The sequence below is a fragment of the Castanea sativa genome, chromosome 4 (genome assembly GCF_040712315.1).
Source record: "Castanea sativa cultivar Marrone di Chiusa Pesio chromosome 4, ASM4071231v1".
Taxonomy (NCBI): Eukaryota; Viridiplantae; Streptophyta; class Magnoliopsida; order Fagales; family Fagaceae; genus Castanea; species Castanea sativa.
Genome location: NC_134016.1, coordinates 1,372,012 through 1,444,100, shown reverse-complemented (window position 1 = coordinate 1,444,100; position 72,089 = coordinate 1,372,012). Strand labels below are relative to the sequence as shown.

Here is a 72,089-nt window from a genome sequence, read left to right as displayed (position 1 = left end):
TGCGGTAGGCACTGTTGGTTACATGGACCCTGAGTACTATAGACTTCAACAATTGACAAAAAAAAGTGATGTGTACGGCTTTGGAGTGGTATTGCTAGAAATGTTGACCGGGTATGAAGCAATACATCGCAATGAAAACGGTGTGCCACGGAATATAGTTGATTTTGCAGTGCCATACATTGCCCAAGATGAAATTCAGAAGGTTTTGGACCCAAAAGTACCACCACCTACCCCATTTGAAATAGAGGCAGTGGCATATGTTGGGTACCTAGCAGTAGATTGTGTAAATTCGGAGGGTCGAAATCGCCCCTCAATGACTGAGATTGTAAACAACCTAAAAAGAGCCTTGGAGGCGTGTTTGTGTTCAGTTTCCTGAAGAGCGTTCATCTGATGATTCGGATTAACTTTGGTTAAACCAACTGAACGTTAATGTTCGTTAACCTAGACATTAACGTTAGGAGGCGTAGTCGGCGTATGTGTTGATGGCATTCCTAGCAGTGGAGGTGATGAAGCTACCGGCCAAATATAAATAACTTGATGTTAAATAGTTTTCATCTGTTTTTGATAGTTCTAAATCCTAATGCAATCTTGAATGTTAATGAATTTTCCATTTAGTAGATTTGATTGATTTGCCTTTCGTTATGAGGTTTGCGGTTCAATGGGTTCTTTATGGATTGATTGGGAGATACCTTATTGGTCGGTTGGATCAATTTGCTCTTTGGAGCTCTATTTTGGTTGATTCAAGCACATCATTTATCCATACTGCTCAATGTTATTAGTTGTGACTTGTGAGGTTCAAATTACTTGAATTGGTCGATTGAGAATCTACCACCCTGGAAAATTTCCATACAAAAGAAAAATTAAAGCCATTATAGTTTGATTTCAGTGCCATCCTTCTCGTACTTATGATTACTTCATTCGATATTATGAGACTTACGATTCAATTAGCGAATTCAGCACATATAATTTTCTGTTCTATAGACTTTGAATCTCACCTGATTCATTCTGGCTTGAGGCATATATTTAATGTCAGTGTGTATCACAGCACTTTATAAATGTTGCAATATTTTTATTTACTTTTTTTTTCAGTATTTAAAACATTTTGAACAGCTCAAGGACCAAGTAGAAAATTTTCAAAGTATTAGGATCAAATTGAAAACAACTCCAAAATAGAGGGATAAAAAAGGAGTTTCGCTAAAAATAAATTATTAAATTTTGGAATAATTTTTAATATATTTCTTAAAATTTTGATATGCTCCCCTGATGTTAGGTGTCATTTTTGAGGGGGCAAAAAAGAAAAAAAGAAAAAAAGAAAAAGGACCCATTTGTCTATGTTAGTGTTGATATATCCATTAAGTGTCGCCTAAGAGATCTGGAGTTCAATCCCTGCCTACACTAAAAACTAATTTGTATCTTGGTTTGATGATAAAGATCTATCATCAAGAGCGGATGCCATAGGTTAAAACTCTCTAAAAAAAAAAAAAAAAGTTTATCACATGTGTTAGTTGGCCCAATGATATCAAATACATCTCACAAATCTAATAAACTAAAATAAAATAAAATAATTTTGTTCTTTCTTTTCAAATTTTATTAGAATAGTGATTCTTGGATGAACAAACCGCAATCTTCTACGCCCAAAATCTTTTCCACTTTAATTTCATTACAAACAAGAAATCAATTTACAAAAATCGTTTAAAAGAATTGACAAGATTTGAGAAAGATAAAGAAATTTAAAATTAAATCAAGATTTGACCAAGAAAAAGTTTTAGGAAAAAAAAAAAAGAACCAACAAGCTTTACCAATCAATCGCCTCTCAAATCCTTTTCCAAGTTGATCTCTGTACACAACCTTCACCAATATCTTTTAACCAAATTAAACCTCAATCCCTAAAATTTCGTTCTTCCTCAACGTTCTTAGCATTTAGCAGAACACCACCACCATTTCTCACTAACCAAACAGAAACCAATTGATAATTTTCTTGGAGTTCAAGACAGAGGCATTGGATCGGCAGATGTGTTGGTGGCATTCCTCGCAGTGGAGTTGATAAAATAATTTAGGAACTTGGGTTTGTTTACATGATGAGGATGGTGTGAATCACAACTGTAGAAGCAATATGGTGTTTGATTGATTCGCATTTTCCTATATTGGGTGGGTTGGCTTTGTATGAATATGGTTTTGTTTCATTCATTACTATTGGGAGTTGAGTCTATATTGTCGGATAGTTAGATGCTATAAGTGGCTTTTTTCTCAATTAAATAAAGTTTAGCTACAAATCCACCATTAAATTACATCTTCTTCTTATATCCTCCATACTTGCAAAATTTCTAGAAAACTAAAGATCAATCACTATTGTGTGTACTCAAATCTCCAATATAGGTTGGATCTAGTATTTGGGCTCACAATTTACTTGTTTAGTGGGCCTTGAGTATCCTACAATGGGCAGTTCCTGGGCGGGCTCGTTCAAGTGTCTAGTACAAAAGCTAGTTTCTCTCTCTCCCTTTGAAAGCTCTCTTTCGTATGCTTGGCTACTCTCTCAGTCTTAACTCCCAAATGTCTAACCCCCATTTCATCTTCTCTTCTAATATTTATATCTTGAGGATAATGGACAGAGTCATGATTGCCCTCTAGCACCACTCGTGTGGGTGGGGCATAATTTGATTATTCCTGACAAATAATATGCTTTGTTGGGAATAGGAGCTGGGATGTTGGGACTAATGATGGCCGCCGAAAGCTGCTCGGCAACGGAGTCCCCTAAGGCACTCCTGGCATGCCGAGGCTTAACTGAGCAACATAGGTACATTTAAAACTGATTATGAAGACCATCTAGCCGTGCATAAAATTCACATATGATGGGTAAATGTCTTTGGGCCACTTAAGGTCAATCATGAGGAACGGTGAGATCCATGGCCAGGTACTGTTCATAGGCCCAACCGAATTTAGGCCAGGGGAAAAATGGGCCCCTTGCCATATGCCGTACAATAGCCTCGCTTGATTCGTTCTTCGCGCTCGAGGATGAATCAAGGACTTACGTCACTCTGTGAGTTGTTCCTCGGGGATGTGAACCGTCAATCATTAATAGAAGACAAGACAATAGTTAAGTTTTGAAATAAATGTAATGACAAGTAGCATACTGTTTTGGCTAGTTTTGGCATCCCTCCCGATGTAAATGTAGCATACTATTACGAAGAGAACATCACCCTTGAGCGGCGCCCTCAAGTAGTATTTTTTTTCCTTTGATGGCTACTTTAGTGGGGGAGTTAGGTTCCCCATAGATCCCTTAATACTTAGGACACTTAGGTTTTACGAACTGTGCGCTGACCAACTTCCACCAAATTTCTACCGAGTAGTGAGCTATGTTAGTCGGTTAAACAACTTATACAGGCTGCATTTAGACCACCATGATATAAACTACATGTACATTTTATGTGGTAAGGAGAGGTCAGGATATTATATAAAAGTTAAAGATACTCGGGTGTGGCTAATATCATGCCTCCTTGATTCTAACAGAAACTCTGTTGGAGAGTTTGTATGGGTGAGCTGTAATTGCCACGCTAATGAGCTCACTTACCCAATTTCACCCCGAGATATTGGTCGATACCGTTCATATCAAATTTAATTTATCATACATTACTTTACTATTCATTTGTAATTACTTCATTATTTTTTTATATAGTTATAATTTTTATTTTCGGTGATGCCAACGGCAAAAAGTTCAAACCAAACGTCAACACAGTACATGTGCAGGACCTGAACTTTTTACTCAAGTCAAAAATCTTTGTGCAATACGACGGCCAATTGAGGGCTTCCCATCTCATCCTCGGGTGCACTCTTGTGTATACAAGTTACCAAGACCCTAGGTAGGCCCTAACTGTTGGTAGTCCCCTACTATCCTACATCGACGTCCGGCACCGAGGGCTCATACCACCAAGTCTGACAGTAGGTGAAGCTCGAGACCTCGGTCCCCGATTAATCAGAGTGGGCTCCTTAGTACCAATGAGAGATGGATCTGCCGATACGATTTTTCACAGTCATGCCGAGCATATACTAGTTGAGCAACCCCCTAAAGGAGTCCATGTTGCTAAGCAAGTAGAAGCGAAATCAGTCGACTCTTCAAGGGCCGAGGTCGAAAACCCTGGTGAAGAAATGGTGGTCCGCCTCAACATGATTGCTAACCGGTTCCTGCCCGACGGCCGGCCAACCATACAACAACAAGCTCCTCCCCCTCCTACTCCCTAATGTCGAAAGAGACATCAAAATGATGGTCAGCCTTCTAAGAGGCCCGAAGAGGTGCCCCCAAGAACTTCATCAAGTTTGAAGAGCCTAAAATTCATCATGTCAAGAGGAATACAAGATTCATATAAAAGAGTTTTATCAAACAAGAAAAAAATTCATCAAGCATAGAAAGGTGCAAGTGCATCAAGGTAAGAAAGAAGTCTAGAGAGTGCATCAAAATGACCAAAAATCATTAAGCTGAGAAAACCAAGGAGGGCAAAAGGTCCCCAAAAGTTCATTTAATCAAGAGATGAAAAAAAAAGACAAACAAAAAAACAAAAAAAAAACCCTACTAGGCTGAAAACCCAAAAGGGTAATCGAGGCAAAAGCTACGGCTAAAAAAGAAAAGAAAACCCGCTAGGCTGAAAACCCAAAAAGGCGGTCTAGGTAAAAGTTAGGGCCAAAGAAAAGAAGAAGAAGAAAAGAAAAAATTGGAAAATCCTACCAAGTTGGAAATGTAGGGAAAAAAACATGTTTATATCACATACAAAACATATGCAGCGGAAAATTAACGGATCTACTTCATTCGCAATTGATAACATGTACTATATAAGTTTCAAAATTTAAGAACAAAAAAACGTACCTTGGAGCGGTGAAATTCAAAACAAAAATTAGAAGTACTTGGGAACACTTTTAATCTTCACTCTAATTCCACTTAATACCCAAGAAGTGTGATCTCTCAATCAGTTGCCAAGGAGAGAATAGGAGAGTGTCTAACACTCATATACAAACCATTTTGTTCCTTGTATTTTCTTAATGAAAACACTTATGAAAAAAAGACTTATATAATTCTGTATGTTTCTCTACTTATATATAACTGATTATCTAATTGAGCTAGCCTTTTGGGCCAATCCAATTGGGCTCTAGTATGTGGCTTGGAGTGGAACCAAAAGGGAACAAATAAGACTATAACTCCAATGGACCTTGAGTTTTTCTGTCAACTCTTGACAAGTCCAAAGTTACCATTAATTATATTCAATACTACTATATGAATATAATTGCACTCTGAGCCTTATTAATAAATTATATCCTAAGACTTTATTATACATGCAACCCTTTCATTAAAATATTCGTAATACAAAGTCATGAATATAGACTGCCACTTTGAAGATTACTACATTTTAATCCTTGAGCACTCGATTTAATTTTTTAAGTTATTTATCATATATTTATGAAATTCAATTTCATAAATATGTACTTTAGTAATTCCTTACTAAAGTGGTTGGGCCCAACCTTCTGAATAACCAAACCCATTAAACTTATCTCAAATGAATATTTTGTATCTCCGTTAAGAGACTATGAATTCCGTCTTGAGAATATATGTTCCATCAACACTAAATGCGACTGCGCAACATACTGAGATTTTGACCATGACTAATAGATCTCACTCCTGATATATCAAAGCAACCTACATTTCATGATCAAGTCCATAATTCTCTCAGGATTTAGAATTGATGTAAATATAAGTCATGAGATTTATTATTCATTTGACAGTCGTTAGGAGAGTAATAAATCTCACAGTGGTCCAGTTCAGTATGTCTTAACTCTTAAAACATATCAACATACCAACTAGAAGTCTCCGCTTCCATGATCAAGACAAATCATCTTAGTTGATATGTTATAGTCTTCGCAGATGAAATGCCCAATTTCATCACCAACTACGAACTAAAATTCTGAGTTTACAAAAAACTTGTGATTTATATCTTTTATGACTTTTCACATAAATCACATACTATGCATCTCATGGACTACGATAATGTCTCATTAGTTCATTTATAGATAATCTCATATAATTAAACAATTTAATTATTATGACATGCTAATAAATTGGATTTTAAGGCATAAACTCTAATAGGAAACTTGAGGATGCAACCTGAAAATGGAAGAATTTTACAAGATGAAAGTCTAAAGGTATGATTCAAGAGGAATGAGCATAAAAACAAATGTTGATACAAGTGACCAATGAAGACTAGTGAGAAGATGACAAAGAAGAAATGCGAAAACTCCTCCAATACTTGATTTTTGAATAATGCATACTTGGGGGAAACATCATAGGGAATTTTGAGCTTTTTATATCTTTCATTTCATAACCCAAACCCGGCCTACATTACAACCCATGAGTAAAGACCCCCTTGAAGTCTTGCTAGTTGTAAGCACATCTTAAACTCTAATATTATTTTCTCTTGAATTAAAAAAAATGCTTAAAATTGTCAAAATCCCACTGGATGATATGTCCAAGGAGAAAAATTATCAAATCCTCAAATCCTCAAATGAACTTTCAAACTTGGAGCACTCTCCTTGTTTGCACCCAACAATGTGATTCATAAATATTATCACATTTCATTTCTTGATTGCCTTTGGAGACTTAATCCGATGATGTTCAAAAGGAAGAAACAAATTTGATTACATGAGTTTAATGATCTTGATCCTTCCTAATCAAAGAGATTTGGTTGATTCTTAAATACTTTAATTTGCCAAAATGGTTGTTCAAAGAATCATCTCTTGTTCATTTTTAAAAAAAAAAAAAAAAAAAAGAAGAAGAAGAAGAAAGAAAGAAAGAGAAATCTCATTTTCACAAAAAAAAAAAAAATAATAATAAAATCATTCTTCTTCAAAATCCAGTTCTCCTGAACTACGTCTTGACCTGATCCTCTATGAGAGAGGTACGTAGACAGCCTTTCAAAGGCTCGGTCCTAATCACCTAAACAACTTTAGGGCTTGAACTCAAAACAATGTGATAAAATTGTTTGGGCGCAAGTTAGGCTAAGCCCATTTGTTTTGCATCAAGCATGCTTAAACTTGGGTTGTATGCAAAGATGTCCTTGCATGGAAGCATGTTTTCATTTGAGGTGGGAAATTTTAGGGACAAAACAATTTGGGCAATTAGGCAGTAGAGGAAGAGATGTATTAAATTCCCAAGCTCAATCAATGATATAATCAGGCTAAAATCGAGGTTATACATATTTATGAAGATACATACACTAATGGAATCTTCAAGTCATGATTTCACTCAAATCTTTAAGACTTTACTTTTATAATCTTATAGTAAAATTACAATTTTTTTCTAAGTCACACCAACATTTATTGTTCTTAAAAAAAAATAAAGACAAAAGTGGACGAAGATGTAGAAATATAAAAGAGAGATGATATGTCCACAATTTTTTTACCACATTTTTTATAACAAATCATAGGTAGTTAGTTGTTATTGGTGTTGGTTGCATGTAGGTTGAAATAGAGGAAGGTAGGGGAAAAATAAAGGTGGATGAGGAAGTCAACACTCTTAATGTCATCTTGGCATCATAATTAGGATCGGTGGAGATTGCTAGGCAGCCCCGCCAGGACCAACGAGTCTCCTAAGTTGGAACTGCCGAGGGCTTGGGAACCCCCGGACAGTGAAAGCCTTGGAAAAGGCTATTAAGAAGGAAGATCCCATTATCATCTTCTTGATGGAGACTAAATCAAGTAAGGAATGGATGGACAAGGTTAAAGAAGTGTAATATGAAACAGAGTTGGGTTGTGCAGAGTAATGGAAGGAGCGGGGGTTTAGCTTTATTGTGGAAAGATCCCTTAACATATTCCCTGAATCATATTGATGTGTTGGTGTCTGGGGGTCCAGTTTTGGGTAGGTGGCATTTGATTGGCTTCTATGGTAATCCTGAAACAGCTAGGCGATCTGAGTCTCGGGCGAAGCTTAAACACTTGAAGGGAGTGGCGGCACTTCCATGGTTAGCTATTGGGGGTTTTAATGAGCTAACTAGTTCATTAGAAAAGGAAGGAGGTGGTGGGCGACCAAGACAATAGATGGACAATTTTGTTGAAGCTATTAATTTCTGTGACCTAAGAGATATTGGTTTTGTAGGGCCGAAGTTCACTTGGATTTATCAAAGGGCAGATGGCACACAAATTAAAGAGAGATTGGATTAAGCTTTGGCTACATGAGTGGTTAGATTTATTTCCAGCTCCTAAATTGTACCATAAGTCCACCTTGGCTTCTAATCATTCCATGCTACTTCTTTGTATGGTGGCTGGTTCCAAACGGAAGAGGGTGAAGAGAAGTTTTAGGTTTGAATCTATGTGGCTGAGGGACTCAAGCTGTGGGGAAGTTGTTTGATTTGCTTGGGAGGAAGGCTTAGCTACATCTTCGGGTTGAGAGTTGAGCTATTGTCTAAAGAGTTGCTATGGCAGATTGGAGGCTTGGAATAAATCTGTCTTCGGCCATGTGGGAAGGACTATATCGGACTTGCCATCAAGACTTAAGTGGCTAGACCTTCAACCTTCAACACCGGAGCTGGTTCAGGCTTTAAAATGCATCAGAGCTGAACTGAATTGTTGGCTGGAAAAGGAAGACATGATGTGGAGACAAAGGGCTAGGTTGAATTGGTTTCAAGGAGGTGATAAAAATACAAGTTTTTTTCACGCTAAAACTTCATCTAGGCATAAGAAGAACTTGATAGAAGGGCTGTTGGACTTTAATGGAGTTTGACAAGAGGAGGATGGTAAGATTGAGGAGGTTGTGGTGGAGTATTACAACAATCTTTTCACATCTAGCAGCCCTACAATTTTTGCAGAGCTTCTCCATGCCATTCAGCCCAAGGTCACTCCTTCAATGAATCAGATGTTGATCAAACCTCTTGGACTATTATGAAAATAAATATATACAATATTATACACATTTTCATGAATAATATATAGTGTAGGGATGAAGGGCCTAGAAGAATATATTGGGCCATAGGCCTAGTCCGAGGACGCTTAGTGGTCTGAGGACATATAGATAATAGGGAAGATGTAAGAGTTAGAGCGTCACAAGCAAATTGTAGCCGCGAGGGTTATGGAGAATAGTCCGAGGAGGAATGCTTCCTCGGCTAAGCAAAGCAAAGGTAAGAAGGATTATTCTGCCCCTAAGGGCAACACTTCGGAGGGTTCTTCTCGTAAAGATAAACATCAGTGAAACATAGGACACAGGGAAGCTAAGAAATATCTAAGGAAAAGCTATTATAATGGCATTGAATACTCTGCAGCTAACCCTCTGACTGCATTAATGTGAAGGTGATGCCTGAACAGTGGTAAGCAGCCTTACAGCTATTACCAAAGACTTCAGGAAGGTGTTTCTTAAAAAAAAAAAAAAAAAACTTCAGGAATGTGTTGATGAGACAAGTATCAAAGCCAACAATCTAATTTACACGTGAAGGGCTAAGATGAAGTGAGGAAAGGGAATATAAAGAAAGAAATCCCCATTATAAGGGGAGGATTGAAGAATTTATGGAAAAACCACTGTACACTTAAGAACTATAATGGTGTTTAAGTTTAAGAGAAATATATAAGAACAACCATCTTCGGACTTTGCCGAGTAAGATTTTCTTTGCATAAACTTGTTTATTTATGCATTCAAGTATCATAGAACCTACTATGATTACAGTCCAACTCATTGGAGTTCAGTTTCTATCCTACCCTCTACAAAATCATTGTTTTGGGCTTTTTTGGCCTTAGTCCTTTTCGCTTTTGGGCTACGAATTCAAACCTTGCCCTTACATATTGTATCATATACTATTCATGCAAATGTGGACAATTATGTACAGTAAGTGTCCATTTAACAAAGATTATTTTTGCCAACTTATTTTAATATTCAACTTATTTTTACTATTATCCATGGGTGCCACTACGCTTTTTGGTACTATTATGGGTTTTACTGTACTATTTCAGCTAATTTTTATCTTTATCTACAATATTTTCAATAAAAAGTTTTCAATTTCAGTAAAATAAATAGATCCCAAACAAATCCTAAATGTCTTAATAATAATAATAATAATAATAATAATAATTTGAAAGAATATCTAAAATTTTGAATTAATACTTCTCACCACCGCATACCCTTGGTACGGTGGTCATTTTACAAGTATAAGTGCTTGTGGGGTGTGGAGGTAAGGACCGGGGCTTAAGTCTCCAAGATGGAACTTTACACACATATACACTTATATTTAGATTAAACTAAAGTAAAATTTCTATCTTGTATAAAATAATAATAATAATAATAATAATAATACTTCTCTAGAAAGTGAGAGAGAGAGAGAGAGAACCTCTTTGCTCAGTTCCTGTCGTGGTGCCTCGGTTGGGATTTGACTCGCATAACAAGGTTTTGTTCTGTTCTTCCTCCTCGCCATTAACGATGTCATCTTTCTTGTTGACATCGTCTTATTATGATTCTTCTTCTTCAAACCAACCCGAAGATTAATATAGTACATGAAAAGAGGTGTATACAAAGTAGCAGTAAAAATGAAACCAACCACAAACCCACTTCTGAAAGAAACTTCAAACTCCCATCTATGCTTCTTACAGTACTCTAAAGGTCCTCCACAAAGTCCACTATTATTTACATAGCTCTCACGCGTAATATTAATGTTGACAAACTCTGGCACTGGACCAAACAAGAGATTGTTAGCAACACTAAAGATTCTAAGATTCTCGAGCTGGCTGAGTTGCTGAGAAATTTGACCTATTAGCTTGTTGTTGTCAAGTTTAAGAACCTCCAGATAAGAGCAAATTACTATGCTTGATGGGATTGATCCTGAAATCTCATTACCTGAAAGGTCTAAGTTTTCAAGTTCCTTGCAGTCCTCAATGCCTTTGGGGAACTCACCCTTGAGCCCCATGTTCACAAGTACAATACCGCTTACCCTATTCTCGGCTGGGGTCAAACAAGTGACCCCAACATAGTTACAGATGGAACCTTCTGCGAGGTTGTTAAAGGTCCATGAAGTTAAGAGATTGAGAGGGTCTTCCAAGGAATCTCTAATAGATTTCAAGCAATTGATATCACTCTGAGTACCATTACTCAAAATAAATGTATCTAGAAATGACCAGAAAAGAATGTGGACTAAGACCAGGGCTCTTGACTTAAGAGGCATTTTTGTTTGAGATTATAGTAGCATATTATTTACAGGAAGCGTTGCATTTATATAGAGGATGCCAATCAATTTACAGCATAGAAAGGTGGACTTGGAATATACCCAAAAATAAATTAAAATGTAGAGTCCTTTCATTCTAGAAGCTCAAAAGCACTTTAACCATGACTCATTTGTGACTAATGGTATAAGAGTAGTATTTACTACAAACACTTTAACCCACGGTTATGTTGTTTTGGGGGTGAATATGCAAAACTATATAAATTAGCTTATGTATAACAACATTTACCCATTATACAATTATTAAAAAGTACAATAATAATATCACACTTCCTTCTCCTACATAAATAGTAAATCTTAAGTATTATATAATTTACCATTGTGTGGTTGAGCGGGAGTGTTGGAAGTCCACTTAGTCTTGAGTACAAAAGAGAGAGAGGGTGGTTAGTTCCAAATCACAATTCTCTTTTGTTGTCTCTTTTGCTTTGGCTTTTGCCTTATTCCCTTTTTCATTTGGTTAGGAAAGATTCCAATATATATAATACCTACTACTACGTTGTCTTGAAACAACAGAGTTACATAATTGTTCATCAAAAAAGAAACAGCAGAGTTATTGTCGATCAGAATCTTTAAAGGTCAACGTCTACTTAAAAAAAAAAAAAAAAACGGAAAAACGTTTATACTGCCTTCTTTTATGCTTGATTTTGTTTTCACAAAAAGGCTTTTCTACAGTGAAAAAGCAGGTGAAGTTTTGGAGGCCTAGGAGGTGAGAGGGATTCATGAATCATGAGCCCTATACAGTGAAGGCAAGTCCCCATATGAACAATAACCATACTTTTTTAAATAAAAAAAAAAAAGGGGGGGAAGCTAGTCTAACTTTGTTGTTCTTGTTCATCTGGACCGCGTAGAAAGTTGACAGACAAGGTACGAGATAAATTGGGAATTGGGAACAAAGAAGGTACGCGATAAATTGGCAGTGGAGTCTTTTTTTTTTTTTTTTTTGAAGATTGTGGATGGTGGACCGCGTGGAAAGTTGACAGACTTTCGTTGATTTGATGGGAATTGGGAACAAACAAGGTACGAGATTATATTGGACGGTGGAGTTTTTTTTTTTTTTTTTTTTTTTTTTTTTTTTTTTTTTAAATTGTGGATGGTGGATTGCGTGGAAAGTTGACAGACTTTCGTTGATTTGATGGAAATTGGGAACAAACAAGGTACTAGATTATATTTGACGGTGGAGATTTTTTTTTCTTTTGAAGATTGTGGATGGTGGAGCACTGGTCATTGAAGAAATCACCAAAGCATGTGCAAATGCTAAGGCTGAGTTTGGATAAGGATTATTGTGTTTATGTTTCACATAGTTTTTTTTTTTTTTGGCAGCTTTTCAGCTTTTAAGAGACAATGGCTACTGTGCATAAACAGTAGTAGCAAATTATGACTTTTTCAGTTACTTTTCTGCGTGAACAGTTTATTCGTGCACTATTTACGAACCCATAAAATATCACATTTTAGTCACTTTTTTATTAAAAATGGGTCTCACGATACTATTTACATATTTAAAAATTATTTTACTACAATGTTTTTAATTTTTAATTTTTAGCTGTATCCAAACAGACTTAAGACTATTAAATCTAAGACTCTTAAGATCACGTTCCAAAACCTATCCGTTTGTGAAAGACTCAAAGCTCTTGGGCTTTGTTTTTGCTTCGGGCTAAATAAAGAAAGAGTGGGCTGAATTCAAAAAGACTAATTCAAGGCTTTCGACTCTCAAAAGCAGCCCATTGGATACCTATGGAATTAAAAACTAAAAAAGGCCTAGAGCATATGTAATCGGGTAATGGACTCATTAAAAAGAGTCAAAGGTAGAATGATTTCTGTTATTTGGATAGATATTAGAGAAATTTATTCGGCCGAGTTGATTCCATAATGATTATACTTTATTATCAGTAGGTAGAGTTTGAATTGCAAATTTATTGTTTAATATTAACAAATTTATTAGTTGAGCTAGCTAAAAGCCTGAAACTCGTAGTTAAAAATAATCTTAATCTCACATATAATTGGTTGTCCAAAAAAAAATCATATATAATTGAGATTGTCAACACCATTTAATCAATTTTTAGAATTTAAAACTATCATAACTTTGCAAAAATAAATACCACCTGTCACACCTAAGTAATATGTGAAATTGTAATTGGTGCATAATAAAAAAGTTATGCTAAGAACACAACAAAAGTTCAATGGTGGACTCATATGAAAGTGAGGTTATACCTATCATAAGTTGACAACTCATGAAGGTGTGAAATTATGTGTGTCCATAGGATCTTAGTTTAAAATTTAAAACAATCACACGTTCTTTATTAAAAAAAAAAAAAAAATTCTCCATTGCTCATTTGAGGTCAATATGTATTAGAAGAAAACAATAAATAAATAAATAAAGTAATTAACATATCGAAGATCATCTATCCTTTTGAAGCTCCAAATTTTCTTTTTGTTTGAAATAACTGATTCTTTGAAGACAAAGCAGGATGGAAAATTTGGCCTATTCTGAATAATAAAGATGGATTCATTGGGATTCATTGTCAGCTCATTGGGTGTGACTAAATTTGAAAACGTTAAATTCTTTTTGTATGTTTCATGTCAACATTGTGAAGACTACAGAGCTTACACACCACAAATATTTGACTAGAACAATGATTCTTTCACCGAAAGGAGATGTCAGACAGTCTTATATTGTACTAGTATTAAAAGAAAATTAAGTGCATGATAAGGAAGTCCGGGAAGACTTGCCTATCAAAGTTCTAATTGGTTCAAGTTTCCCAATTAGTGTTTAGAACTGGCCTCTCCAACAATAATAACGACCCATTCAGTACTAGCTTGCTTCTTGATTAAATACACACAAACCTTCCTTGACTGGATAGAATGCATGGCGTGGTTAACCTATTACAATTATTAGAACTGTTTGCTTGACAAAAAGGATAAACTAGCGTAGGGGTATAATGACTCCATCCACAAGTGTCAAGGTTGTTGGTTTTTCGGAAAATCATGTTATCAATTGTTATAGCCTAACAGAAAGCTGTATAAATAGCCATCCCAATGTAAATATACCAAGCGAGGGGTAGCTCTGTATCAGAGACATTGGTTGACTGTTCTGTATTGGTTATAAAATTGAAGACTCTTGCTGACAGCAGCCATACAATTTGTCCACCAACAGAACATTAGGAGGTACGGGGTTCAAGGTTCAACTGATAGACTAGTGATAGCGGTATCTTTTGTGGAGCCTTATATGACCAGAATAATTGAGATGGATAAGCACGGATAATTTTTCTTTTGAATGGACAATGCATTCACATAAACATTGAACTTTATGTTTTAGTCATCGGGAAAATGAGGAAAAAAAAGTGAATGACAAACAGATAATAGCAAGCAAACATAACCCAAAAGCAAATTTTTCTACATATATTTCTCAAGGAAAAAGATACAACTTTGTATGTCATGCATCAATTGGACTACCTACTTTCTACCTAAACAATTTCATTTGAGGTACTTGCTGTTGCAATTTCCGATTGCCTCAAGATCTCAGAGTCATTTGTGATGCCATATCTCTCCCCAAGAGTTCTTATTGTATTGTACAATTCAAACATTGTTGGCCTTTTACTTGGAAAAGGGTTAAGACAGGTACATGCAATTCTAAGGAATTCAAAAATTTCACCATCAAATCCTCTACCAATCAGAGATTTATCAATGACATTGTAGAGATCAGATGAAGTAGTGAAAAGATGAGTAATCCAATCAACCAAACTCCTATTTGAATTGTTCGAATAATTGTTGATTTGAATGTGTTCCTTTCCTATAACTAGCTCTAGAAGCAGAATTCCAAAGTCATACACATCCTTTTTAACAAAACCCAAATCCCAAACCCCAAAGTCTACAAAAGAGCTATTACTTGAGTGAGTGCCATTTGAATCAATGAACATTATTCCTTCAGAACTTGATATTTTTGCCCCTCCAAAATTTGATATCTTAGGCACAAAATTATTATCAAGTAAAATAGAGTTTGAACTCAAGTTCAGATGTACTACTCGAAAATCCCACTTCTGGTGAAGCCATGCTAGGCCTCTTGCTACCCCAATTGCAATTTGAATCCTCAAAGACCATTCCAAGATCCTATTGTTGCCTTCCCTTGCATATAGCCAATCATAAAGATTGCCATTAGATATATATTGGTACACTAGGAGCTTTTCTTTCCTCTCTCTGCAGAATCCCAAGAGGGGAACTATGTTGTTATGCCTCAATCTGCCCAGAGCCAATAGCTCACACTTGAATTTTTTGTCAAATGATTGACAACCATGTAACCTCTTAACCGCAAGGATTGAACCATTTGGAAGCATTGCCTTGTACATCACCCCAATCTTTCCCATCCCAATCGCATTGTTTGTGCAGAAATTGTTAGTTGCCTCTTTGAGTTCTGTAAAGTTCATTCTAATAACCATTCCCTCCAGCTGAGAATTCTGTGGATCGAATAATTTGCCACTCTGAATTAGTACTAATTTGAAATTACAACCAAATTTATCACATGGATGTTTCTTTTTAAGGGGCTATATGATTGCATTATTTTGATCATTATTTCACTTACCATTTTGTGTAACGTGCTATATATTCGTGAAAACAAACACTAAGTTCTGCATATGATCACAACTTTCCATATTATTTTCTTATAAAACAGTACAAAATGAGGTGTTAGACTCAAAACCTGTAGACAGTAGTAGTTCCAGAATTTTTTTTTTCAAGGTGGCTATTAAAAACTTAAATTATACAAAATCTAATAAAAAGAGAACTTCATATATTGACAAACACACACATACACACACACATGTAAAGTCCTACAATTTTCTTATTTTGAAATCGTTGTATGTTATTCTCATCATTGATGCTATAAGCTATATCTCTTTCAAAATTTTAGTTCAATAAATTTTTTCCTAGACGTTTTCATTTTGTTTGTAAGGGCTTAATATACTATTAAGAGGACTAAAATTTAAGGACAAAATTTAGTTACAAACATAATTGTAGCCTAAGACTACAACTCTCACTAAACAAATTAACATGACTACATATTTTTAAAAATCTAACCGTTGAATTGCATGTTCTTTAGGTTCATAAAATATGTGTCAAATTTCATGTCAATCGGATATAAATTACAATTTGATCCATAAACTTAATTTTTTATGTATAATTTTGAACTACAAAAACTTAGAATGTAAACAGTTGATTAATGACATAACTATTAATTCTTTTTTATCTTTTTAAAATTTTGTAAGTATAAAGAATATAGAAAGAAAATATAATTCAATGATGAATTTGATAGAATTTACATCCAATAAAAAAAAAATTCAATCGAGTTATAACCTTAGGCCCTTAAAGATTTGTGGTCACCTTAAATTTTTTTAGGGTGGTCACAAATTTTTTTATAAGGGTAAAAAATCATAGAAGGGATTAAGTGATGCACCTTCCTATGTTTTAAGGAGAAATCACCTATATTTTTCCGAAAAAATTTAAAATCAAAGAATTGAAAGAAGTTAATTTCTTAATTTTCGTAGTCTTAGAGAGTACCTTTTTGCTCCCTTCTAGCAGGAGCCCTTTAGTTGGCGGCTGGTTAACTTGATCAGCTTCTTCAATCTCGTTCTTATTACTTTGCTTGTCGTTCATGCAAGCCACATAATGGGACCGGAACATAAAAATAGTTATTACTGAAACTGCAGAAACCGCGTAACCAACTTGAAACCCACCTTTGAATGAAAAATCGAACTTCCATCTTTGCTTTGGAGTTGGACAGGGTTCCAAAGGCGCTCCACAGAGTTTCGTGTTGTTAGCAAAGCTATCGGCTGTACAAGAGAGATTGCCAAAGTCAGGGACAACCCCTGACAACATATTGTTAGAGACACTGAATTGTTTCATACGAACGAGGTGGCCTAATTCCGGAGGGATTTCACCAGTTAGATGGTTGTGGTCAAGTTTAAGGACATTTAGATAAGTGCAATTGGATAAGCTCTTTGGAATTTCGCCAGAAAATTTGTTGCTGGAGAGGTTGAGGGTCGTGACACAAGGGACTAACTCTGCTATGTCAAATGGGAGGGGTCCAGAAAGCTCATTATTGGAGAGGTCTAACCCTGTAAGACTAGTGCAGTTTTTGATGCCCCGAGGGAACTGGCCCCTGAGCCCCATGTCGCTTAGTCTGAGATTTAAGACCTTATTCTCATCGGGGTGCCAGCATTCGACCCCGGTAAATTTGCAGATGAAACCTTCGGTGTTGTTATTGAAGTTCCATGAAGTATTAAGATAGCCGTATGGGTCTTCAAGCGAATGTTTAATTGACTTCAAGCAGTCGATATCACTCTGTACGCCATTGCTTATTTCAAGAATGTCTAGAAATAAGCAAGCAAATATGTGAAAAAGAGCTGCGAATACTCTGGCATTAAGAGTCATTTTGCTTTGTGAGTGCTTGGCAAGAAACGAGAGAACTAGAAAGCCATATATGTAACTAATTAGAAATAGAAAGATAGAAACAAAATCTGGAGTTACCAACATATCACAATATGTTAAGAGTTGCAACATATTAGTATATTACACACGAAATTTCACAACCAATTAATAGGGTAAAAAGAATGGCCCTATTGTAAAGTAACCTGTAATTTAAAGCTTGCAAAAGTCAATGGGCTTAAGCCAAGACAGAAAAAGGACGGTTGGTTCCTTGTAATTTCTGTAGAAACCTCTTTTATATATACATATTAAAAAATTTGGATGGTTGTGCTTTTGGCCAAGTATTAAATTTTAGATTTTAGTCCATAACGTTTTCAAGAATTTTTAATATAGGTAGTGATTCTCTCACGCAATTTATTTCACATCTTCCATACAAATAAACTTTAAATATGTATACTACATTCTTGTGTTTTTAAAATTTGTATATCACTGCATGCAATTGTGGATATGGTGTACAAGTGTGTGAAAAATGGAGTATGAGATAATTTTTATCATTTAATTATGATCATAACATTAAATCCATAAATAAAACGGCTAATAAATGTCACATAAGCTCAAAACAACGACGTAATTTTTTAATACTTGCAAGTGGGAACTATACATGTTCAACTCATTTTGTAATTTATAATGTTGAAAAATGTTATTTAGATCCATGAGTGCTCTAAATGCCCTAAAACTGGCTGAAAAATTCTATTTTGACCCCAAATAATAATATAGCAGTTTGGTTATTTTTTTTGGTTTAGGTTTGGTTTGAACAGTTTGATGAACACCTCTACATATTAAAAATGTGATAACTAATCTTAAGCATCATCAAGTATAGTTTGCAGTATCTTAATAACTAAACAACCAAATGAGCTAAAAATTATTTAGAACCTATTTGCGTGAGCTTATTTTCATTTTAAAGAGGACAAATAGCTTTTGAAAACATCACATTTTTAAGGAATAATTGTACTTTTACACAATAAATCAAATAAATTGATAAAAATACGTTCATCTAAATACACTATAAATAAGTAATGAAATGAACATAAGCCCTAAGTAATTTTCTATTATAAATTATTAGAATATGAAGTTTCCATGAATCATGAGTCTTATAAAGCCAATGCAGGTTCCCATTTGAACAATAAACCATATATACTTTTTCAAAAGCACAAAGAAAAGGGGGAAGCTATCTAACTTTGTTTTTCAGATGGACCGCGTTGAAAGTTGAGACTTTGGTTGGCTTTGTGGGAATTGGGAGATTGTTGGAGTACAGGTCATTGAAGAAACTACGAAATCATATGCAAATCAGCAAATGCAAAGACTATTTCAGCTAGAAACTTCATAGTAAGATCATGTTCCTATACTTATCCGGACCGTTTGTGAAATCTTTTGGGCTTTGTTTTTGTTTGGGCCTAGATAATGAATGGGTAGTCTGAATTATGAATGGTTTATTCAAGGCTTTTGACTCAGAAAAGCAGCCCATTAGATATCTTTGGCATAAATAATAATAATAATAATAAAAGAGTGTGTCGTCTAGTAATGGATTATCGGACCCATCAAAATATTTAGGAAGAATTTTTTTTCTTTTTGAGAAACATATATTAAGGAAGAATAATCAATCTAAAATGGCCCTATAATTTAGTTAATGATATTTTTTTTGTTAAAGGCAAAAATAAAGTGAGAAGTCTTATAATTTAATGGCATGATTTGATCTCATTTATAAGGAGAATTCAAGTTAAATTCTCTACCTCTCTTATTGTAACAATTGAATATAAAAATAAAAGTTAAAAGAATAATTTAATGTTTTTCAAGATTAAGTGAAGTGCTTGCATTATCGAAATACACATTTCTCAATTTGAGAATTTAATATTAAAACACTTAAAAGCAGAATGAATCACAAAAAAACAATAATTTAAAACTCAAAATATTAAAAAACAAAACCCATAACACGTGTCAGCCACACTTTGTATGTGAGTTATCATGATTTAAAAAAAAAAAAACATTTCAAGTGAAAACAGAGGATTCTAACACTAAGAGGGCATTTGGATTGCGCGTTTGCGCGTCCACGTCCACATTTGAGTTTTTTTTTTTTTTTTTTTTCACGCGTGTCTTTCACTGTTCATTGGCCATGAACAGTGATTTTAGGCCAATGAACAGTAATTTTTGGCATGAACAGTTTTTTTTACACATTTAAAAATTATTTTGCTACAGTGTCTTCAGTTTTCAGTTTTCAGCAATAAGTTCTATCCAAACAGACCCTGAATGTCTATTAAAAATATTTAGGAAGTATTACATCTTTAAGGACATCTTGTCCCATTAAAATACTCCATTCCAAAGTAGCTATGGATCATTATATATTCATTGACTAAATCTAACGGCAATGACAATGTAATCTAGTAGGAGCAAAGTGCAGTAATTTTTTTGTAGTGACTCGTGTTGCATAGACTAACTATGAATTTGTTTTTGTTTGTTTGTTTGTTTTTTCTTATAATTCGATAATTAAGGATGAAAAATTTGAACTCTGAACATCTCCATTATTATCAAAAGGAAGAAAAAAACATATTTTGTTTGTTTGAAAGTTAAACTTCGAAAGGGAATGCAAATTGTTAGCACGACTTGCTTTGTTGGGCTTTCAATTGTAATTGAAATGGGCCTAAGCCCATTCCCAAACTCGGATATAATGTTGCTGGGCTCTGTAGGAGATGGACACGGATATAGGCCTATGTAAAATGTTCCCCTCCCCCTTATTTGCTTCTTCTTCTTTGTAAGTAATTTGTTTTAAGAAAACTTAGTTAAATAGATTATATTAAACAGGCATGTTGCTATTGTAATCAATTTTACGAATTAAAACATTCTAAAAATATTAACACTTAATACAAATTACAAATTAATAATTTTTTTGTAATGTCCAATTGTCCTTTACAAGTTTACAACAAACCAGCTTGATAAATAAATCCGCTTCATATATTCAATAAAAAATATAAAATAAAATAAATCCGCTTCATAGTTTTTACGGGTTTAGATCAGTTTTTTTTGTTTTTTTTTTTGTTTTTCAGTTATGAACTAAAATACTAGCTGACAGCCATAGAAGTTATCCACCAATAGAATGTCAAGATGAATGTACTTTATTTCCACAGGAAATTAATATCAATATTTTTGGCAATTTGACCAAATTTGCAAAACACAGATATCTTCGTGAGTATAATTAATCAATGACAAAAAAATAATGGAGGACAATTTTTTTAGTGGACCGTGCATTCACAAAAGAATGAAACTTTGTGTTTTATTCGTAATAAATAAATCTAATATAACATTCTTTTAATTCTGTTTCTCAGGGGCAATGATGACAAAAAGACCGAAAAAGATTATAGCAAGCAAACATAACCAAAAAGAAAATCTGTTTTCTGATTTTTCTCAACATAATTTTGCACTTTGTATGCAATCCTTCAATTGGTCTATGTGATTTCTAACCAAATAATTTCATTTGAACGTACTTGCAGTGCCAATTTCAGATTGACTCAAAATCTCAGCCATTTGTGATGCCATATCTCTCCCCAAAAAGACTTATCGTATTATACAATTCAAGCATTGTTGGCCTTTGAGCAGGAAAGGGCCTAAGACAAGTACATGTAATTCTGAGGAACTGAAAGATTTCACCATCAAATCCTCGGTCAATTAAAGGTTTATCAGTGACACTGTAGACATCGGAAGAACTTGTCAAAAGATGAGTAATCCAATCAACCAAACTCTCGCACAAATTGTTTGGATAATTATCGATTGGATTGAGTTCCTTCCATGGAATTAACTCAAGAAGTAAAACTCCAAAGTCATAGACATCCTTCTTGACAAAACCCAACTCCCAAACCCCATTGTCTGCAAAAGAGCTATTGCTTGAGTCAATCTCATTCAAAAACATGAACATTGCCCCTTCAAGAGTTGATACTTTTTTACCCCGCCCCCCAAAAAAAAAATTGATATCTTGGGCTCAAATTTTTTATCAAGTAAGATACAATTTGAACTCAAGTTAAGATGGACTACTCGAAAATTGCACTTATGGTGAAGCCATACTAAGCCTCTTGCTATCCCGATGGCAATTTTGATCCTCAAAGGCCATTCTAAGATCTTATCATCGCCTTCCCTTGCTTGTAGCCAATCATAAAGATTGGCATTCGATATATATTGGTACACTAGAAGCTTTTCCTTCCTCTCTCTGCAGAATCCCAAGAGAGGAACTATGTTTTTGTGTCTCAATCTACCCAGAGCTAAGAGCTCACTTATGAATTGATTCTCAAATGATTGACAATCATGTAACCTCTTAACTATAAGAAGTGAACCATTTGGAAGAATTGCTTTGTACATCAACCCAATCTTTCCCGGCCCAATGGCATTGTCAATGCTAAAATTGTTAGATGCCTCACTGAATTCTATAAAGTTCACTCCAGTAACTTTTCCCACCAATTGAGAATTCTATGGATCAAACAATTTGCCATTCTGGATTAGTACTAAATTGAAATTCCAGCCAAATTTATCACATGGATGTTTCTTTTTAAGGGGCTGTATGATTGCTTTATTTTGATCATTGTTTCACTTACCATTTTGTTTAATTTGCTACACATTCATGAAAACAAACACTAGTTCTGCATATGATCACAACTTTCCATATTATTTTCATATAAAACAGTACAAAATGAGGTGTTAGACTCAAAACCTGTAGATAGGGGTGGTTTTAGGATTTTTTTTTTTACCTAAGGTGGCCATTAAAAAACTTATATTATACAAAATCTAATATAAAGAGAACTTCATATACTGATAATAAAATAAAATAAAATAAAAACCAAACGCACCTATGAAGTCCTACAATTTTCTTATTTTGAAATCATTGTATGATATTCTCATTATCAATGTTATAAGCTATATCTCTTTCAAAATTTTAATTCAATAAAATTTTCCTAGACTTTTTTTTTTTGTAAGGGCTTAAATTACTATTAAAAGGACCGAACTTTAAAGACAAAGTTTAGTTACAAACGTAATTATAGTCTAAGATTGCAACTCTCACTAAACAAATTAATATGACTACATATTTTGAAAATTTAACCATTAAATTGTATGTTCTTTATGTTCTTAAAACACGTGTTAAATTTCATGTCAATCAGATGTAATTAAAATTAGATCTATAAAATTATTTTTTATGTATAATTTTAGACTACAAAAACTCAAAATTTAAGCAGTTGATTAATGACATAACTTTTAATTACTTATTTTTTATCTTCTTGAAATATTGCAAGTATGAAGAATATAAGAAGAAAATATAATTCAATTACGAATTTGTCAGAATTTACGTCCAGTAAAAAAAATTCAATGAAATTGTAGCCTTAGGCCCTTAAAGAATATTTGTGGCCACCTTAAATTTTTTTAGGGTGGTCGACGATGTTTTTTTTTTTCCATGGTAAAAAAATCCAAAAAGGGATTATGTGTTGCACGTTCCTATGTTTTAAGGAAAAACCACCTATGTTTTTCCGAAAAAAATTTAAAATCAAAGAATTGAAAGAAGTTTCTTAATTTTCGTAGTGAGAGAGTACCTTTTTGCTCCCTTCTAGCAGGAGCCCTTTAATTGGCGGCTGGTTAACTTGATCAACTTCTTCATTCTTGTTCTTAGTCCGTCGCTTGTCATTCATGCAAGCCACATAATGGGACTGGAACATAAAAATAGTTATTACTGAAACTGCAGAAACCGCATAACCAACTAGAAACCCACCTTTGAATGAAAAATCGGACTTCCTTCTTTGCTTTGGAGCTGGACATGGATCCAAAGGCACTCCACAAAGCTTATTGTTGTTAGCATAGCTCTGGGCTGTACAACAAAAGTCACTGGCAAAGTAAGCTCATTGGAATTTCGCTAATTAGATAGTTGTCGTCAAGTTTAAGGACATTTAGATAAGCGCAATTTGATAAGCTCATTGGAATTTCGCTAGAAAACTTGTTACTGGAAAGGTCGATGGTTGTGACTTGTGACAGACAGGACCAAACATTCTATGTCTAATGGGAGCGGTCCTGAAAGTTCATTACTGGAGAGGTCTAACCCTGTTAATCTTTTGCAGTTTTCAATGCCCCGAGGGAACTGGCCCCTGAGCCCCATGTCGCTGAGTCTGATATTTAAGACCCTATTCTCATCGGGGTGCCAGCATTCGACCCCGGTAAATTTTGCAGATGAAACCTTCGGTATTGTTGTTGAAGTCCCATGAACTATTAAGGTAGTTGTAAGGGTGTTCAAACGAATCTTTAATTGACTTCAAGCAGTCGATATCATCCTGTATGCCATTGCTTATTTCAAGAATATCTAGAAAAAAGCAACCAAATATGTATAAAGGAGCTGCGAAGATTCTGGCATTAAGAGTCATTTGCTTGTTAGTGCTTATCAAGAAAGCCAGAACTAAAAGGCCATATATGTAACTACTTAGAAATAGTTTACCAAAAAAAAAAAAAAAAACTACTTAGAATTAGAAAGATAGAAACATATTAAATGTTTTGGAAGACTTGGCTGTGTATCAAAATAAGTTAAGAGTTGCAACATATTTCATACAAAAGAATGGCCCTATAGTAAAGTGGCCGTAATTTTCCTAGTCATGTGGTCATACCCCGTGAAGAACGCTAGTAGGTAGATAGTATGTGTATAACACCCAACTTGGTACAGACTACATGAGACTTAAATTAGATTTAAAATAATAAGATTACTGATAATTATCATCTTTAATGAAGTTCTGATTGGGAAAAAAGAATTGCTCAGAGATTGCATTAATGATTTTATACACTAACTGGACAAGATATGTGATCACTTGGTTCTTTACATAATTTCAAAATCCCCTTATAATTCATCGGCACTAAATGTAATGGCAGAACTCAGCAAGGATCATTTATAGGGTCATCTAAATCATATTCAAAAAGCAAATTGCAGTTTGACTCCTCGTCAAATATAACATTGATTATCACTGATTTCATCATCATAAAAATCATTTAATAAATCCTGTTCTAGACCAGCGCCTGCACTTTTCCTGGACAAACCCCTACTCCTATCCAGTACCCCTTGCCCAACATGGCGTACATATATTTCCCTGATTTCTACAAGGGGTATATCTGCAAGAGTTTCTGACGGTCGTAGGCTTCCCTTAAAAAACTGTCATGAGTGTCATTCTTAGAGATGTTAAATATACCAGATGGTCATTCAAACACTTTAGCAAACTTCTGGGGTAGGGCCAAAGGCTTATGTAGGTTGCTCACATTCATACACTCATTTTTCAATTATGCAGTAAAGTGAAGAAGCTCATGAAACACTCCAATGCTCTTCTCGTATACATCTGTGTCGAGATCCAAATGGGAGACATCAGAATCCAGAGAAGTATAAGGGAGGCTTTGCCACTCTTTCAACCTCCGTGCATTTTATTTTTCAACCCAAAACCTCTCGTGAATCCAATCAGAAAGGCTAAGCAACCATATTTCATGTCTTCTTCCTTCTGTTGTAAAGCTGCATTCTTTTACAATTCGGAGACAACAAGGCCATCATCCTAGGATAAGAGATTCAACCCAACACAATCGTTGAGGAGGTAAATTAAAGCGAATAACGCAATTGACAAGATCCATCCGATTTTGCTTAACGATAATGAGCTCTTCTTGGTGGAGTTCCAGTACTTCAGGAGTCAAGTTAAACAAGGGACATGAGTGCCCCCATTGTCAAAAACATGAGACTCATGATAAAAAAGGGCATCTCCTAAGAAAGGTGAAGAGCTAAAGACCACGTGGAAGAAAAAGTTGTCCATGATGGCATGCAAGGTGGTATAAAGGAACACAACACAAAGGAGTTCAAGAGATCATGGAAAAAAGAAAGCAAGTCACTCTAAGATCTCTCTCACCAGCCACAACAGCATCTAGTGCCCTATCTTTCACCCATCTCAACTTTACATAAACAAGACCACACTTCTGCTCGTAATTAAATTCTTTCTTTCATCCCTTGACTAAACCAAACCATCCAGCCATACCAGAAAACACGCATTTCACCATTTACTTCTAGCTCAATACAATGAGTGTTTTTTAAGCATAAATTCAAACACCTTGTGGGCATAAAAATAAAAACTGGCAAAGGCAAGGATGACATTGGCATGATTAATGAGAGCATTTAAGCTCCAAAAGAAATAGTGTTGTTTTCCTATAAGAAGCCATTAGTAGCAGGCTCTTATATTTTCAAATAATGCTGTCTCATGAATTTTTATGTTCTAATTTTTGAAATCATATTGAGCAAACTTTTTATTTTTATTTTTATAGAGTTTCAACTTATAATGTTCGTTTGTGTTAATTGTATTTATTATTATCAAACTAAAATATTAATCAATTTTTTGTGTAGGCAAAAATTGAACCTAAATCTATTATATAATTATCATAATTTTACTGATTGAACTAATCGAAATCATATAATTAGCAAACTTTTTTTTTTTATGCATAATTAGCAAACTTGATCCACGTAAAAAGATAAAAAGCCGGCAACTAAGCTGAAGCGTAAAGACGATAACGAAGTACGCCAAAATGAATATGAGTTTCGTATACTTGCTTTTGTGGTAGCTTATTTGCTAAGCGAAACGAAAATTCAAAAAAGGAAAAGTTAACTTATTTCTTTATTTTATAAAGGGGGTGATAAAAAGTGAACTGTACAATGGGAAACAAAGGCACATGTGATTAAGGCATAATACAACCAATAAACACAATGGCGTGATGGCTTTTGGAGTTCGTACAGTCAAAGAAAAAAGAAATAGCAAAACCTCTAACTAAAGGACTATCTATAAAATAAGTCTATGATGTCTGAAATTTGTGTATATAGATTAATCTCTTATTTTAATTGTTAGTAACTATGAATTAGTTGTTTTACAATTGTTTATTTATTTTACGGTTGTTTAAATTTTAATATATTCTTTATAACAATTACCATTATTTATAATTTTATTAGTAATATTGATTAATATTTTTAGTTATTATTATTATAGTCTTTTGATTTTGCTCTCTTAAATTAAAATCCTAGCTCCACCGCTAGGGGAAGGAAGGACGAATAGAGTAGTATAGACTAAAAATAAATTAATTTAAAACTAATTCTACTCTACTCCCCTCAATTCAAATAGAACTAGGTATTTCGCGATACCTAAGCTTGCTTAGTGAAGTTATGTGGGTATCTGTTGTTTATCCCGTAGGGATGGTAATACTCACTGGATTCTGATCTGATTATCCACGTAAGTATGTTCTTTGCTGAAAGTAAAAGCAACGTGCTAGACTAGTAGTGGCAAAGATCTACCAATAGAGACCAGCCAAAGTGCATCTAGGTAGTTGGAAATTAAAGCAACCAAAAGATAAATTCATGCACGATAGCTTTTGTCTTTGTTTATTTCTTGTCGTAATCACCTATTATTCTCTAAACTCTAGTCTCTCAGTCTCAGCGGCAATGTCAGACAACAACGAGTTAATTCAATGGGAATTGTTACCTTCAGAGATTGTTACCAATATTTTGGTTCGCTTACCTATCAAATCCATAATTATCTGTACCTGTCTCAAAAGCCTGGAAGTCTCTAATTCAAAACCCCACTTTCATTTCAACCCATTTCCACCACTCCCATAACAAAAACTTGCTCTTCTTCAACCTCTGCTCAAAGAATCAGAAAGAATTCTACGCATTACATAACGAAGATGACGAACCTGATTTAACTCCACATGCCAGCTTTGATTACCCTTCCCATGTTCCAGACCCTGATGCAAAATTTCGTGTGGTGGGTACTTGTGATGGCCTGCTCCTCAGCCTCTCCAACAATTTAACCATGGATACCAGCAGATTATGCTTGTGGAACCCTTCTGTTAGAAAGTTAGTTAATCTTCCTTTAACCAATTTCAGTTCTGACGCGTGTATTGGGTTTGGATTTGATCCAAAAAATAAAGATTATAAAGTGGTGAGAGTAATCAAGTTAAAGGAAAGACTTGATTTTCAGATTTACTCACTCTCCACTAGTGATCAATGGAGAATGCTTAGGGTTGATTTGGCTCCCATATGCGCTTGTTGTCATCATGAGCCACATGCATTCATCAATGGGGCTCTGCATTGGGTTGCTTCTAGGGTTACTGATAACGAATTTCTTTATTTTATTCTGGTCTTTGATTTGGGTGACGAGGTCTTCCGTCATGAGATACTGCCACCAGAACCTATAGGTCCCACGGCTTTTGTTTCCGTATATAAGGATTCCATTGCCTTGATTCAAATGGATTATAATCGTAAACTCCATATTTGGGTGATGAAAGAGTATGGTGTTGAGTCCTCATGGACTAAAGTTTTAAGTTTAAACATTTCCAATCAAGGTTTCTTCGATTTAGAGGACATACCAAGGGTAATAGGTTTTCGCAGGAATGGCGAGGTTGTATTAAAATTGGATGGAGGACAACTCATCTCGCAAGATTTTGAGAGTAAAGAGAATAAAGATCTTGGAATTATTGGATATAAGCATACTTTTGTTGATCCTTATGTGGAGAGTCTAGTTTTGCTTGACAAAGCTTCCAATGGGGTAATTACATACTGAAGAAATTAAAAATACGTAAGATGCATTTCCTACTTTTTATTTTATTTTATTTTATGGATTTTCATTTTGTTCTATACATGTACTTAGCACTGATCATATCATACATTAGATATGAATATATACAATTCGATATTGCACTATTCTATCAATTATTCTTATTACTGATGGATTACCTTAATTAAGTGGCTTTATCTTTAGGATAAATAGCTTAAGATAGTTGAGTACATGTCATTTATACTTATATTCATTGTCCACATTTAAAATTTTCTTTAAATTAATAATTTATTACTTACATAAAATAAGTGGTCAATGTTGGCCATCAAACTTGAGCAAGCTTGTTTATTAAAAGAAATTAATTTAGTTCATGTTTCCTACCACTTTTGATCTACCATGTATACGTAGAAGTGATCAACTTTTTCTTTGCTGGCAATTTTATGGTGATAGGTGATTGTTTAAGTTCATGTTTTCACACTTATATTAAACGTTCTCGTTGTATTATTCATCTAATAAGTTTCTCATTCTATCGACTTTAATATGTTTATGCTAAAATTCTTCTTGTACATTTTTATAAAGCAAATGTTAATTGAAAAGCAACTCACTAGTAAGCATTGCTTGCTTTGGGTGATTAAGATTGAAATGACCTGTTTATACTCCTCTTTAGGAACCATTTTGTTATCTTTCCTGATTATAGCTTGCAAAGTGAAGTCAATGGGTTTAAGTCAAGACAGAAAAAGGACGGTTGGTTCCTTGTAATTTTTGCGAACGATACATGTCAGGCAACACCTTTTTTTATATATATTTATTTTTAAATTTGGATGGTTGTGATTTTGGCCCTAAAAGTATAAAATTTTATGGCATGTTTGGTAAACAGTTTCAATCTCATATTTTTATATTCTAAACAATTTTACATACATTTCCACACACTTTTTTACCCACACAAATTTCAAAAAATTACAAAAATCTCATTTCAAACTACTCTACCAAACATCCCTTTAGATTTTAGTTCATAATGTTTTCAAGAATTTTTAATATATTAGTGATTATCTCACACAACTTATTTCACATCTTTCATATAAATATGTACATTACATTCTCGTGTTATAAAATTTGTATATCACGTACCATTCACCACATGCAATTGTGGATATTTTGTACAACAATACAAGTGTGTGATAAATGGAATATGAGATAATATTTATCAATTAAATATGATTATTTCATTAATATCCCCAGATAAAGCAGCCGTTAAATGTCACATGAGTTCAAAACAACGGAATTTTTCAATTACAAAATACAAATCGTTTTGCAAGGTTTGTTGTCTTATGCCCTGTATCATACATCAAGAAAAGAGTATTGGGCCTGTTGTGTTATTGCACTTGCCCTACACTCACACTGCTTGTACTGTTGTACTATACAATACACACATATAACGTGCCTATAAAAAGACATTATCTGGTAAAGTTTTACATATGGTAATATACTATGTCATTCAGTCTTCAATACTCACAAAGGGGAATTATATATGTTCAACTGATTTTGTAATTTATAATGTTGAAAATGTTATTTAGATCCATAAGTGCTCTAAATGCCCTAAAACTGGCTGAACAATTCTATTTTGACCCCATAATAATATAGCAATTTGGTGAGGGTGATTTTGCCGGTTTAGGTGCGATTTGAACAGTTTGGTCAACACCTCTACATAAGCTAAAAACAACGTAATTTTTCAATTAGAAAATATAAATATATAGTTTTGCAAGGTTTGTTGTCTTATGCCCTGTATCATACATCAAGAAAAGAGTATTGGGCATTTTGTGTTATTGCGTTTGCCCTACACTCACAATGCTTGTACTAAACAATACACACATATAATGTGCCTATATAAAGGCATTCCTAGTAGAGTTTCACGTATAGTAATATCTTAACTACTAAGTCATTCAGTCTTTAATACTCTCAAATGGGAATAATGTTCAACTCATTTTGTAATTTCTAATGTTGAAAATTGTTATCTAGATCCATAAGTGCTCTAAATGCCCTAAAACTAGCTAAAAAAAAAAAATTCTATTTTGACCTCAAATAATAATATAGTAGTTTGGTGAGAGCGATTTTGCCGGTTTAAGTGTGTGGCTCGAAGTTCGAATAATTTGGTGAACACCTCTACGTATTAGAAATGCGATAAATAATCTTGAGCATCATCAAGTATAATTTGCAGTTTCTTAATAACTAAACAACCAAATGAGCTAAAAATGATTTAGAACCCATTTGCGTGAGCTTAGTTTCATTTTAAAGGGGACCAATAGCTTTAGAAAATATCACATTTTTAAAGAATAATTTTACTTTTCCACAGTAGATAAAATAAGTTGATAAAAAATACGTTCCTCTAAATACACAATAAATAAATAATGAAATGAACATAAGCCCTAAGCAATTTTCTATTATAAATTATTCGAATATGGAGTTTCATGAATCACGAGTCTTATAAGCCAATGTAAGTTCCCATTTGAACAATAAACCATATAGACTTTTTGAAAAGCACAAAAAAAAAAAATTGTGGAAGCTAGGCTAGTCTAACTTTGCTGTTCAGATGGACCGCGTTGAAAGTTGAAAGACTTTGGTTGGCTTCGTGGGAATTGGGAGACTGTTGTGGATGTTGAGTACTGCTCATTGAAGAGACTACAAAATCATATGCAAATGCAAAGACTATCACAGCTTGAAACTTCATTGTAAGATCATGTTCCGATACTTTCCGAACTGTTTGTGAAATTCAAATCTTTTGGGTTTTGTTTTTGTTTGGGCCTAAATAATGAATGAGTAGTCTGAATTATGAAAGGTTTAGTCAAGGCTTTTAACCCAGAAAAGTAGCCCATCAGATATCTTTAGCTTAAATAATAATAATAATAATAATAAATAAATAATAATAAAAAGAGCGTTTGGTCTAGTAATGGATTATTGGACCCACCAAAATATTAAGGAAGAATAATCCGTCTAAAATGACCCTATAATTTAATTAATAATATTTTTTTGTTAATGGAAAAAATAAAGTGAGAATACTTATTGTAAGAGCGCAAATTGGATCTTAAGCCCAAAAGGTAACAGGATTAAGGCCCAATGAACCCAACACAATGAATTTGCAGAGAGTGGGTTGGAAACTAGGTTTTAATGAGTTGAAAAACAACTATAGTGGATCCAAATGACAAGAAAAACCAAGATAAACAGGTTTTATGCAAAATAACTCTTTCGAGGAGAATAGCTCTTGTATGTATCTTTCTTAAACTTGGTTACAATTTCAGTTTTTGTTGCTACAGTGTTTTCTATGCAAATTCTTAGATGAACCTCCCCGTTCTCCTAGAGGATTTCTTACATTATATAGTCTCTTTCAACTGATCTTAGTCTTCCATTTGTTGATCATTTAGGCCACTACTCAAGTGCTTGTCCTAGCAGACGCCTTCCCAAATCTTCTGTGAATTGCGGCAACCAAGACAGCATTGTTCAGGGACTTCTCCACATAAATGCAGTCAGAAGGTTTGGTGGGGTGCAATAAATATGGTGGCAGCTACCATCCCTTTAGACACGCTAGGACTAACCTTCTTTCTGAAGCTCTTCCTCTACAATGCAACCTCCTTTGGTAATGTGTCATCGATGTGGCCAAGGCTTGCCATCCTGGCCTTGCCATCCGAGGGTATGGTCTACTCGGAACTGCATCGGCCTCCTCAGCATCAGATATGACACGTGGCACTGTTACTTTATTAAATTTCTGCCCCACACTTGTAATTTAGTGGCATGATTTGATCTCATTTATTATAAAGAGAATTCGAGTTAAATCATCTACCTCTCTTATTGTAACTATCGAATATAAAAATAAAAAGTTAAAAGAGTAATCTAATGTTTTTCAAGATTAAGTGAAATACTTGCATTATCGAAATACACATTTCTCAATTTGAGAATTTAATATTTAAACACTCAAAAGCAGAATGCTTTATACAAAATATTTATAAAAAAAATCCACTAACTCATGTTAGCCACACTTTGTATGTGAGTTATCATCATTTTTTTTAAAACCAACAAAAAAAAATTTCAAGTGAAAACAAAGGATTCTAACACTGAATGTCTATTAAAAATATATAAGAAGTATTACATTGATGAAACCTTCTGTGGTGTTGCTAAAGTTCCATGAATCATTTAAGTGCTTGTAAGGGTCTTCCAGTGCAGGGACAAAACTATATATTGATTAGGGAGCCAATAGCCCCCTTAAAGTTTTTTTAATATTAATATATTAATAGGTACTAATTTTAGCAATTTTGTTCAATAAAATTACATTTTACCTCATTAATAATGCCATCAATTCTTTTAAGAGTGATGTTATAGCCACACACTTTTTTTTTCAACATTTTTACAAATTATTGAGGTAACACTTATATCACTTTTTACTTATCAATAATCACTTACCACATTAACAATTTGAAAAAAAAAATTGTAGATTTAACATTTTTCACCTTTTAGAGCTCATAAAAATTAATAGATTAAATCTAAAACAAAATATACAAGTCTAAAAAAATTAGCCCAACAACAAAAACTACCATTATTAAAGTAAAAAAAAAATTAAGCCCAATCAATTTATTTTGCTTAAAACAAATAACATGGCCATTTAAAAAGTGACTGTCGAACCGAGTATCAGTAAAGTAGTTGGGTTAGCTGAGTCAATAGACATGTCGGTCAAGAACGTAAGCTAGTAATCTACTAATGGACCATCAGACCTAATTTTACATTTAAGGCTTTGGACCCAGAAAAGTAGCCCGTTGGAAAATTTTGGCATAAAATTGAAAAAATAAAAAATAAAACCTAGACTCTAAAGCAGTAAAGCATATAATCTACTTAGGGGTGTCCACAAGTCGGGTCGACTCGAGTTTAGGCTCAACCTCGAACCAACCCGACTCTATTGGGTTGAAGAATGGCGGACCCGCCGCCAACCGCGAAAAACTATTGGTCGAGTCGGATCGAGCTTGAGTGAACGGCGGTTGAACTCAACTCGACCGAAAGACTGAAAACAAAAATGAAACTTAGTACAAATTTCACAAATCTATAAACCCAAATATCAGTAACCACAAATCCAAAGAACCCAAATAGAAATAGAGGGAAATAATAGCAAATCTAAACTTGCATGAGACTAAAACTAAGAAATAAAGACTGTTACTTACAGATTGGTGATGGTGCGATGAAGGAGATTCGTAGCTCAGCGATGGTGGAGGTTCGAAGATCTAAAGATTCAGAGAAACGATGGTGTGATGAAGGAGAATCGTAGCTTAGGGATGGTGCGATGAAGGAGAATCGTAGCTCAACAATGGTGAAGGTTTGAGGATCTAAGGGGTGTTTGGGAGAGTAGTTTAAGTTATGTTGTTTAAGTGTTTTTGATATATGTGTGGGTGAAAAAGTGTGTGAAAAAATGTGTAATGTTGTTTAAAATGTGTAGTTGTGTGTTAAAACTAGGGTAACGGGCCCCTAAAGATTCAGATCGGCGATGGTGTTGGTTGTTGAGCGTGAGAGAGATCGAGAGCGTGAGACTCTGAGGCGAGACTAGGAGAGGGAGTGGACAGAGAAATTGAAGGTGAGTGAGCCGGTGATGGTCTGAACTTTGAACTAGACTAGAGAATACAAAATGACTAAGAACTGGGTTATATACATGGTCGAGTTGGGTGGATCGGATTTTGGAAGGGAAAACCTGTCATTCGGCCCGCCAGAATCGATTTGGGATGGCAGGGACCCGCCACCGACCGCCAGGTAGTCGGGTCGAGCGGTTACCGGTTCGAGTCTGGTCGGTTTGGCCAAGTGGGTCTAGTCTGCGGTTATGTTGGACAGGCCTAAATCTACTAATGGACTTTTGGACCCATAAAAAGATGAAAGGAAGAATAATTTCGTTTTTTAGAGAAACAAAAAGGAAGAATAATTTCAATAGTGAAGGATCTAAAAGAACCCTATAATTTAGTTAAAGATATTTTTTCTTAAAAGGTTAAAAAAATAAAAAAGCAAAAAGTTTTGTACTTTATTGTAACAATTGATTTAATAAAAAGAATAAAAGAAATATAAAGATTGAAAGAGTAATTTGAATACTTGAATTATCCAAATACACAGTTTCAATTTTAGAATTTAAAACACTCACAAACACAGCCATATTTATTTCAAGAAAAAAAAGTAATTTAAAATTCAAAATATTAAAAATTTGCTAACACATCTCAGTCACATTTTGTAGCTAGATATCCATTATTCATTTTATTTTTTAATCTCTAGGTAAAAGAGAAAGATTGGAATCCTAAATATTTTTATTAAAAGCACCCAAAAAAAAGTATCATATTATTGAGGACATGAAAGTAGCTATAAACCAATATATATTCGCTGACTATATCTAATGGCAATGACAATGGAAACTAAGGGGGGCAAAGGGGCCACAGTTTTTCTGTAGTGAGTTGTGCTGCATGCTAGTATCACCAATATTACACTGGAGGCTATAGGAATATGGGTACGAGATCGATTCCTCGTGTTCTTGGCTTCTTGCTCCTTTTATATGGTTTTATTTTTTGTTTTTTTGATAAGAATAAGGAATAATAAAAAGTACTTAAAATTCATATTTAATTGATTTTTTGAATGATTTTATGGATCTATTTGACATTAATAATGCTATACATAGATATAATTTCAAATTTTCTAGAATGGCACAAGAAGAAAGCTGCTCCCACGTTGCCTAGGGATGCACATGAAGATATGCTTATAAGGAGTGACATCCATTTAATTTGTAGAGACATTTTCTCCTACTATTGTGTGCTTTGGGGGAGAACAAATTCGTGAGAGATATGAGACTTAAAGTGGACAATATCTACAGAGTAAGGGCGTTGTCGTTACAACAAATCTCGCCATAACAAATGTTGTCGTTATCAAAACAAGTAAAAAAAAAAAAACTTTGTGACTTTGTTTCTTTTAGGTTTGAACAGCCCTTGTGAGAAAATTGCTAGCACATGATTTGCTTTGTTGGGCTTTCGTTTGAAATTGAAGTAGGCCTATGAAGATCCCCAGTCTCTCAGATATAGTAATAGTGAAGCGGTGTTGTCCTTTATACTCTACAAAAATGAGGTCTTGTCTTAGGGCGGTTAGGGGGTGCCACTATCAATTTCTAACCATTTTTTGGTTACCAAAATGAGAGGGAAAATTTTTTTAGTGGAGAACATGAAATAAATTACAAAAGTTAGTATTATGTCATTGATATTTATATATGCTAGTATGTCACCGTGTGATGTACAAGATTTTTATTTATAACAATTTCATAAATATATAAATTTAATTTTAAGTATTTATTTGTTTCTAGAAATAGATGAATAATGTATTGTTGTAAGTAAACAATAACTAAACAATAATTTTCAGGTTATATTAACACATAATACAAATTAAATAGGTGTTATAAAGCTATTATAAGAAAACTAGTTGTAGACCCACATAAAGCGTGGGAATAAATAATTATTTTGTAATTGTAATATAATGTATAATTTTTTTCTCTATAACTTGTTGAAAATAATTTTTTCTTCCTAAAAATTAAAAAATATCTATTTAGTTCCTTTAGATCTACTTTGGTTAATTTCATTCGGTTCAATTTCGTACACTTGGTCCACTGAGTCAATTTCGGTCCCCATTGGTCCATTTTGGACTAATTGGGCCTTTAATTAATTCTTTTTGTAGGTTGACTTTTCAAGTTCAAAAATTCATTTTCTATATTAATTTTGGGTTAAAAAGCATGATTTTTTTTTATTTGGGCTAAAATCTTTAGTACTGAGTTAAAAAATACAAAAAAAAAGAAGAAGAAGAAGAAGAAGAAGAAGATACATTAGAAATTAGAAATATGAGCCCTAAAAATGAAATAAAAATGATATTTATTCAAAAACACTATTTGGTCCACTTTGGTCCTATTCAGTCCACTTTGTTTCTATTTGCTCTACAATGGTCCTAATGTATTCAATTTAGTCCTATTTACTCCACTTTGGTCTTATTTAGTCCACTTTGGTTCTATTCGGTTCACTTTGGTCCTATTCAGTCTACATTGGTCCTAATGTATTCACTTCAGTCCTATTCGGTTCACATTAGTCCTCTTTAGTCCAAACTGTCTACTTTGGTCCACTTTAGTCCTATTAAAGCCATTCAATCCACTTCGGTCAATTCTGTCCACTTTGGTTCTATTTTGTCCATATTGGTCTTATTTTGTCTATTCTGTCCACTTTGGTCCCATTCAATTAATACTGGTCCTATTCGATTCACTTTAATCCCATTTGGTCCACTCTGTCCTATTCGGTCCAATTCTGTCCACCTTGCATTCAATAACTTCAAAAAAATGCAAACCAAAAGGAATAAAAGAAAACAATTACGAATAGAGAAATTTACATGTACATATTAAGGATCATCTACCCTCTTGAAGCTCCAACAAACCTTTTGAAATTACTGACTTTTTAGAGACAAAGCAAGAAGGAAAACCTAACAATAAAGATGGGATTATCCAAGTCCAAGATTCAATGTCAGCTCTTTGGTATATAGTAACTAAATTCGAAAGTGCTAATGAATTTTGATTGGGTATCAAGAGAAAATTAAGTGCATGATGACGAAGTCCGGGCAAGACTTGCCTATCAAAGTTTTGATGTCTACCATCCAAGGCCTTATAAATATTCCAAATGGACACGCATGTTCATTTGAATTATTTGCCCCAAAAGAACACTGGTTATTTTAGTTAAGATCAACCAGAGAACTGGTTACTAGTTAATTAAGAAAAGTACAAATTAACTACTATGATGCTTCATGATTAAATAAATACACGAACCTCCCTTCTCTGGATAGAATGCAAGGAGTGATTAATTATTAGAATTATTAAAATTGTTTGCTTGACTACAACAAGGATAACTATTATGTCCCCATCCATAAGAGCCAATTTCTTTGTTTTGTTCGGAAAATCATGTTACCAATGGTTATAGCCTTACAAAAAGAATGTTGTAGATAGAAATGGTCATCCATATGCAAATGTACAAAGTGTGAGGTCACTCTGTATCGACACAATGGTTGACTGTTTTGTATTAGTTATAAAATGAAAGGTTCTTGCTGACAGCAGCCTATACAATTTGTTCATCAACAAAACATCAAGATGTATGGATGGGGACATTGTGGTGCCTCATGGGGACATCAGCCTATACAATAGTCCAATGGTAATTTTATTCATTGTGGTGCCTTATGTTTGTGATTCAAACCCTACTTCCACCTATCCCACTATATATATATATATATATATATATATATATATATATATATATATATATATATATATATATATATATATATATATGATGTACCTGATTTCCACAAGAAATATAACATTTTTTTTGGGGAAAATTTGAACAATTATTCTAAACCCTCATATCATCATGACTAGAATAACAAAGACGGATAAAAATGGAGAACAATTTTTTTTTTTCAATGGACCATGCATTCACAAAAACATAGAAATTTCCAGTTTTTTAATCTTTTTTTAAGGGGGAAAACGGTGAAAAAAGACCATGGTTGACAGAAAAAGATTATAGCTAGCAAACTGCAAACATAAACCCAAAGGCAATTCTGTCTACAGTCTACATATATTTCTCAAGGAAAAAGATACACTTTCTATGTCATACATCAATGGGTCTATGCAATTTCTACCGAAACAATTTCATTTGAGGTACTTGCAGTAGCAATTTCTGTTTGCCTCAATAACTCAGTCATTTGTGATGCCATATCTCTCCCCAAGAGTACTTACTGTATTGTACAATTCAAACATTGTTGGCCTTCGATTAGGAAAGAAGTTAAGACAGGTACATGCAATTCTAAGAAATTGAAAGATTTCACCATCAAATCCTCGACCAATCAGAGATTTATCAATGACACTATAGAGATCGGAAGAATACTCAAAAGATGAGTAATCCAATCAGCCAAACTCCCATTCAAGCTGTTCGAAAAATTGTTGATTTGAACGGGTTCCTTCCCTATGATTAACTCAAGAAGCAGAATTCCAAAGTCATACACATCCTTTTTAACAAAACCCAACTCCCAAACACCACTGTCTACAAAAGAGCTATTGCTTGAGTTAGTGTCATTTGAATCAATGAACATCATCCCTTCAGAACTAGATATTTTTGCCCCTCCAAAATTTGATATCTTGGGCACAAAATTCTTATCAAGTAAAATAGAGTTTGAACTCAAATTAAGATGCACTACTCTGAAATCCCACTTGTGGTGAAGCCATGCCAAGCCTCTCGCTGTCCCGATCACAATTTTAATCCTCAAAGGCCATTCCAAGATCTTATCATTGTCTTCCTTTGCATGTAGCCAAACATAAAGATTGCTATTCGATATATATTGGTACACTAGAAGTTTTTCCGTCTTTTCTCTGCAGAATCCCAAGAGAGGAATTATATATTGGGTCTCAATCTACCCAATGCCAATAGCTCACATATGAAGTTTTTTTCAAATGATTGACAACCATGCAACCTCTTAACTGCAAGGGGTGAACCATTTGGAAGCACTGCTTTGTACATCACCCCATCTTTCCTAGCCCAATGGCGTTATCTGTGCTGAAATTGTTAGTTGCCTCGCTGAGTTCCCGAAAGTTCATTTTAGTAACCATTCCTTCCAAGTGAGAATTCTTTGACAATTTTTCTTTGATTCCTTTTTAATTTCTATATTGTATTGGTTTAAATGAATTTTTTTTTCCTGAAGTTTTAGAGGATGTACTTTAGAAAAGATGTTCAACTTTTGTATGCCAAGCATTAACTGTAAGTCTTATAGATGGAACAAATCGAGATAAGAAATTAAGAATATAGTCCATTTTGGTCGGGCTTAACTTGATTTGTCTAGAGGTAATTTTTCTCTCCTGCCAATAGTCCAACTTATTTTAGGTGGAAATTTCATTGATTAATACTTTTATACAAAATTCAAGGATCATAAAATTGGAATAAGCCCCTTACTGACCTAATTAATTGGAATATAATGAAATTTCTTCCCATCCACACTAAACGCTTTGTACACTCCAAAATTTTTCTATATCTCATAATGATACGTTGTGGAAATGTGTCATCCAAGTTCAACATGATTGAGAGTTGTAGTTGAGACTATGGCCCAGAAGTTTTACTATTCAATACTTTGTGAGAAAAATTAAACACTCATTCGATATAACAGGAGACTATGGAATTTGACACCGTATACACTGGGGTTTGTTCTTGATGTTGTGAAATTGTTGTAAATACTAAAAACTCTAGTTTTATTAGTTTGCAAGTCATGTTCTTTAAGCGTGAAAAGTCTACAATAAAAAACTTTTATGTTCCTACAATAAATATTTTAGAGAGAAAATTGTTAGTCGCTCATCCCATTGGGACCCTCCTATTTATACAAAGGAAAAAATGGTCTAATATTCTTGAGTGTGACTTAGTTACATGGAATTTTTGTGAAATTGTGCCTAGATTTCTTTTAAAATTTTAATTATAATTTTAAACTCTAATTTGGTGATTTTTATTTGATATTTGTGGTTTGCTTTTAAAAACATCACATTTTTAAGGAATAATTTTACTTTTACACAATAGATAAAATAAATTGATATAAATACGTTCATATCTAAATACTCAATAAATAAGTAATGAAATGAACATAAGCCCTAATCAATTTTCATGAATCATGAGTCTTATAAAGCCAATGCAAGTTCCCATTTGAACAATAAACCATACTTTTTAAAAGCAAAAAAAGAGGGGAATCCAGTCTAACTTTGTTGTTCATATGGACCGCGTTGAAAGTTGAAAGACTTTGGTTGGCTTCGTGGGAATTGGGAGATTGTTGGAGACTTGGAGTACTGGTCATTGAAGAAACTATGAAATCATATGCAAAGACCAGTACAGCTAGAAACTTCGTAGTAAGGTCACGTTCTGATTCCTATCCGAACTGTTTGTTAAATTCAAATCTTTTGGGCTTTGTTTTTGTTTGGGCCTAAATAATGAATGACTAGATGCTCTTAGCACACAAAATAATAATAATAACTAGAGTACGTGCCCAGATGCTTTTTTATTTTTTTGATAAAATTTAATAATTTGTATCAATTATAATTTGGAATTACTACATTTTTCAATTACAAAATACATAGAGGGGTGATGAACAAAATTATTTCAAATAATTTCTTTTAAGTCATCAATTTTCTAATGAAGATTTATGTGCAATGAAGCTGTCAAATGAAGTAACTGTGTTCGGGACATATTCCTATTAAGTAAATAATTCTTTTTCTCATGACACAGCTCCAATAATTGATTCTAAGAAATGTTGTGTGATGCATGAACCTCTTAACTGCCATGGAAGTACCATCCACATGATTTTGAAACACGAACCGGACCATATGGTCCGACCAGGTTAACCGAAAACCGGACCATATATTCCTAATAAGTAAATAATTCTTTGTCTCTCTTTCTTTCTTTCTTTTTTTTTTTTTCTTTTTTTTTTTGCGTTTTTGCTGTTTCTGCATTTTTGCTCTTTCTGAAGTCTGCTATTCTTTGCCCGTTTGTTGATGATGAAGATGAACTTTCTACTTTTTTCTATCAGTCTTCCACAAGTGAGTAGATGCTTGGTTGTCAAAGTGTAAAGTATCAACCCTTTCTTCTTTTACTTGTACCAGATGCTTGGCTGTCAACCATTTACTTGGGCCTGGTATTAATATTTATTATTTAACTAATTTTTTAATAGGCAAGTTTGCCACTCTTCTGGTTTTAGTTTGACGGTTTATTTTTTTGAAATTTAATACATAGTTGACCATTTAAATGGACTTGAACTATTGGGCATAACATAATATTAATTTAAATGAGCTGAATGCTTCAGTCATGACTTCTTTTTAAGCTTTGAGTAACCTTGAGCCCAACGTGATGTGACATGATATAATATATGTGTATGGCCAATTTGCCACAAGCCCACAAAGTTCTTATATAATAATAATAATAATAATTCGTTTGTTAGCACATGATTTGGTTTGTTGGGCCTTCGTTTGTTATTGAAGTGAGCCTAAGCTCATCCCCAAACTCTCAGATATAATGTTGCTCGACTTTGTAGGAGATGGACACGAATATAGGCCTATGTAAAATGTTCCCCTCCCCCTTATTAGCTGCTTTTGTTTTTTGTTTTTTTCATCTTCCATTCAAGCATGCTTTATATTATCAACAATTTTTTGTCAGACTCAGATAAATTACAGAGGTTGGTGTTATGTCATTGGTATTATATATGGTAGCTTGTATCCAGAGTGATGTACAAGATTTTTATTCATAACAAATTTCATAGCATTATAAATTTTAGTATTAAGTATTTTTTTTTTCTAGAAATAAATGAGTAATATAGTTGTTGTAAGAGAGCTCAAATAAATTGTTTGTAGAATAAAACAATAAGTAAACACTAATGCATCAATACTCAAAAGGTTTTAAGATGCATAATTGTAGTAAATAATGTGTTTAAAAAAAACTTAGTTAAATAGATTATATTAAACGTGTATGTTGCTATTGTAATCAAATTTATGAATTAAAACATTCTAAAAAAAATTAACACTTAATACAAATTGAAAATTAAATGGGTATAAAGCTATTATAATCAAAACCATAAAATTATTTATAGTATTTTTTAGGTTAGATTATTTATTTTGTACTTTAAATATTTCACAAAGGTCCTTATCATCATCTAGTGGAGGAAATATTACGGCATAGAAAACAAAGTTCATGAAGTTGAGGTCATTTTGATTACGTGGAGCCTATGGTATGGATTGATTTTTCTTTGATGACAATATTTTCCATTCATCAAATGACGACAATGACTTTTTGAAATAATTTTGTAAGTACAAGTTAAGGACCACATATATTATGGTTGTTAAAACTCAACTTCAATATGGTTGCGAGAGCAGAAACCTAGTCTACAGAAAAAGAAAATACATCCTCTATCTTGATGAACCCGTGAGCACAAAAAAAGATATTTATATTGGGTGTGACTTGCGAGCCTAAACTTGTAATCATAGAGCTTCAAATTAAACCACATCATAGCAAAGTTTATTGCGGCAAATTTTCACAGAGGTGCCTAAGAGTTGAGCAGAGGTTCTGGTTGTTAACGTGAATGAGTCATTTGTGAAAGGGTCCATGTACAAGAAGTTCAAAAGTGCCGAAGCTAGGTTCATCTATTGAGAGTATCTATTTAGTAACAAAGGTTTATTTGTGGTGTGTCACCCTTATAATATGTTTTCCTTTGGAGACATTAATTCTCCATTGGCTTTTAAGTTATAATGTAAAAGACTGACTGTGATTAATAACTTTTTGTAATGTCCAATTGTCCTTGATCTATTCTCAACAACAACAACAAAAAAAAAAAACACAACTTGATCAATTAATCCGCTTCATAGTTGTTTGGGCCCTTTGGGTTTTTTTTTTTTTTTTTTTCAGTTATGAACTAAAAGACTAGCTCACAGCAGCCATACAAGTTGTCCACCAATAGAATGTCAAGATGAATGTACTTTATTTCCACAAGAAATATCAATATTTTTGGCAATTTGAAAAAATTTGCTAAACACTCATATCCTTGTGAAAATAATAATCGATGACAGATAAACATTGTGAACAATTTATTTAGTCGTAATAAATAAATCTAATATAACTTTCTTTTATTTCTGTTTCTCAGGGGCAATGATGTCAAAAAGACAGGAAAAGATTATAGCAAGCAAACATAGCCCAAAAGAAAATCAGTTTCCTGATTTTTCTCAACATAATTTTGCACGTCGTATGAAATGCTTCAATTGGTTTTGGTAATTTCTACCTCAACAATTTCATTTGACGTACTTGCAGTAGCAATTTCAGACTGTCTTAGTATCTCAGAGTCATTGGTGATGCCATATCTCTCCCCCAAAATACTTATTGTATTGTACAATTCAAGCATTGTTGGTCTTTGAGCAGGAGAAGGCTTAAGACAAGTACATACAATTCTGAGGAACTGAAAGATTTCACCATCAAATCCTCGGCCAATCAAAGATTTATCAATAACACTATAGACGTCATAAGAACTTGTCAAAAGATGAGTAATCCAATCAACCAAACTCTCACACAAACTGTTTGGATAATTATCGATTTGAATGAGTTCATTCCCTGTAATTAACTCAAGAAGCAAAACTCCAAAGTCATAGACATCCTTTTTGACAAAACCCAACTCCCAAACCCCATGGTCTACAAAAGAGCTATTGCTTGAGTCAGTATCATTTGAATCCATGAACATTGCCCCTTCAAAAGTTGATATTTTTGCCCCTCCAAAATTTGATATCTTGGGCTCAAAATTGCTATCAAGTAAGATACAGTTTGAACTCAAGTTAAGATGGACTACTCGAAAATCGCACTTATGGTGAAGCCATGCTAAGCATCTTGCTATCCCCATGGCAATTTTGATCCTCAAAGGCCATTCCAAGATCTTATCATTGTCTTCCCTTACATGTAGCCAATCATAAAGACTGCCATTCGATATATATTGGTACACTAGAAGCTTTTCCTTCCTCTCTCTGCAGAATCCCAAAAGGGGAACTATGTTATTGTGTCTCATTGTACCCAGTGTCAATAGCTCACATATGAATTGTTTTTCCAATGATTGACAACCATGTAACCTCTTAATTGCAAGAAGTGAACCATTTGGAAGCATTCCTTTGTACATCACCCCAATCTTTCCCGGCCCAATGGCATTGTTTGGGCTGAAATTGTTAGATGCCTCACTGAGTTCTGTAAAGTTCAATCTAGTAACTTTTCCTTCCAATTGAGAATTCTGTGGATCAAACAATTTGCCACTCTGGATTAGTACTAAATTGAAATTCCAACCAAATTTATCACATGGATACTTCTTTTTAAGGGGCTGTATGATTGCATTATTTTGATCATTAATTCAGTTACCATTTTGTGTAACGTGCTACACATTCATGAAAACAAACACTAGGTTATGCATATGATCACAACTTTGCGTGTTATTTTCATATAAAATAGTACAAAATGAGGTGTTAGACTCAAAACCTGTACACGGGTGGTTTTAGGATTTTTTTTCTTTCTATGGTGGCCATTAAAAAACTTAAATTATACAAAATCTAATAGAAAGAGAACTTTATATATTGACAAAAAAAGAAAAAGAAAAAAAAAACCACACGCACATGTAAAGTCCTACAATATTCTTATTTTGAAATTGTTGTATGATATTCTCATTATCAATACTATAAGCTATATCTCTTTCAAAATTCTTAGTTCAATAAAATTTTCCTTGACTTTTTTTTTTTTTTTGGTAAGGGCTTAATGTATTAAGAGGACCGAAATTTAAGGACAAAGTTTAATTACAAACAGAGTTGTAGTCTAAGACTACACCTCTTACTAAACAAATTAACATGACTACATATTTGAAAATCTAATTATTAAATTGCATATTCTTAAAACACGTGTCAAATTTCATGTCAATCAGGTGTAATTTAAAATTAGATCCATAAAATTATTTTTTATGTATAATTTTAGACTACAAAAACTCAAAATTTAAACAGTTGATTAATAACATAACTATTAACTATTAATTTTTTATCTTCTTAAAATTTTGCGAGTATAAAGAATATAAGAAGAAAATATAATTCAATAATGAATTCATCTGAATTTAAATCCAATAAAAAAAATTAAGTGGAATTGTAACTTTAGGCCCTTAAAAGAATATTTGTGGCCACCTTAAACTTTTTTAGGGTGGTTACAAATTTTTTTTTTTTTTAATGGTAAAAATATCATAAAAGGGATTCTGTGTGGCACGTTCCTATGTTTTAAGGAAAACCCATTTATATTTTTCCAAAAAATATTTGAAATCAAAGAATTGAAAGAAGTTTCTTAATTTTCGTAGTGAGAGAGTACCTTTTTGCTCCCTTCTAGCAGGCGCCATTCAGTTGGCGGCTGGTTAACTTGATCAGCTTCTTCGTTCTTGTTCTTAGCACGTCGCTTGTCATTCATGCAAGCCACATAATGGGACCGGAACATAAAAATAGTTATTACTGAAACTGCAGAAACCGCGTAACCAACTTGAAACCCACCTTTGAATGAAAAATCGGACTTCCTTCTTTGCTTTGGAGTTGGACAGGGTTCCAAAGGCACTCCACAAAGTTTCGTGTTGTTAACAAAGCTATCGGCTGTAATACGGCTATAGGGACCAAGGTAAGGGATAGGCCCTGACAACATATTGTTAGAAAAATCGAATTGTTTCAAACGAGGGAGGAGGGATAATTCTGCAGGGATTCCACCAGTTAGATGGTTGTGGTCAAGTTTAAGTACATTTAGATAACTGCAATTGGATAAGTTAACTGGAATTTCGCCAGAAAAATTGTTGCTGGAAAGGTCGAGGCTTGTGAGAAACCCAGCTAAATGAGATATGTCAAATGGGAGGGGTCCTGAAAGTTTATTATTGGAGAGGTCTAACCCTGTTAGACTAGTGCAGTTTTTAATGCCCCGAGGGAACTGGCCGCTGAACCCCATGTCGCTTAGTCTGAGATTTAAGACCTTATTCTCATCGGGGTGCCAGCATTCGACCCCGGTAAATTTGCAGATGAAACCTTCGGTGTTGTTAATGAAGTTCCATGAAGTATTAAGATAGCCGTATGGGTCTTCAAGCGAATGTTTAATTGACTTCAAGCAGTCGATATCACTCCGTAAGCCATTGCTTATTTCAAGAATATCTAGAAATAAGCAAGCAAATACGTAAAAAAGAGCTGCGAATACTCTGGCATTAAGAGTCATTTGCTTGTGAGTGCTTAGCAAGAAAAGCCAGAACTAAAAGGCCATATATGTAACTACTTTGAAATAGAAGGATATAAACAAAATCTAGAGTTGCAACATATTTTCACAAAAAATTTCAATATTTCTTGAATCATCAAATAACATATTAACTGTTTTTGGAAGACTTGGCTGTGTATCAAAATCAGTTAAGAGTTGCAACATATTTTACAACCACTAAATAGGGTAAAAAGAAGAGAATTAATGGCCCTGCTACAGTAAAGTAGTTGGCTGTCTAATTTTCCAAGTCATGTAGTCATACCCCGTGAAGAACGTTAGTAGAAAATTTAAAGCCTGCAAAGTAAAGTCAAATGCGTTTAAGCCAAGACAGAGAAAGGACTGTTGAGTGTTGATTCCTAATAATTTCAGCTAAAGATGTGTCCGGCAACCCCTATTGCAACGTCATTTTGCCCATTGCATATGGATGCAAAAATATGAAACCCATGAGAACTATAATCAAATGTGGACTGTGGATACTAATGCTTATTTGCAAGTTTATATTTATGAATTATTAACTATTTTTAGAAAATATTTTATTAACATTAATGTTGTTGTAGCTTGTGGAGTATGTTCGTTTGGTTTATTTTTTGAACTAAATTTTGAAAAGATAGAGCTATATAATATGGAAATAACGAAACTTTTACTTGAATTGTTGATAATGGGAAAATTATTTATAATTTTTTTTTAAAGAGAAAAAAATTACAAATAATTTGAAGCTGATAATGGAACATTGCCTCTAGTGTCGATGTCCCAATTCATGAAAATTTTCAAACAAAATTCTAAAAAATTACCACCGATTAAGTTAGTATTCGGTCCAAATTGTGAAAATATGAGATTATAACATTAATGAATGTGATGAAATTCAACAAAACTTGAGCAGATGTTAGTTTTGATTTTTATAAACTTTTTTGGGTTTATACTTTGACCCCTAACTTTGAATTCTGGTTTCGTCCCTGCACTTAAGACATATAGAATTCAGTCTTCGCAAATGGGCATTATGTTCAACTCATTTTATAATTTATAATGGGTAAAATGAATGATCCTGCAGTAAAATAGTTAGAAACTTCATAGTAAGATCACGTTCTGATACTTATCCGAACCGTTTATGAAATTCAAAACTTTTGGGCTTTGTTTTTGCTTGGGCTTAAAAAATAAATGAGTAGGCTGAATTATGAAAGATTAATTCAAGGCTTTCGGCCCAAGAAAAAAGGCCATTAGATATCGTTGGCATAAAAATAAAAATAAAAATATATATATATTTTTTTTATAAGCATAGATTTTTTTTTTTTTTTACCTTCATTTATTTATTTTTATATATAAAAATGGTTATTGCTACTATGTTCATCCTTATAAGAATTTATGCACAAATTAAATTTTCATTATTTTTGACAATTTTTTTTAATTCCTTTTTAATTTCTATATTGTTTTGGTTTAAATAAAAAAAAATTCAAGCTTTTAGTGAATGGACTTTAGAAAATATGTTCAACTTTTATATGCTAAGCATTGACTGAAAGTCTTGTACATGAAACAAATCGAGATAAGAAATTAAGAATATGATCTATTTTGGTCGAACTTAGCTTGATTTGTCTAGAGATCAATGTTCTCTCTTGCCAAAAGTCCAATTTATTTTAGGCAGAAATTTCATTGATTGATGCTTGTATACAAAATTCAAGGATCATTAAATTAGAATAGGCCCCTTACTGACCTAACCAATTGGAATATGATGAAATTTCTTCCCATCCACACTAAACGCTGTGTACACTCCAAATTTTTTCTACATCTCATAATAATACGATGTGGAAAGATGTCATTCAAGTCCAACATGATTGAGAGTTGTAGTTGAGACTATGACCCAGAAGCTTTACTATTCAATATTTTGCGAGAAAAATTAAACATTCATTTGATGTAACAGGAGACTATGGAATTTGACACCGTATACACTTGGGTTTGTTCTTGAAGTTATGAAATTGCTGTAGGTACTAAAAACTCTAGTTTTAAGACCTTATTCTCATCAGGCTGCCAGCATTCAACTCCGGTAAATCTACAAATGGAACCTTCGGTTTTGTTGCTGAAGTTCCATGAATCTTTAACGCGGTTGTAAGGGTCTTCAAGTGAATCTTTGATTGACTTCAAGCAGTAGATATCACTCTTTGAGCCATTGCCTATTTCAAGAGCATTCAAAAATGACCAAACGAAGACTATGTGAAAAAGAGCTCTCAACGCTCTAGAATTAAGAGCCATTTAATTTGCTTGCAAGTGTTTGCCAATAAAAAACGCAGACGTTAGAAGCCTTTTGTGTAACAACATAGAAAGCGAATTAACAGATAAAAATAAAATCAATTTCCAGGAAATTTCATTAGTTCTTGAATCTTGATACTGGTTGGAAGATGTAGTTGGCTAAGTACTACAGAGTTAGTATAGTAGTTGGCTCAGTGTACTGTGTAAGTTGCCAAGTCAAGCAGAGATACCAGTCAAAGAACGAAAGTAGATAAATTCAAATGCTGCATACGAAGTCAATGGGTTTGAAAAGGAGATAAAGACATGGGCAGCCGCGGAGCTAGAGGGGAGCCAGACTTTTTGAAAATTACTACTAACAGTGCTATTAAAACTAAAAATTATCTTAAATTCTCACTAATTTTGACCCTGAAGTTTAAAAATTTGGATTTTACCCTCTAACGTTTGGGGTATTTAGATTTTACACCTTAACATTTTAAAATTTAGATTTTACCCCTTATATTTCAAGAGTAATTGGATTTTACTCTTTGAAGTAACAGGAAACTATGGAATTTAATACCGTATACACTGAGGGGTTAGTTCTTAATGTCATGAAATTGTTGTAGGTACTAAAAACTCTAGTTTTATTAGTTTGCAAGTCATGTTCTTTAAGCATGAAAAGTTTACAATAAAAAACTTTTATGTTCCTATAATAAATATTTTGGAGAGAAAATTGTTGGCTCCCTCATTTCATTGGGACCCTCCTATTTATACAAAGGAAAAAGAGTCCAATATTCCTGAGTGTGACTTAGTTACATGGAATTTTTGTGCAATTGCGCCTAGATTTATTTTTAAATTTTAATTATAATTTAAACTCTAATTTGGTGATTTTTATTTGATTTTTGTGGTTTGCTTTTGAAAACATCACATTTTTAAAGAATAATTTAACTTTTACACAATAGATAAATTAAATTGAAATAAATATGTTCATATCTAAATACGCAATAAATAAGTAATGAAATGAACATAAGCCCTAAGCAATTTTCATGAATAATGAGTCTTATAAAGCCAATGCAAGTTCCCATTTGAACAATAAACCATATATACCACAAAGAAAAAAGGGGAAGCTAGTCTAACTTTGTTGTTCAGATGGACCGCGTTGAAAGTTGAAAGCCTTTGGTTGGCTTCCTGGGAATTGGGAGATTGTTGGAGACTTGGAGTACTGGTCATTGAAGAAACACTACCAAATCATATGCAAAGACTATTACAGCTAGGAACTTCATAGTAAGATCATGTTCCGATAATATCCAAACCGCTTGTGAAGTTCAAATCTTTTGGGCTTTGTTTTCGTTTGGGCCTAAATAGTGAATGAGTAGGCTGAATTATGCAAGATTAATTCAAGGCTTTTGACCCAGAAAAGCAGCCCATTAGATATCTTTGGCATAAAAAGTAATAGTAATCATAATAAATAGAGCATGTGGTCTAGTAATGGATTATCGGACCCATCAAAATATTAAGGAAGATTTTTTTTTTTTTTTTTTTTTTTAGAAACAAAATATTAAGGAAGAATAATCAGTCTAAAATGACCCTATAATTTAGTTAATGATATTTTTTTGTTAAAGGCAAAAATAAAGTGAGAAGACTTATAATTTAGTGGCATGATTTAATCTCATTTATTATAAGGAGAATTCGAGTTAAATCCTCTCTCTCTCTTATTGTAACAATTGAATATGATAATAATAATAAAAAGTTAAAAGAGTAATCTAATGTTTTCCAAGATTAAGTGAAATACTTGCATTATCGAAATACACATTTCTCAATTTGAGAATTTAGTATTAAAACACTCAAAAGCATAATGCTTTATAAGAAAACAATAATTTAAAACTCAAAAATAAATAAATAAATAAATCCACTAACACATGTCAGCCACACTTTGTATGTGAGTTATCATCATTTCTTTTAACCCGAAAAAAAAAAAATCAAGTGAAAACAGAGGATTCTAACACTAAATGTCTATTAAAAATGTATAAGAAGTATTACATCAATGAAATCTTCTGCGGTGTTGCTGAAGTTCCATGAATCTTTTAAGTGGTTGTAATGGTCTTCTAGTGCAGGGATGGAACTATATGTTGATTAGGGGGCCAATGGCTCTCCTAAATTTTTTTTAATATTAATATATTAATAGGTATTAATTTTAGCAATTTTATTCAATAAAATTACATTTTACCCCCTTAATAATGCCATCAATTCTTTTAAGAGTGATGTTATAGTCACACAATTTCTTTTACAACATTTTCACAAATTATTGAGGTAGTAAATTCTTATTGGTTTGCACACTTATATTACTTTTTACTTACCAATAATCACTTACCGCATTAGCAATTTTAAATTTTTTTGTAGATTTAGCATTTTCCACCTTTTAGAGCTCATAAAAATTAATAGATTAAATCTAAAACAAAATATACAAGTTCAAAAAAATTGGCTTAACAACAAAAATTACCAATAATAAAGCTAAAAAAAATTAAGCCCAATCAATTTATTTTGCTCAAAACAAATAACATGGCCATATAAAAAGTTTTAAACAAAAATCCTTACCGATAAAGTAGTAGAGTTAAAAGCCGAAATTGCCACACACAGCAAACAACAAAGTTGCCTCCCTACCTCCAACTCCAAGCTCCGTCCCTGTTTTAGTGACTCTTAAATGGGCCTTAAGCAGTATATATCACTCTCAATGCCATTGCTAACTTGAAGAAGGTCCAGAAACGACCAAGCAAATATGTGAAGAAGAGCTGTGAAGACTCTGATACTATGAGCCATTTGTATGTGAGTGCTTATCAAGAAAAGACAGAATTAGAAAGATTTATATGTAATTAGTTAGAAAGCAAAAGATAAAAACAAAGCCTAATATTCAAAAAAAAAAACATTTTAAGAAAACTGGTTTGGAAGACGTGGTTGTCTAAGTATTACGATAGTGTAAAAAAAAATGACCATCGGACCTAGTATCAGTAAAGTGGTTGGTACGGCTGAGTCAAACAGACATGCCAGTCAAGAACGCAAGCTAGTAATCTACTAATGGACCAAGAGACCTAATTTTACATTTAAGGCTTTGGACCCAGAAAAGTAGCCCATTAGAAAACCTTGGCATAAAATTGAAAAAAAAAAAAAAAAAACTACCAAATCATATGCAAAAACCAGTACAGCTAGAAACTTCATAGTAAGGTCACGTTCTGATTCCTATCCGAACTGTTTGTTAAATTCAAATCTTTTGGGCTTTGTTTTTCTTTGGGCCTAAATAATGAATGAGTAGGTTGATTATGAAAGACCAATTCAAGACTTTTGACCCAGAAAAGCAGCCCATTAAATATATTTGGCACACAAAATAATAATAATAACTAGAGTACGTGTCCAGATGCTCTTCTATTTTTTTGATAAAATTTAATAGTTTGCATCAATTATAATTTAAAATTACTACATTTTTCAATCACAAAATACATAGGGGTGTGATGAACAAAATTATTTCAAATAATTTCTTTTAAGTCATCAATTTTCTAATGAAGATTTATGTGCAATGAAGCTGTCAAATGAAGTAACCATGTTCTGGACATATTCCTATTAAGTAAATAATTCTTTTTCTCATGACATAGCTCCAATAATTGATTCTAAGAAATATTGTGTGATGCATGAACCTCTTAACTGCCATGGGACCATATGGTCCGACCAGGTTAACTGAAAACCAGACCATATATTCCTTATAAGTAAATAATTCTTTGTCTCTCTTTCTTTCTTTCTTTCTTTTTCTGCGTTTTTGCTGTTTCTACATTTTTGCTCTTTTTGAAATCTGCTATTCTTTGCCCATTTGTCGATGATGAAGATGAACTCTCTACTTTTTTCTATCAGTCTTCCACAAGTTAGTAGATGCTTGGTCGTCAAAGTGTAAAGTATCAACCCTTTCTTCTTTTACTTATACCAGATGCTTGGCTGTTAACCATTTACTTGGGCCTTGTATTAATATTTATTATTTAACTAATTTTTTAATGGGCAAGTTTGCCACTCTTCTGGTTTTAGTTTTACGGTTTATTTTTTTGAAATTTAATACATAGTTGACCATTTAAATGGACTTGGGTTGTTGGGCATAACATACGATTAATTTAAATGAGTTGAATGTTTTAGTCATGACTTCTTTTTAAGCTTTGAGTAACCTTGAGCCCAACGTGATGTGACATGATATAATATATGTGTATAGCCAATTTGCCACAAGCCCACAAAGTTCTTATATAATAATAATAATAATAATAATAATTCGTTTGTTAGCACATGATTTGGTTTGTTGGGCCTTCGTTTGTTATTGAAGTGAGCCTAAGCTCATCCCCAAACTCTCAGATATAACGTTGCTCGACTTTGTAGGAGATGGACACGAATATAGGCCTATGTAAAATGTTCCCCTCCCCCTTATTAGCTGCTTTTGTTTTTTTTTTTTTCATCTTCCATTCAAGCTGCTTTTTATTATCAACAATTTTTTGTCAGACTCAGATAAATTACAGAGGTTGGTGTTATGTCATTGGTATTATATATGGTAGCTTGTATCCAGATTGATCTACAAGATTTTTATTCATAACAAATTTCATAGCATTATAAATTTTAGTATTAAGTATTTTTTTTTCTAGAAATAAATGAGTAATATAGTTGTTGTAAGAGAGCTCAAATAAATTGTTTGTAGAATAAAACAATAAGTAAACAATAATGCATTAATACTCAAAAGGTTTTAAGATGCATAATTGTAGTAAATAATTTGTTTTAAAAAACTTAGTTAAATAGATTATATTAAACATGTATGTTGCACATCAAAATTTATATATATATATATATATATATATATATATATATGAATTAAAACATTCTAAAAAAAATTAACACTTAATACAAATTACAAATTAAATGGGTATAAAGCTATTATAATTAAAACCATATAATTATTTATAGTATTTTTTAGGTTAGATTATTTATTTTGTACTTTAAAATTTTCACAAAGGTCCTTATCATCATCTAGTGGAGGAAATATTTGTTGGAGAATCTGGTTTTGTATCTCATACAAAACACACAGCGGAAGCAACAAACATAGATCTATTTCATTCATGATTAATAACATGCACTATGCAAATTTCAGAATTTAAGAACAAGATAACGTACCTTGGTGTGGAGAAATTCAAAACAAAGATTAGAAGCACTTTAGAACACTTTTAATCTTCACTCCAATTCCACTTTACGCCCAAGAAGTGTGGTCTCTCAATCAGTTTCCAAGGGAGAATTATCGAGTGGCTTCACTCACACATACACACTATTTCACAATGATGTCTCTTTCTTTTTTCGTATTCTCACTTAAAAAATTCTGTATGTTTCTCTCTTTATAACTAACTAATTATCTAATTGGGTTGGCTTATTGGACCTTTCCAATTGAGCTTTAGTGTATGGTTTGGAGTGGGACCAAAAGGGATTAATAAGATACTAGCTCCAATGGGTCTTGGGCTTTTCAGTCAACTCTTGACAAGTCCAAAGTTACCATTAATTATATTTAATATCACTATATAAATATAATTGCACTATAGGCCTTATTAATAAATTATATTCCAAGACTTTATTATATATGCAACCCCTTCATAAAATATTTATAGTAACACAAAGTCATGAATGTAGACTGCCACTTTGTTGATTACTACATCTTATCCTTGAGTACCCGGTTTAATTATTTAAAATTATTCATCATATATTTAAGAAATCCAATTTTAAAAATATATACTTTAGTAACTTCTTACCAAAGTGGTTAGGCCTTATTCTCCGAATAACAAACCCATTAAACTTATCTCAAGGGAATATTTTGTATCTCCGTTAAGAGATTATGAATTTCATCTTGAGAATATATGTTCCATCAATACTAAATGTAGCTGCCCAACATATTGAGGTTTTGACCGTTACTTTAAATCTTACTCATGATATATCAAAGCAACCTACACCTCATGATTAGGTCCATTATTCTCTCAAGATTAAGAATTCATGCAAATAAAAGTCGTGAGATTTATTATTCATTTGACAGTCGTTAGGAAAATAATAAATCTCATAGCGATCTAGTTCAATATGTCTTAACTCTTAAAACATATCAACTAGAAGTCTCCACTTTCATGATCAAGACAAATCATCTTAGTTGATACGTTATAGTCTTCGCAGATGAAATGCCCAATTTCATCACCGACTATGAACTATAAATTCTGAGTTTACAAAAAACTTGTGATTTATATCTTCTATGACTTTTCACATAAATCGCATACTATACATTTCATGGACTATATGATAATGTCTCAATATTCATGTTACTATTATTTTAGATAATAATAAAACAACTTTATTAAACACAACATTAAGTCATACATAGCATCATACAATAAGATTTAAGGGCACATATCCTAACAATCTCTCACTTGCCCTAAACACTATTATGCACTAATCTAACTCCCATTCCTTCCAAATAGGACTCAAAAGTCTTTTGGGACAAGGTTTTGGTAAAAGGGTCTGCTAGATTATTTGTACTTTCAATCTTTGCTACCACAACATCTCCACAAGTAACAATGTCTCGAATGATGTGGTACTTCCTCTCAATGTGTTTTCCTTTCTTGTGATTCCTTGGATCTTTGAATTGTGTAACCGCTCCACTATTGCCGCAAAACAATGTGATGGGAACTTGCTCCATTCTCACAACACCAAGATCAGAAAGGAATTTCTTAAGCCAAACAGCTTCCTTTGCTGCTTCATAAGTAGCAACGTACTCAGCTTCCATGATGGAGTCCGCAATACAAGATTACTTAACACTTCTCCAACTTATGACTCCATCTCCCAAGGTGAAAACGCATCCTGAAGTGGATTTTCTGAAATCTAGATTTAATTGAAAGTCTGAATCTGTATAGCCAATGAGAATCAAATTCTTACTATGGCAAACAAGCATATAATTTCTCGTTCTTCGTAGATACTTGAGAATATGCTTTACCGCTTACCAATGTTTTGGTCTTGGATTTGATTGATATCGGCTAACCATGCCAACTGAATAATAGATATCTGGTCTAGTACAAAGCATGACATATATAAGACTTCCCATTGCAAAAGCATAAGAAACTTGTCTCATCATATTTTCTTCTTCTTGAGTCTTAGGCCTTAGGCCATTAGACAGAGGAACTCCATGTCTGAAAGGAAGTAATCATTTCTTAAAGTTTTGCATGCTAAACTGTTCTAGAACCTTATCTATATATCCAGCTTATGATAAACCTAACATTTTATTCTTGCGATTTTGCCAAAGCTTGATCCCTAGAATAAAGTTAGCCTCACCCAAGTCGTTCATATCAAATTGGCTAGATAACCAAAACTTTACTGATAACATTACCCCTGCATCATTTCCATTGAGTAAAATATCATCAACATAAAGTACTAGGAACATTACTACTTTATCTCGATATCTTTTGTACACACATAGTTCATCAAGATTTTGTTCAAAACCAAATGACTTGATTGCTTTATTAAATCTGATGTTCCATGACCTAGATGTTTGCTTAAGTCCATAAATGGACATTTTCAACTTGCATACCATATGCTCTTGGTTCTTTACTATGAAACCTTCCGATTGCATCATATATATTTCTTCTTCAAGATTGTCATTAAGAAATGCAGTCTTGACATCTATTTGTCAAATCTCATAATCATAATAAGCAGTAATGGATAAGAGAATTCTGATAGGCTTAAGTATGGTAACTGGCGAAAAAGTTTCATCATAATCAATACCTTCTTTTTATGTATACCCTTTTACCACTAGTCTTACTTTAAAGGTTTCAACATTTCCATCTATCTCTCTCTTCCTCTTGTAAACCCATTTGCAACCAACAAGTTTAATGCCGTTAGACGCCTTTACAAGATCTCATACATGATTGGAATACATAGAATCCAATTCAGATTTTATAGCTTGGACCCAATGATGTGCATCCATATCATTCATTGCTTCATCATAAGTGTAAGGGTCTAATTCAGTCTCTTCTAAGATAGCTTTATAAGTTTCTCCCAAACCTATAAATCTAATAGGAGGCCGAACAATTTTCCCACTACGACGAGGCACCTGAGTACTAGACATTTCATAGGTAGTATCTTGTGGTGTATAAAATACAGCCACATCATCCCTAGTTTCATCCATTGGTTGTTCAACTACAGGTTCATTCATTTCAGCCAAGACAACTCTACTTCTAGGAGTAAAATTATTTATATAGTCATTTTCCAAGAATTTGGCATTTGTGCTAACAAACACTTTATTATCCTTATGACTATAGAATAAACCTCCAACAGTTCATTTTGGATACTCTACAAAAAATACCACTTCTGTTTTAGACTGTAACTTGTTAGACTTTCCTTTCAACACATATGCTGGACAACCCCAAATGTGAAGATGTCTCATACTAGGCTTACGCCCATTCCACAACTTTACAGGTGTTTTAGGAACAAACTTCGAAGGTACTAAATTCAAAAGATACATTGCAGTATTTAAGGCATATCCCCAAGGGAAATTGGTAGAGTCAAATAACTCAACATGGACCTAACCATATCTAAAAGAGTCATATTCCTTCTTTCTACTACATCATTTTGTTATGAAATTTCAAGTGCAGCCAACTGGGATATAATCCCATTTTCAGTCAAGTAATCCTTGAAATCACCAAGAAGGTATTTGCTACCTCGATCAGATCGAATGACCTTTATGCGTTTTACCTAATTGATTCTCAACTTCAACCCTAAACTCTTTGAACTTTTCAAAGGTTTCGGACTTCCGTTTCATTAGGTACACATAACCAAATCTAGAGTAATCATCAGTGAAAGTAATAAAATACTCATAGCCACCTCTTGCTTGGATTAACATAGGATCACATACATCTGAATGTACTAGTTCTAGCAAATCTTGGGCTCTTCTACCTTTTGCATTAAAAGGTCGTTTGGTCATTTTATCATCCAAATAAGATTCACAAACTGGAAAACCATCAAAGCCCATGGGCTGTAAACGTCCATCTTTGATTAGTCTTTGAATTCTACTTAAATTAATATGACCCAAACGCAAGTGTCAAAGATATACTTCACTAGTATAAGGAAACTTTCTCTTTAATGATTTTACATATGAATTATTATCTAATTCAGAATTATATAATTCATGCTTATCAGGAGTTAAAATATAAAGATCATCTACAATATTGCCAGAACAAATAAACATTTTATCCTTTTTTTATTACAACATCGTCTTTCAGGATAACACAATATCCATGTTTACCTAAGTAAGTTGCAGAAATTAAATTCCTACGAATATTAGGTACATACAAATAGTCTTCCAATATTAAAACTTTAGACTTAAAGCATAAATTAAACACTCCAATAGCTACAATCGGAATTCTGCTCCCATCAGCTAAAGTAAGAAATAGTTCTCCCTCATTCAACTTTCTGGTTTCTTGGAACTCCTGCAAAGAATTGCAGATATGATTAGTACAACCTGAATCTACACACCAGGAATCCGTGGGATTTTGTATCAAACATATTTCAAGAAGAAATGAACTTTTCATACCCTTATTCTTGGCAGCCTTGAATGTTGGACAATTCCTCTTTCAATATCCTTTCTCACCACAATAGAAACACTTTCCTTTGATCTTCTTTCCTTAATCGGCAACCCCTAAGGCAATTTGTTTACCATCTTGCTTAGTGAAGTCCTTCTTCTTCTTCTTCTTCTTCTTACCCTTGCCTTTTGATTTAAGTTGAGAAGTAGAAGTTTCACCCACATTCGCTTCAACACTAGAAGTACCAAGGATGCCTTTCGCTGCCACTAACTCATTCATTAATTCAGACAAAGAATAAATCTTTTTGTTCATATTATAATTGAGTCTGAATTTCTTAAATGAATCTAGTAGTGACTGGAGTATCATATCCACTTGGGACTCTCCATCAATGTCGGCACCTAAAACTTCTAATGTGTTCAGATTAGCAATCATCCTAAGACAATGCTCTCTCACTGAATTCCCTTCAGCCATTTTGGTATTATAAATTTGCCTTATAGTTTCTTACCTTGCAGAACGACCTTGTTCACCAAACATCTTCTTCAGACTTAGCATTATGTTCGAAGTCTTGCATTTGACGTTGTAGAACATTTGAGATAGATGCTAGAATATAACACTTGGCCATCTCATTAGATTTCTGCCAATGATCATATTATTGTTTTTCCTCAAGAGGAGCATCTAATGAAGGAAAGTTAGGACATGGTTGAGTAAGCAATATTTGTGCTCTTCAGCTGTAAGAACAATGTCCAAATTTCTTTTCCAGTCAACATAGTTGGATCTAGTCAGTTTATTTTGATTAAGAATAGCAACAAGTGGGTTAAATGTTGCCATGATTTCAATCTGAAAATAATAAACATGAATATGATAAGTAAACTGGACAACCGTATAGAATTTGACACCGTATACGCTACGGTTTGTTCTTGATCATGAAATTGCTGTAGGTACTAAAAACTCTAGTTTTATTAGTTTGCAAGTCATGTTCTTTAAGCGTGAAAAGTTTACAATGGAAAACTTTTATGTTCCTACAAAAAATGTTTTGGAGAGAAAATTGTTAGCCCCCTCATCCCATTGGGACCCTCCTATTTATACAAAGTAAAAATGGTCCAATATTCTTGGGTGTGACTTAGTTACATGGAATTTTTGTGCAATTGCGCCTAGATTTATTTTAAAATTTTAATTATAATTTTAAACTCTAATTTGATGATTTTTATTTGATCATTGTGGTCTGCTTTTGAAAACATCACATTTTTAAGGAATAATTTTACTTTTACACAATAGATAAATTAAATTGAAATAAATACGTTCATATCTAAATATGCAATAAATAAGCAATGAAATGAACATAAGCCCAAGCAATTTTCATGAATCATGAGTCTTAAAAAGCCAATGCAAGTTCCCATTTGAACAATAAACCATATATACTTTTTCAAAAGCACAAAGAAAAAAGGGGAAGCTAGTCTAACTTTGTTGTTCAAATGGACCGTGTTGAAAGTTGAAAGACTTTGGTTGGCTTCGTGGGAATCGGGAGATTGTTGGAGTACTAGTCATTGAAGAAACTACCAAATCATATGAAAAAACTATTACAGCTAGAAACTTCATAGTAAGATCATGTTCCGATACCTATCCAAACCATTTGTGAAATTCAAATCTTTTGGGCTTTGTTTTCGTTTGGGCCTAAATAATAAATGAGTAGTCTGAATTATGAAAGATTAATTCAAGGCTTTTGACCCAGAAAAGTAGCACATTAGATATCTTTGGCATAAAAAATAATAGTAATCATAGTAAAAAGAGCATGAGGTCTATTAATGGATTATCGGACCCATCAAAATATTAAGGAATAAATTTTTTTTTTTAGAAACTAAATATTAAAGAAGAATAATCAGTCTAAAATGACCCTATGATTTAGTCAAAGATATTTTTTGTTAAAGGTAAAAATAAAGTGCGAAGTCTTATAATTTAGTGGCATGATTTGATCTCATTTATAAGGAGAATTCGAGTTCAATTCTCTACCTCTATTATTTTAACAATTGAATATAAAAATAAAAGTTAAAAGTTAAAAGAGTAATTTAATGTTTTTCAAGATTAAGTGAAATACTTGCATTATCCAAATACACATTTCTCAAATTGAGAATTTAAAATAAAAACACTCAAAAGCAGAATGCATTATAAGAAAACAATAATTGAAAACTAAATATTAAAAAAATCCACTAACACATGTCAGCCACACTTTGTATGTGTTATCATCATTAAAAAAAAAAAAAAACAAAACAAAAACATTTTAAGTGAAACAGGGGATTCTAACACTATGTTTTTTAAAAATATTTAAGAAGTATTTCATTTTAGGGACATCTTGTCCCATTAAAATATTCCAATCCAAAGTAGCTACCACTACAACAAAGTGTAGTTATTTCAACCTTTTTTTATCGAGTGTTTACTAAAATCTGTCGATACAACCTATAAATAAAAATGCGGAGGGCTTTATTACTATACTTTATTTCAAATGTTATTTGGTCCCTCAAAATAAGTTAATGCACCCATGAAATAAATGTGAAAAAAAAACCCGCCAGTTTTTTCAGCCAACAACCCTTGGTAAAATATTACAAAATTTTCAGCCCTTGAAAAAAGCCCACAACAAAATTTTCATCCCTTGCAAAAAGCCCACAATGAAATTTAAAACTATAGCCCAACGTAACTAACAAACACACAAAGCTCTTATCACTCTCAGAGCATAGAAATCTCACAGAGCATGGAAATCTCATAGCTCGTCGATCATGGAGATCTCATAGAGCTCGACGATCATCGATTTGGTACGTAATTGCATAGCTCCGATTAGGTATGAGTTCATCTCGGTTTTGTGACTCTTCATCTCTTTGCCGATTTAGACGATCACCGTTTCTCAGCTCCGATTAGGTACGAATCACAAACCCTAATTTTGTCCTTGATTTTTTTGTTTTTTTGGTTTAGCCACACTTTTTCATCGATTTCCCCATGATTTTGTTTCACATTTCTCAAAAAACGGAGCTCATCATCGATTTCCCTATAGAAAGCTGTGCAGCACCATCAGGTAATGATATTCCAGCAAACTCACTGTGCTCTGTGCACTGTTTCTCACTCTCTGCTGCTTTTTCTTTTCGAAATTCACTTTCCATTTCCAAACAATCTGTGTTTTACTTGTAATGCGATTGATCTAGGGTTTCATTTCTCACTGGAAATTTCCATAATTGTTAAATCAAATGCTAGGTGTTCCTCTTTTCATTGTGATTCCTAAGCTATAGTTCTCGAACCTACTAGAAAATTAAAGAAAAAGAAGAAGAAGAAGAAAGAGTTCGATGAAGCTTAAGCTTAGTTATATATTGCTAATTGTTACAAATAGAGTCCAATTTAGTAACGATCGGAAAAATGTGTGTGTGTGTGTGTGTGTGTATTATTTTCATGGTGCTATGTTATTAGCTGAAGAACTTGCTAGAGATGCATTAGGAGTTTCATTGATCATTGAAATATTTTCAATTTCTTTGAATTTTTTTTGTTGATCTTAAATGTGCTCAATGTGTGATGTTATATATTGTATATGTATATGAACTTTTTAGAGTGTCACTGATTATCGAGAAATTTGTTTGTTTGTTTGTTTTAATTTAGCGGTAGGTGTAACATGGTGATTTGACAACTCTGTTTTTGGCTTTTATGAGTATCTTCAGTTTGCTAAATGTGAAAATTGAGTGCAATAAATGTGAAGCAAGTTAGGCTTTTGTGTTGAATTGTTTATTATGGGGTGGGCATCATAGAATTATTTTTTTGTTACTTCATACTCTGTTTTGAGATTTGTTACAAGATTTGTAAAATTTGGTTCAAACAAATGGAAGTTATTTCTCATGTAATTTTTTGCTGGTTATGTGCTGTGGGGGATATTTTTGGTGAGTGGGAAGAAAAAAAGGGGAAAAAAAAATGAAGTCCAAGTGCATGAAAAGGAAATCTAGAGGTCTTAGCTTAAATGACGTAGACTAGGTTTTGACCTACTTCACGAGAAGAATCTAAAAATATTAAACTTCATGGGTTATCAAATTTGAGAATTGATGCCTCTTTGAATTTGAAGTTTTGTAAAAAGTTATTATGGTATAATATTATTGATATGTATATTAACCTTTGATGATGCTTAATTATTTTTTAAATTTTGATCATTTTGTGTATTTGGATGGATTGCGAAATGGTAACTTGATTGTTACTCCATTAATGGGTTGCATTCGCTTTCGACTGCAGCTGCTGCTTTCAGTCAACAAAGCAGTGGTGGTGGTGGTCATGCTACCAAGACTCTGAATTGAATGAGCTAAATTAAGGTTGAGAAAATATCTGTGAGTTTGTTGTAGAAAATTGATGGTTTTAGAATACGTTTTGTTGTGTACTCTCAAAGTCTTTTAACTTTTCATATTTTGTGTAGAATGTTGTTTCAAAACTTTGCTTCTTTGGCCAACCCCCCCATTTGTACTTTTTTTTTAATGAACTCCCATATATTTTTCTAATACCTTTTTGTCTTCCATGTCTGCTATCGAATTCGGATTTGCTGCGTGTTAGATTCTTTAATAAGTACTGTTGCTTGAAAATTGAGCTATATAGGTAGGGCTTAGCTATAGCTTTCATATCTTGCTTATTTTGAACACTTTATATGAATGGACTTCAATGTCTTATACTTTTTCCACTGCAGACTTTCTAGAGTTCCTGGATATCATGAATTTGTGTACCCAATTTCCCTTCGCCATTTCCGACTGTCTCAACTGTTAAACTCTTTTCCCTGTAATCACAGGTATTTATAATTTGGGTTCCTTTACTTTCTTCTTCTTTCTCAGCTACCAAACAGAATTTCGTTTTATTTTGTATATTTCAAGTCTTCTTTGTGTGTGTTAAAGTTGTTTGGGAAAGCACTGCAGAAACCACAAAGTAGATAAATGATAAATCACACTTCTTTGTGTGTGTGTGTGTGTGTTTTTATTTTTAACTTTTTAAATTTTTATGATTATTGTTTTCTGCTTTTTATTGTCACTTTTTTTAAGTGTGTTTTAGCAGTTCTAATTGAAATTAATATGGTTGCAATGTTTGATACTTTGATTATGTTTTTTGTGTTATTCAATTTGACACAAGTTGTCTTGTGTCAAGACATTTTGGGATGGCTTTCCTATTCTAGATGATGACTTTATACTTGCAATAGGTAGGCTTACCTACACTGTTGGTCACAGTCCCTTAAGTTTGCTTTTAATCTCTTATATTTTTATGTGGCCAAATTAAAAATCGACATGTCATTACCTCATAGGGACTAAAAGTGATAACGTTATGTTTGTTAGGGACTAACAACAATAACTTTAAACTCCAGGGACTAAAATTGCTCATGAGCTAAATTATAGGGACCAATAGTGTATTTTGGCTTTAATGTTTCTTGGTATGATATAGTATTTTTAATCTCTTATCCTTTTGGCAGTTGACTAGATTCTATTATTTCTTCTTTTGCAGCTTGCTTGGACCTGCTACAACTTCTATCAGTCAACACCAACAAAATTGGCTGGGAAGAATCATTTCTTTCATTCTGGGTTGGTGAGTTTCTTGACAACCTGATAACAGAATTACACATGCCATTCCCTACTAAATACAATAGGTTCTGAGGGATCCATACCAAAAATGAAAAAGTCCAGGCTCTTATTTGGCATGTATTCATACACTAGCTTTGATAAAATTACATTTGTCTGTGACATAGCAGAGTTTTTATTTCAGATGATCTTTTAACCTTAAATTAAGAACTGGACCTGGAATTCAGCTATGTAATTAATAGTTTAAAAATGAGATCAATTAGTAAGCAAAAAAATTGAGTTTCTCAATGAACTTATCAACTGTTTTGATTGGTATCTTGTGTTCTCCTAAGATTATGAACTGCTCCCTGAACATTTGATGGGTTCAGTTCTTGGAAGCTCTGCTTTGTTATATTTAATTAGTGCAATAATTTGCTATAGTTTGTTTATGCTTCTCATGTAAATATGATAGGGAAGAATGGAAAGTTGGGGTTGGTTTTGGAGAGAAATAGTTGGAAATGGCATTTTTAATGCCATAGCTAAGGCCAAAAAATTAAAGAAGTTCATGAAACCAGTGTCATGTATTATAGTAAGACCAAAAATACAGAAAGCTTACAAAACCAGTGGCATGTATCATCATATTTTGCAAGTGACTTGAACTTTAATTATTGTTGTTTTGTCTCCGTCATTAGTGTGTTGGCTTCTTTCAAATGCTCATCTAGTAGACCGTGATTAGTTTATTGAAGATATTTATATTTAGGCTTTTTGGTTGTTATTCCAAATACCATCAGATTGGTCTCAAGGTGGTTGATGTTTAAATACCATCAGATTTGGGAATTCTGAGTAATAACTGGTTTCAATCCTCTTTTTGTCTGTCTGTCACAGAATAAAAGTAGTGTTGATTACAGATCCATGGCATTAAAAGTAGTGCTGATTGCAGATTAACTATTGCCTTTGAATAAGTAAAATTACATTTGAAAGCTCTAATTACTGAGGTTGATTTTGGGATTAGAAATTTTTAGTTTGGAGAAAAAAAACACATCTGAGCTAAAGAATTTTGATAATTTATATATATATATATATATATATATATATATATATATATATATATATATTACAAATGACTACATATGAGCAAGATCCTGAGTAAGGATAAAGCAAGTCACTTCTTGAAAAGTTTCTACTCAGCTTGCCAATGAGTTTCTGATTTGTTGCATTAACACGTATATGCACTAAATAAATATACTTTCTAAAATGACCAAATAATTTTTTCACCAAAAAAAAAAAAAAAAAAAAAACTGTTTCTAGTCATAGAAACAGTGGGCTGGTAGATTGTTTCTGGTTCCTCTTTTATCATATTCTTAGAGCTTAAGATCATCAAGTACTTTATTCTATATTGTGTATTTTATCTATTGTATTATATAATGTCTCAAACTCTACATTGAAATATTCTTTTATGCAGGCTTTTCCATTGGATTTAGTACTCTTTTCCGGTTGAGGACAACTTAAGGTGTGTCCCTCATTGAAGATTTTAAAAAATTTTTAATTCAACTTTAATTCAACATGAATGTGATTATTTAGTCATAACAATTTCTTTTTTGAAATAGTATTCTGAATTAAGCAATGAATACGAAATACCATTGTGAGTTGCACAATATCTATTTTGCTTTTTAAGTTGCTAATAAAGTATCTTCTTTTGATTTATTTTTTTTCCCCTTTTGCAGCCTGGTCATTTCCAAGGCCATACTTATGATATTGTATCTGCCTTTTAGGTATGCGCACTAATTTACTGTTATTTATTTTCTTTTTTCTGCCTTTTGTGGAACCTTTAGCACCTATAAAAGAACCAACGGAGAGTTTTGACATTGCCACTTTAGTCCAATAGATATATGGAATGCTTTATTCTTTTGTCATTCTGGTATTTTGAAACATAAAAGTAAAACTTTTGGGGCTGAATAATCTGGGTTTTATAATTTTCTTCATCAGGTTCAATTGCTTTCTCTGTTCCATTGGCAACATCTGGAGCTTTGGTTGGTGCAATTTCAATTTTTTCCTCTGCTTTAGCTCAACAAGCAGCATTACAACATTTGTTATGCTTGTAGCCGATCAGATTATTCTTGTGATTTTTCTGGTTTGGCTATTGTGACTGATGATGATTCGTCTAAAGAGGACTGCCAGTTCCCAGTGATGATTTCTTATGGTTCTCCATTGTTGCTGCATAGTGGACTTTCAGATACCTTTATAAGAATCATTGAGGGATTTGTGTTGTTTTTGATTCTGCTAAACTGATAAGTGATAGGCCTAGACCTGTGTGTCTGTTAAAGCTATGGTATATTGAAATTTTCCTGGGGGATTTTATAGATGCTTCTCTCCCCTAATTGTTTGATCATATAGGATTGTTGATACTTTTCACTTTGTGTATTTGGGTTCTTGTGCAGCCATTTAATTTCTTGTTTTAAGCTTTCTTAATCAATTGCTAGGTTTATGGTTGGCATCAATTCGCCACCACTTGCTACCATGTCTAACTTCTCTTCCCGTTGTTCAATTATCTTTTACTATGATTTATGCTTTTTCAATATGGTAGTTTCAACATGAATGTGTGTGTGTGTGTGTGTGTATATATATATATATATATATATATATATAATGTGTGTATATATATATAGTGCATGATTGTGGTTTTTTTTTAAAATAAAATAAAATCTTATTTTGAGGGTCAAGAGACCCCTTAAATAACCTTATTTATCAAGGGTTGTAAATATAAATCTTTTAAACCTTGGTAAAAGGTTATTTAAGGGTCTCTTGACCCTCAAAATAAGATTAGAGCACTTGTTTTGAGGGGCACGAAGGCTCTCAAAATTTCCTTTTCGACGGTATATGTTTAAAATGTTATCAAGGGTCAGTTGGACTCTTAAAATAACTTCTTTCAAGGTTTTTTAATACTTTTTTTTAGGGGTTTTGACCCTTGAAAAAAGTTTGATTTGTTGTAGTGTACGAATCATTTATATATTCATTGACTAAATCTAATGACAATGACAATGTAACCTAGTGGGAGCAAAGGCAGGAATTTTTTGTATTGACTCGTGCTGCATAGACTAGTATCACTATTCACTAGTATAATTGATTGTTGAAAATGAAAGATTTGAACTCTGAATCTGAATGTATTCGTTACCAATAGAAAGGAGGGGAAAAAAAATACTTCGTTTGTTAGCACAAGATTTGGTTTGTTGGGCCTTCGTTTGTTATTGAAGTGAGCCTAGGCCCATCCCCAAACTCTCAGATATAATGTTGCTCGGCTCTTTAGGACATGGACAGGGATATGGGCCTATGTAAAATGTTCACCTCCCCCTTATTAGCTACTTTTGTTTTTTTTTTTTCATCTTCCATTCAAGCATGATTTATATTATCAACAATTTTTTGTCAGACTCAGATAAATTACAGAGGTTGGTGTTATGACATTGGTATTATATATGGTAGCTTGTACCCAGAATGATGTAGAAGAGTTTTATTCATAAAAAATTTCTTAGCATTATAAATTTTAATATTAAGTATTATTTTTTTCTAGAAATAAATGAGTAATGTAGTTGTTGTAAAAGAGCTCAAATAAATTGTTTGTAGATAAAAAAAAAGGGAGTAAATAATACTGCATTAATACTTTAAAAAAACTTAGTTAAATAGATTATATTAATTTATTAAACATGCATGTTGCTGTTGCAGTCAAATTTATGAATTAAAACATTTAAAAAAAATTAACTATTATTAATACAAATTACAAATTAAATAGGTATCTATATCTATATATTACTAAAAGTTGAAGTGTAGCGTTTAATGCTGCTGTTCTACGTTACGCCACATCAGCTGCCACATCATTTTCTTTAAAAAAAAAAAATTCCTTCAATTTTAAAATGGTTTTTACAATTTTCAGACCTATAAATCTGAGCCATATAAATGCAGCCAACTACTTATTTATTTAGTCTCACTGTCACCCTATAATAAATTTGTATAATTAATCCAGCCCACCTCTTATTTATTTAGTCCCACAATCAAGCCAAACCCAAAGCCTTTTTAGATCAGCTAGCCTTTTCAGTTCAGCTTAAAGGAAAAAGAAATTAAAAATATCAAACGTTCAAGCCGGTTTGGAAGAAAGAAAAAAAAAAAAGGGGGGAGGGGGGAAGCGTTCAGGGTTTTGCGTGAGCAAATAGAAACGTGAGCAGAGAGAGAGAGAGTTTGAAGTATGTGACGTAGAGGGAAGCCTAAAGGGAGGAGAAAAAAATAATGTTTCTTAGTAACAGTTGCCTATTTGATTTCCTTCCTCCCTTTATTCCTTTCTGCATGGTTTATAAATACTGATAGATCCTCCCTGTTTTGGTTGAGGTATCTCTACATCTCAATTCTTTTTTTTTTGGGCGCAAAACTTTTATGCTCTGTTTATATCAATATGAGACCTTTTTTTTTTTTTTTTTCTTTTCATTTGTTTGTGTTTGTGTTTATATTAGACGAGCATCCTTGGCATGCCATTGATGTATTTATGAGATTGCCTGAATGCCATTGATGTGTTTGTGAGATTGCCTGAATGTCGTTTCAATAGTACTATAATTTTATAGTAAAAAAACTATTTTATTTTACCTTGGTTTATTTGGAAATATCTCAGGTCTCATTTTTTTAATGTGTTGTGGCTTATTGGAAGAATGTAAGACTCTGAAGTAGTGAAGTATAATGTGTTGGTGGCACGTCTCATCCATTCCAAGGGGATTTAAAGGTGAGTTTTCATCTCTCTCGATTGCTTATATTCCATGACTAAGGGAAGTAGTTTGATAGTGGTATATTGGAGTTTGAGTGGTTGTTAGGAGTGGGTATGGCCAGATTTTAGGGATTCATTGGATGTCAAGTATGTGAGTTTCTATTGTATTTTAGACTAAATACAAGTATATGGTGAATTAGGGAGAAATTTTATTAAACAGATAAAATTGAGCATGGAAGCCCAATATAGTGAAGTGAATTTCGTTAACGCTTCTGGCTTTAATTAAAATCAAGTTTTGGGCCTGATTTTTTCATGGGAAAAAAAAAAAGAAATCTATAACCTTACATAAATATTAATAAATTTTGAATTAAGATTGTGAGTTGCTTTCATTTAAGGTCAGACTTTTGGAAATTTTAGGCACCTAGGTTTGGTAGATCCAAATTTTGCTACTAAAGTTGAAATTCCTTTTTTTTTTTTTTTTTTTTTTTTTTTTTTTTCATTTGGAAAGGTTGGGGAGGGGGGCATTCATGGTGAGATGATTTTCTTTGATATTTAGGTAGCTTGGATCTTAGTTGGATAATATTATTGTTTCAAGTATATTACAAAGTGATGTATAATAGTGCTATAATTTTACAGCCAAAAAACTATTTTATTTTACCTTGGTTTATTTGGAAATATCTCAGGTCTCGTTTTTTTAATGTGTTGTGGCTTATTGGAAGAATGAGACTTCCAACAATTGATATTAGAATTAAAGCAAATTGTTTAAGGTGTTTCAATTTTTGTGGTAAGCTTTCTGCATAATTCTGCATAATTTTACTGCATAATCCTTGGCTGCCAAAAAAACTATTTTATTTTACCATTGTATACTACATCATTTAGATTGATGTCCACTTCCAACAATTGATATTAGATTGTGCCTCAATTTCATGATTGTATATCATGAATTGGGTTTTAGCATCAAAGCAAATTGTTTTTGGTGTTTCAATTTTTGTGGTAAGTTTTTTGCATAATTTTACCGCATAATCCTTGGCATGCCATTGATGTGTTTGTGAGATTGTATGAGTGTCATTTAAAAAATAGGAGCTGTTTATCAGATTGTACTTTTCATTGATGCGTCCATTGTATAGTACATCATTTAGATTGATATCCACTTCCAACAATTGATATTAGATCTGCATAATTCTGTATAATTCTCAAAAGAGTTTAGTAATTTAGTCTTCTTGTGAGGTCCATTCTATGACATAATTACTACCAAAGGCCAAGCTTCAAAACATGGTTATATACATAATACTTTTAGAAGTACTCCCAGACCCTCCAAACCTATTTCAAAAATATCTCAGATTATTTTATATTTAAAGGAGTGCTCACATGGAGTGAGCTGAACTAGGAGTTGGTTACAAATATAAATTAGAAAGAACATGTACCAAATGTACTCAGCAATAATTTTGTCAGTAAATGGAGTGAGGTCCAAATTTAGTAGATTTTCCATCCTATTGATAGTACCATTTTCAGACTTCACAGCAAAAACTTGAAACTTAGCTGAGCTTTTAGATGACCATTCGTTATTTTGTTTCAACAATAGAGAACTCCGCATCTTTGTTGTCATGGGACTTGAACTCACAGAGTTCGTTGTAATTCTCATCTGCCATTGTGTAGAGGGTGCTAAAATCTGCGCCATGTTTCAGTTGCTCCTCACTGTGAAAAAAAAAAAAAAAAAAAGGCTTTGGATTTAGACTAAAAAGTTTAATAGATTGGAAAGGTTTTGAATGATGCACTGTGATTCAAGATGGTTCTTATAAATTTTCACTAAAGCAAACTCAATAATCCTAACCAAGACCATCACAACATAGTGTCATGAACATGATGAAATCTCAAGTAAAATGAATGCCTAGACAACTGATAAGTTTGCATCTCTCTTTTCCATCATCATATGTTATGTTGTATCATCATTCATAATCATTGTGGAGATATGAATACCCAGCAACAAACATTAGCTTTAGAGAGGAGGGAAGAAAAAAACCAAAGTTACAGAATCAGACTCACTTGAGTTGAAGTAAAATTAAGCAGTTGAATTGGTTATAAAAAAAAGTCACACACACCTACAAAATGAATATGAGATAATTTAATAATTGTGAAGGACAGTTTGGAAAAAAATTGTAATCCACAAATATGAAGTTCAACATAGTTGACTTTGAGGCCAATTATTTTATGACTCTATCCTAAGAATTGGCATTTACTGATTGAGAAAAAAAAATTTTAAAAAAAAACTTTCAAAAAAAAAAAAAAAAAATCCTTTGCATCATCAGATGCTCATATTTTGAAGTTCTTTTGGAATTTCACAATTCAATGCAACATTAGGCTTGGAGATAAGAAAACAATAAGCAAGAAGTGCTTCAGAAGCAATGGCTTGGCTTATTACCATCCAGTCATAAACTTTTTGGAAACCCAACTCTAAAGGACAAAACAGCATGGCTGAAAAGAATGGTTTGTAAGTGATTGCAGGGAGAGGAAGCTCAGTTAAAAATAATTCAAATTATTTTATGAATTTCAAGGAAAACAAGTAGGCTACTCAACATTGGTTTGTAAGTTTTGAAATACCCTTACCCTCATAGTTTCAGTCTTATTTAATGAGCAACTTCATGATTATGAACACTAAATTTTCAGTGAGGTGGTACTAATTGAAATTTTCCAGAAGGTGACAATGTTGGTTGGATATCGAAGTTGTTTAGAGAGCTTGGTGGTGGCATTAGAATATTAATTGATGTGGATTCCATCGATTCCCATATTTGCTGGGTGCTTAGCATGTTTGACTAGATTGTAATGCCTGGACCATGTCTCAAAAGATATTTACTTCTATGATAATGTATTTGCAAAGATATTAAAGTAATTTTATACATGTAAAAATTTGTTGCACACCATTTTCATGCTTTGCTAGGTAGCTTTTTTGGAACGAATTACGGTTTATTGTTAAGAGTTAATTGTATAGCCGCTTAAAGTAACTGTATGTTGGTTTTATTATCTTGAGTTGGGTTGTAGCTGAGTTTTTTGATTTGGTTCAATTTGGTTTGGTTAACATGTGAGGAAGTTCTAGGTAGGGATAAGCCAAAAATAGTGTGACAATCATATAGTGCAAAATCAGGCAATATTGTAGAAACTAGAGAAAATTTCCCAATACAGCGTTTATACCTGTAAACTTTCATTCGAACCATTGTCTCTTGCCACAAACTGTGATACAAAAGCCACATCATCACTTTCCATAGTATCCCATATGCCTTTTGGGATATGATTTTGCAAATTCTCTTTTGTAACGTACAATAAATAACCGAAGTACATCAGCCATGTGCCTCTTTGGTCCACAAGTGTCATAGATAGATCTAGAGTTATTACCACTATGGAGGCAGAGGTAGCAGTCTATCTGGATAAAACACAAATATGCGAACAGTCAGAGCTTGATATAGTTGCACATATTCAAAACATATTAGTTTTACTTTTCTGCAATGTATTGTTTAATGAGTTGCTTTGCTGGGAAATTCCACTGTTGCCCGAACAGTTTGTGTAACCAAAGAAAATAACCAAAAAAAAAATAGGACATTGTTGAAGAGTTGATTTGCTGGGAAATTCCATTGTAAATAAAGTTGGAATGTTTCTTCAAGTATGTTCAACACTCAATTATAAATAAAATGAAAAGGCTATGCTAAAATATTTTTATATTATCTTTTGGTATGCTTGAATAATTTTATATTTTCTTTTGGTTGTGTAGGGTGTTTAGTTCAAAAGCTGGATTGTTTCTTTAAGTATTTGCAACTTTTAATTATAAATAAAATGAAA

General features: G+C 33.1%; 4 protein-coding genes and 4 pseudogenes across 4 annotated transcripts in view; 2 read left to right on the top strand and 6 right to left on the bottom strand.

Moving 5' to 3' along the window:
• LOC142630745 (serine/threonine-protein kinase GRIK1-like) overlaps positions 1-2,825 on the top strand; it is an 11,364-nt gene extending 8,539 nt beyond the window's left edge. The window contains exon 6 of the mRNA XM_075804785.1: positions 2,695-2,825. Within this exon, the coding sequence (XP_075660900.1) occupies positions 2,695-2,715 (21 nt within the window). The 3' untranslated portion in view covers positions 2,716-2,825. The remainder of the gene's footprint in view (positions 1-2,694) is intronic.
• Positions 2,826-10,154: 7,329 nt separating this feature from the next.
• LOC142631417 (uncharacterized) lies at positions 10,155-11,174 on the bottom strand. Its single transcript, XM_075805581.1, has 2 exons — positions 10,347-11,174; positions 10,155-10,223 (listed from the first exon to the last, which is right to left on the bottom strand). Exons 1-2 carry the CDS (start codon positions 11,172-11,174, stop codon positions 10,155-10,157), a joined length of 897 nt encoding a protein of 298 aa, XP_075661696.1.
• Positions 11,175-14,692: 3,518 nt separating this feature from the next.
• LOC142630267 (probably inactive leucine-rich repeat receptor-like protein kinase At5g48380) lies at positions 14,693-17,768 on the bottom strand. The gene is made up of 2 exons (XM_075804250.1): positions 16,779-17,768; positions 14,693-15,679 (listed from the first exon to the last, which is right to left on the bottom strand). Exons 1-2 carry the CDS (start codon positions 17,751-17,753, stop codon positions 14,693-14,695), a joined length of 1,962 nt encoding a protein of 653 aa, XP_075660365.1. The 5' UTR covers positions 17,754-17,768.
• A 3,374-nt stretch (positions 17,769-21,142) lies between these two features.
• Positions 21,143-24,085, bottom strand: LOC142630608 (probably inactive leucine-rich repeat receptor-like protein kinase At5g48380; annotated as a pseudogene).
• Positions 24,086-24,584: 499 nt separating this feature from the next.
• On the bottom strand, positions 24,585-25,839 carry LOC142631416 (uncharacterized; annotated as a pseudogene).
• Positions 25,840-27,162: 1,323 nt separating this feature from the next.
• LOC142633155 (F-box/kelch-repeat protein At3g06240-like) lies at positions 27,163-28,370 on the top strand (annotated as a pseudogene).
• Positions 28,371-37,975: 9,605 nt separating this feature from the next.
• LOC142631415 (probably inactive leucine-rich repeat receptor-like protein kinase At5g48380) lies at positions 37,976-40,998 on the bottom strand (annotated as a pseudogene).
• Positions 40,999-43,027: 2,029 nt separating this feature from the next.
• LOC142632023 (probably inactive leucine-rich repeat receptor-like protein kinase At5g48380) lies at positions 43,028-46,110 on the bottom strand. The gene is made up of 2 exons (XM_075806446.1): positions 45,235-46,110; positions 43,028-44,128 (listed from the first exon to the last, which is right to left on the bottom strand). Exons 1-2 carry the CDS (start codon positions 46,108-46,110, stop codon positions 43,118-43,120), a joined length of 1,887 nt encoding a protein of 628 aa, XP_075662561.1. The 3' UTR covers positions 43,028-43,117.
• Positions 46,111-72,089: the final 25,979 nt, after the last annotated feature.

What these genes read in the sequence shown, in the direction of transcription:
- LOC142631417 (XM_075805581.1), bottom strand. Translation starts at nt 11,174, where the DNA reads ATGCCTCTTAAGTCAAGAGCCCTGGTCTTAGTCCACATTCTTTTCTGG. An exon ending in GACAGGAACTGAGCAAAGAG is followed by an intron (nt 10,224 to 10,346) that starts GTTCTCTCTCTC and finishes ATGTGTGTAAAG; the next exon opens with TTCCATCTTGGAGACTTAAG.
- LOC142630267 (XM_075804250.1), bottom strand. Translation starts at nt 17,753, where the DNA reads ATGTTGGTAACTCCAGATTTTGTTTCTATCTTTCTATTTCTAATTAGT. An exon ending in TGCTAGAAGGGAGCAAAAAG is followed by an intron (nt 15,680 to 16,778) that starts GTACTCTCTAAG and finishes TTCGATCCACAG; the next exon opens with AATTCTCAGCTGGAGGGAAT.
- LOC142632023 (XM_075806446.1), bottom strand. Translation starts at nt 46,110, where the DNA reads ATGACTCTTAATGCCAGAGTATTCGCAGCTCTTTTTTACGTATTTGCT. An exon ending in TGCTAGAAGGGAGCAAAAAG is followed by an intron (nt 44,129 to 45,234) that starts GTACTCTCTCAC and finishes TTTGATCCACAG; the next exon opens with AATTCTCAATTGGAAGGAAA.